The following is a 62,451-nucleotide window of genomic DNA, read 5'->3' on the forward strand; positions in this document are numbered from 1 at the left end:
AATTAGTTCATTAGTATGATTGTTTGCTAAATACAGTAAATCATATAAGTTATTAATAAATGATACTGTAACTGTATTATCACTTTGTGGAAACTTTCCCCATTATGAATTTAAAATCATTTTAACAATTGTACAAATACATATATTTTTTCTAATATTATTTCTATCTAATTGAACTCCTTCGTGTTTGTAATAATCTATTATAAAATCTATTAACAAACTGTAAGCATGTTTATACGTTTTTTACTTTTTACCTTTTACAATGTAACTTTCTCATAACTCAATCGTGATGAACGCGAGCCTCCTTATACAATATGACACTTTCATCATGAACGAAAGCATCCATGGGCTTCATGGAAAAAAGGGATTATGTGCTTTGTTATAATAGTTTCTACAAAGATAAGATTCAATAAGCTAAGATATTTGAAAATAAATATATTTGAGTTATTATGGAAATAACAAGTCGAGAATTGACTGATTATGCTCATTCCAATTGGTCTGGAACAACTATTACATTTATAATTTTGGCCATCTAACCCTTTTTCCCGGGCTATATTGTTAATTGACGAAGGTAACTTCATATGTTGTTCTTGCTGAACATCTTCAGGTGAAGTAGGATCACCAATAATCTATTAAGTATAAAAACATAATTTATCCATAGAACTATAGCAAAGTTACGATGGACAGATAAGAGTTATTAAAGCATTCGTAAATAAGTATTCGTAAGAGTTCGGGCATTTGTAAATATTATTTTGGAAATACAGATCGAATAATTATAAAGGCAGAAGGTGTAAGAGTGAATAAAAACAATTTTCTGTCAAATCAAAGGAAAGCTTAAATATGACATGCAATATACAGGCATTAAATTATAGAGAAAAATAAAAAACATTTTCAACGTTGTCACGGATATTACGAGTGCCGTAACAAAGTGTTGATGAGTTTCATATGCATTTGTGAAAACTAGCATAAGAAGACAAAGAGTATTCCAAAAATATATGATTGAAAACTTGCTCAGCGCATTTACAAGCACCAATTTCAGAGCTCGCTCTGTCACAAATTAATTGAGAATCTGAGAGCATGTGTTGTCAACACCACAAACTCTCCAAGCTCATGGTAACGACCAACTGGATGTACTAGTACCGATTTTGGAGTAATTAGCTCGCTCAGTCACAAGTTTCAACACAAATCAGCTGCGCATGCGCAGTCTGCTTGAGCATGCGCAATCAACTTCACCAGATACCCAATCCCGTGGTCTGGCAACGACCAACTGCATCTACTAGCACCAATTTTAAAGTAACTAGCATGCTTAGTAACAATTTAATTGAGAAATCATCTGCGCATGCGCAGTCTCCTTGAGCATGCGCAGTCCACTCGAGTAGTTGTTCATAGTCATGACAACGACCAACTATACGTATTTGCACTACAATTGTGTCAATTAACTCATTTAGTCACAAATTATCAAAGAAATCATCTTCGCATGCGCAGTAACGATAAAAATCATCCCCCAACTTTCGTACGCCTTTAAATTTTGGTATATATATATAAAGCTAAAAATTCATATAGTAGATGTCAACTAGCAGTGTAAGCTGGGTGCGATATAGTATGCAGTGGCTTAGGGGCCCACACTTCGGTGGCGACCGCACTCTCCCTGCGTAACCTGAGCAAAGCCTATCGCAAGTGATCTCAGGGTCTGATAGGCGGAAGCTTGCTATTGGCATCTCCCAAGTAGGATAGCGAGGAGGGGCCGAAATCTTCTACCGAAACGTTAACATGCGGCGTTCTAGTGCCTTGAGCTTAAGGAGGTATCCGGAAGCATGGACCGAAGACGGGGTTTTTTTTGCTTTCGAATTTTGTCTTTTTGTTTTCCTCTGATAAAAAAAAAACCAAGCAATGTATCAATTAACTTTTTATGACCCTGTCTTTATCTGACACTTATAATTAAAGACAACCTTAAACATGTTTTTACCATTTTTATAGCTTTACATCTTTCTGATTTAACTCTCCCATTTATTGTTTCTCATGTATCACGAGCAAACCATCCATATGCTTCATGGCAAAAAAAAAGGATTATGTGGTTCCCTTAGTTAACATGCGACGCTCTAGTGCTCAACTATCACGGGTATCGGGAGGCACGGACCGAAAACGGGATTTTTTGTTTTAAAAATTTGTCTTTTTCTTTACAATAATTCTTCTCATAAAAGAAACTAGAACGTCCAAGGATACTTCAAAGGTTCAAACAACTTCCGCCTTTTTGAATTATAATTTAAACAAACTGTAAGCATGTTTATACGTTTTTTACTTTTTACCTTTTACAATGTAACTTTCTCATAACTCAATCGTGATGAACGCGAGCCTCCTTATACAATATGACTCTTTCATCATGAACGAAAGCATCCATGGGCTTCATGGAAAAAAGGGATTATGTGCTTTGTTATAATAGTTTCTACAAAGATAAGATTTAATAAGCTAAGATATTTGAAAATAAATATATTTGAGTTATTATGGAAATAACAAATCGAGAATTGACTGATCATACTCATTCCAATTGGTCTGGAACAACTATTACATTTATAATTTTGGCCATCTAACCCTTTTCCCGGGCTATATTGTTAATTAACGAAGGTAACTTCATATGTCGTTCTTGCTGAACATGACGATAATTGGGTGCGGAATATTTCTTCCCGCTCATTAGACGAAACTGAAACGCGACTACTATCTTACGGACTAAAACATTCCATAACACCTAGACAAATCCCGACTGAGACGATAGTATCAAGTGTCGAGGCTGTCCTAGCGTATCAAAGAGACTTGTCAGAGACAACCAAAGACGAGATCAGAAGCAGGATAGCTTCCACTTTACAATCGTCCTCTATACGTGACAACAACTTGACAAAAGACGAACAACAAGCACTCGAACGACTAAAACACGACAACAACATCGTCATTTTACCAGCAGACAAAGGACGCGTGACAGTGGTCATGGACAGGAATGATTACTTTAACAAAATGGACACCCTTGTTAACGACAGACAAACGTACGAACAACTCAAACGAGACCCAACACCATCACTAGTACGCAAACTTAACAGCAAGGTCTTCTATGAGAAAATCTAACATATCTGAACGTATTTACTATCGACTCAGATGTTCAGTACCACGACCACCCAGACTATACGGACTACCAAAACTTCACAAACTACAAATACCCATGCGACCAATTGTATCATTCTGTGGTTCGCCTACTTACGAACTTTCAAAGTAGTTGACTAACATACTGCAACCACTTACAAACAAATCAAAACACAAGCTACAATCCACTGAAACTTTCATTAAAAAACTGCGCACTATACAAATACCGGACAACTATATACTAGTGTCTTTTGATGTGAAATCACTGTTCACCAGTATTCTACTTAATCTGGCACTTACTTGTACAAAAACCTTCATTACAAACACCACGGACGTACTGCCATTGCCGACAGAAGACATTATGGAGTTACTGGAGCTCTGCCTCATCTCGACTTACTTCCAATACAAAGGAACACACTACAAACAATTACATGGGAGAGCAATGGGCTCGCCCGTTTCTGTTGTAGTTGCTGAAATTGTAATGCAATCTATAGAGGAACGGGCGCTCATGACTTACAAACATGCACTACCTTTTTGGTTTCGCTACGTAGATGACACAATCACAGCACTACATGCAGACGAGATTGATGACTTCCATACTCACATCAACAAAAAGAACAGCCACATACAATTTACTAAAGATGTCGAAGTAAACGAAACTCTTCCTTTTCTCGACTGTTTGGTAAAACATGACAATCAAAACTAGGAACAACAGTTTATCGCAAGCCAACACATACTGACCGACTACTAGACCAATCATCTTACAACCCCACATCACACAAAGCCACCACAATCAGAACATTAACATCACGTGCACAAATTATATGTGATTCACCGGACGCTCTACAAAACGAAAACAACTATCTCAAACGTGTTTTGACAAAACAACTATAACTCTGACTTTATCAAACGCAACACTTACAAACCCAACGAACCCAACGAAACGAACAACTCAGTGACAACAGCAACGATACCTTACATCAAAGGTACGTCTGAGACTATCTCGCGTATCTTACGACCATACAACATACGTGTCGCACATAAACCAATCACAACGTTACGACAAGTACTAACGAACATAAAGGACAAAGAACAACCCAACGAACGACAAGGTGCAGTTTACAAAATAAACTGCTCCGACTGCCACGCCTCCTATATCGGGGAAACTGGCAGGAACTTAAACATAAGACTTACTGAGCAGAAACGAGCTACTAAGAAACAACACAAAACTAATCACATTGCCGAACATCACCGAATCACAAAGCACAACATTGACTGGGACTCGGCAAAATGCATCACTTACAGTACTGACTATAGACAACGGCTTTCATTAGAAAGTTGGTTTTACCAACTTGGAACAAACCCCCCTGAACAGATCACAGCAATTACCGGCACCTTAAAAACGCTTATTCACAATACAAACAAACGACACCCACACATTACAACTAAAAACTTCACACCTAAATCACACATCACAACTAAAAATAAAATATTTCACTTCACACTAATCCACAATGACAATACACATTTCCTGTACACACAATACAATGACGTAAGACCAGATAACAAATACGGCTAACCTGACGTTTACTCCTCATTTGACTCTGAAGATGACTACCGCTAAGGTTGTCGAAACGTCAGTTAACAACAACAAAAACAGTCTTTCTCAGGACTTTATTAACCTGGACGATCATCATTTACAAACATTTAAAAATTAAATCAGAAGTCCAAAAGCACACATCAATATTTTTAACTTTTACTTATTTCCTTCTCATAAAATATCTGGAATAAGTCAAGACTTAAGAAAACTGCTATCATTGGACTCAGCTGACAATTCGTTAACAATTTGACGAAGCGATATTTGTCGTGTTATTCCTTTGATGCATCCACGTTTACATCCCAAAACTCCGCAATGTCTTCCCATTTCCAAAAAGGTGGCTAGATTTAGGATGGAAAGGGTACAACGACGTAAAATGCGAACAACCTTGTTTTCGTAATAGAAATTATATTCCTTTTGCCCGATTGAGCCGCCATCTTGGAATATTCAATTAGCTACGGCAGGCAACGTATAAATTGTATACACGTTACCAATCTATGTTTGTTTTATCTATGATTTTATACATGGTGCGTTGTCCAGTGTAATATACATATCAGTGGTTTAAGCTTATAATGAAAGGGTATGATATCATGATAAAAATGCTGATTCAATTTACAGTCTGGACAAGAGTTTGCATACAAAGTGCATGATGAGTCTTATGACAGCTTTCATAAAGGCAAGTTTTGTGGATTTCTTGATATTATGCAAGTTTCACTTTCTCAAAATGTGGTTGCTTGGCTTATATGATTATTTGAAAATTATGGACAGTTAACTGGAATCTTTCCCACCTTTTGAAATAAATTAATTGATGGTTTAAACATGATGATACAAGGAGTTTTTATATGTGATGGATAATTGTAGTTTTTTTAGTTACTTGGAGTTGACTGAAGCAGCCGCCAAAGAATAATTTGGTTGTATTTGTCCTATTTAAAGGTGTTGCCGCTTAATGACAGCTTTGATTTGTGCATGTTAGTTTTGACAGAAACAGCTGAGTTGATATATTATTGTAATAACATTTGATATTGTCCTTATGTCTGCTCATTTAAATAGTGGTATAGCATTGTATTAAAAAATAACATTTTCCTTTTTATTTCCTTCTTGGCTCACAGGCTGAGTCTGTTGAATAAACCTGCATCTTAAGTTCACCTGTCAAGACTTTTTGCACGTTATTTGTGCTTTTTGTCCTTTTACAAGAAAATCCAAAGGATAATGTTATTACTGTAGTGGACTAAATTCCCACATTTTGATGATGCATGATTGTAAATGTGTAGATCAAGCAAGTTATTTTGAAAGGTTTGCAAATGTTTCAAGATTTATAAATGTTTTAATTTTAAATCCATTAAGGATGGGATGATGAAATATTGCTACTGTTCAAAAATTGAATTCTCTTTTAATCTTTACCTGTATATGTATATCAGAATGTTTGTTGTTGTATTTCTATGTTATGGTTTTATTATAAAGTTGAGATCTAAAGCTAAGACAGTAATTTTTTATTTTGACTTCTTAGAAACCTTTATAATTTTTGTTTCTAATTTAAAATTTGTAAATTAAACTTCAATAAAGTACTTATGTCTTACTTTATGTATGATTGAAAATCATGATTTTGTATGGCATGGGTCTTTGTATGCAATACCTGACCAAAAAATTTTTGCTAGATATGCCACTGATACTAGTATCAGTAAAAAATAAAGAAATATCATTAGCCGCACCTGAAGCATTGTCTATTGCTTGGTTAGTTGTTAGTAAGCCATGAAGAATTAACTACCCTTTTCTACATCAAAGCATGTATCAATGTCAACTTCTTTTTGCTTATAATGTACTTAAGCTTCACAATTTGACACAACATTATAATTTCATGCCATTTATTGAAAAGCACAATATATCTTTTACCAGAAATTAGTGGTTGTATTCTTAACTACAATGTCAATTTGACATTTTAGGTTTTATAAAAAGTATGTGCATTGTAGGAAGAAATACTAAGTTTTATGTCATATATCTCCATCTTTTTGTAAATGCTTTATCCATTACAGTAATATGTTTCATGATTCATAAATGCCAATAAAATCATCAATTTGGGCGGCATACGCACCAAAATTACCAAGTTTTCACTTAACATAAAGTTTAGCAAATGATATTTTCATCAGAATTGCATTAAATGTAGCATTAAGATTAATTTAATTATTTAAAATATTTGTTATTACGATTCGACTACATATGTTGTCGACCTGAAGAGTTATAAGGCAATAAAACGAAGGAAATGCGAAAAACTTATTATCAGTATTTCATCACATACAGTAAATTATTAACAATAATTTTGCCAGGTTCCGAAATTACACTTGCTACGCAATATGACGGGTTGTCAGCAATGGCGCAGTTAGTCCTTCGATATTTATGGACGTGGTTTCAATAATGACTGAATGCTTACCGTCCTCTTCTTGAAACTTTTTTTGGCATTTTACTATAAAAGATTTGAGTTTTATGTCAGATTTCTACATTGATTGGAACAACAAATGTGCTACGCATGTACGCCATTAATCTACAAACTTACCGTAAAAATTTGTGGTGAATGTAGTTGAAGAAGCGAAGTAAACTAAGTTTTTAAGGTTGTTTCAGATAAGATAGAGCAACTTGTGCCCAGGCTCTTTATATTACTTGCCATTAACTGTTAATTATTAATTTTCATCATATTTGCATATTACACCAGAGCCCTCTATTTGTAAAGTGTAATTTAAACGAACAAAGTTTCTGTGGCAAAGATGTCTTTTGCAAAGTTCATTTGCTCGTGTAAATAACGACATTTCTGTGACAAAGTCATTTGTTCAAAAGCAGGCATGCCAGTTTTTCAACTAATGACTTTGCCATAGAAAATTAAACTGATCCGTTTGTTAATAATAGGGGAAACTCAATAATTATCTCCCCTTTGTTAAAAATAACGTCCCCCCCCGAAATAATCACATGCTTTGCTTTCCATTAAAAGTTTTGCTCGTCTTTAATTATTATAAAAACATCATAAGCATTGCTTAAATTAAAAAAAATTGTTGGTGAAAAGTTGTCAATAAAAATAAAAATTTTTTTATAGGTACATATATCCCCACACTAACGAATTTACACAAAAAAAAAACACATGAAAGACAATTCAGGAGCTTTTTGTAGCTTACAAATAGTTGTTTGAAAGCATAGAATAGACAAAATGTATTAAAAGTGTTCACGAGGCCAAATGCATATAGAATTTTTGCTCGTAATAGGGGAAACTCGATAATTAGCTCCTGTTTGAGAGATACTCGCCCGTTAACGTCAACACTCGGGTACTGGAAAGGTTTTTGTCAAAGAGCCAGAGCACATGCGTTTTTTGTTTTAGTAAGACGTTCATGTACAAGCTTTTTTTACTAATAAAAGATTTAATTTCGTTGTTTTATTATCGAGCTTTCTGATGAATAAGTTCTGACAAACAAGAAGAATATTTACTTATTTGTAATATAGTGAATAAAAGCAATAATTAATCTCAAAACTTTCTTCGAATCTGTATTCAAGAAAATAATTTCCTGCATTCTTATAACTTGTTAAAGTTCATAAACTCACTTTTATGTCTCAAATCATTTATAGAAGCCTCATTAGTATGTATTTTAACAAAGATTTGAGTGTGACAATTGACAACTCGTAGTATTTACCCAAATCAGCAACGTCTATAATTGACTTAGCACTAATTAACTAAGAAATTCGTGCATCAATAATTAGGATAAAGTATAAAAAGTATAAACCAAACAAACAATATTTTGTTAATAATATCATTCCTAAAACAGATGATAAAATACCTTGACCACATTGATCACAAAAGATTGCATTTTAAGCCACATTATTGCCACAGTTGCAACAATACATCTCGATGTCGAAGTAATTGCTTTAGATTTACCGTATGGCGTATGATATTTAATTGTGTTAGAATTAACTATTTTCATCTATTTATACCAACGGTACTTACTGCAAAACATAAGTCGAGCTTTCTTTAACGTCAGTGGCAGTACTCGCTATTTCATCGCGTTTCAAGTTCTCACGCGTTACAACAAGAAAGAAGAATTAACTAAACAAACATGCAGTATACAAAGTAACAGTCATGTTTCGAATCGGTGAATTTAATTACACAATATCAGCCTATTTATATTATGTTTTCAAATTCATTTCTAAATTGCTTTATGTTGTAATGACCTTATGCCAGCGTGTTCATTCCATCGTTAAAAATGTAACGTTTGTCATCATAGGGTTAAGACCAATCTTATTTATTCTTATCGAATATATGATATGGTTTTCACTTTGAATTTGATTCATACCAGCAATTGTCTATTTCTTTTCAAGCAAGCATTCCTTATAGTTTGCATACCGAAGCTTTCGTTTTGTGACCGCTTTGTTTATTCGTTTTGCGTTTTTTTTTCTCCATTTCCTTGTCGTTTTCTGAATAAAGGATTGAGTACATTTTAGGTCGTAGTCCTACAAACTCCTGGATAGGAAGTCCATGTGTCTCGTCTTTCATTTTGACAAGATTTTCTTGTTAGTTGTGCTGTCAAATGCCAATTTTGCATAAATTAACGAATATTCTTGGCAGAGATTGAATTTTCATACTTTCAAAGAAAAAATCATATAGGATGAAAAACCACACTCAACTCACTCTCCAAAAATTTGTTATTTTAAGCATTTCACATTGTTTCTGCTGGCATACGATAGAATATATTTCGCATACCTTCCTCGTTAATCCGCTTTGAGCCATATTTTGCCGTCTTGTGTGCTTTTTATCACCGAATCTTGAAAGTATTCGGCAAATCTTGTACATTTCCATGATCACTGAATAAGATTTCAACCCCAGTTTTCTCAAGTTTGGATGCAGTGCAATGTCTTTTATCTTAGATATTTCGTACACGGACATTCTGTTAATATCGGCGTTATTACGAAGTGTCGTTGCTTTTCTGCTCAATAAATCCCGCTTCATAAACTTCATAAGTATCTTGATTGCAGTATCGTAACGAAACACATTGTATTTTAGTATTAATCGAAAATGATAACATTAGCTTAGTCCGTAAGGGAAAATCTTCCATAACACATTTAGGATCTTAATTAAAAAAAACAGCTCAAAAAATAACAAGTAGATCACGTGCGAACTTCCTGAAATTCTGTCGGATGCCTTTTGACGAGGATGATGTTTTTGGCTTGATCCCAGATTTCTTATTTTGTGATATAATTAGATTTTGTTTTTGAATTGCGTATTCGCCTAAGATTGAGTTGCCTAATAAAACGTAACACATAGTTCAGCCGTAAGGTGAAGTATAAGGAAAACGCTTCATAATGTTTATTTAAGAAATATTGGATCAATGCAAAAACATCATCCCCGTCAATAGGCATGTGACAGAAATTCATTTGTTGTTCTTAAAATATCCGAAGACATTATATTTAAAGAAATTAGTTCATTAGTATGATTGTTTGCTAAATACAGTAAATCATATAAGTTATTAATAAATGATACTGTAACTGTATTATCACTTTGTGGAAACTTTCCCCATTATGAATTTAAAATCATTTTAACAATTGTACAAATACATATATTTTTTCTAATATTATTTCTATCTAATTGAACTCCTTCGTGTTTGTAATAATCTATTATAAAATCATTTAGTTTATCTTCATTAACAGTTTCATCCTCATTATAACATTCTGAAGGAATACCACTATTTTCTTGTTTCATTTTTATAAAATTATTTACAAATTGACCAAAAATTTTACCCTCATTTTTATAGCGATAAATTTCATATATTTTAATTATTCTATAACCACATTCAATACCTTTATTTATCTCAACACTAGTCCATGTACCCCTTAGTGCTCTCTTGTCATCATTATGATTAAATTTTTGATTTTTTTTCCATAGCACAAGTGTAACACAATGTAAATATCAATTTATTATCAATGCGTAAGAGTAAACTGGAAACAGAAGTGTACTAGGTGGTAATATTCAGCATTTAAATAATTCAAACATACTAGCAACATCAATATTTAGCCATTCTTCCCCTAAATGTATTTCAGGATGATTAAGAGGATATTCATATTTTTTTTTAATATTTGGGTATAATGATGTAAAGTCAATATATTTAATCTTTTCATTTTCTTTCACTTCATAATATAAACATAAAGGTGATGAGCTATCACCAAATAATGCGTCATGTGGATGTAACGGTAGCACATTAAAAATTCCTTTTCCTATTTTTTCAGTTATATTTTGTCTTTGAATATTCACATTCCCACATTACGACTACGTTATAATTTTTATCAATTAATTGTTTTGAAAATTGTTTTGTTTGCATTCTAAAAAAATACATTTTTACTTTTTTCAGTGTATTATAATCATCATTATTAAAACATTTATTACAACCATGAAAAAAACATCTGTGAAATTAATATACATTATTGTTTTCTTCATAATATCCATCAACAAATCTACCTAAAATTTTTCTTTCTCCATTAATGGATAATTTGTATTCTAAAGTGTAATCCATTTCATTCAATTCTGATTTAACTTTGCTAAACCAACATAATGCTATTTAACTTTGCATGGTGTTACCCCTGTACCCAAATGATGGCATTTGTGTAATTTTATCATCTTGTAAATATAATTACTTCTGAATATTTTTGATGTTAAACCAGCAATTGTTATGCATGATGTATCGTAAAAAGGTGAAATGTTTGTGATGTTGTAGATTAAATTGGAAAATTTTATACATCCAAGTCTTAATATATTAACATCATTTACTACAATAATATTAAATTGCATCTCGAAATATGTATTCTTTTACACATTGTTTGTTATGCCATGTGTCAAAATTATTTGTTTAACTTTCTAAAATATCAAAGTACTTTTTATCAATCATATTTCCTTTATATGTTAATTCAAAAAAATTATATATGAATGATATCCTTTTACAATATTGTCAATTTCGAGTGATTTTGGAAAGTTTGCTAATTTCATTGGCAAAAACGAATAGCTATCAATAATTTGTTGATTAATTTCTTTTATTTTGAAAATAAATTTTATTTCCATTGATGAAAGTTTTGGGAATTAGATTTTTTCCTTTCAATAAGTATTTTATTAAAAATATTGTGTCAATTGTAGCACCATTATGTGCAATCCAAACAGAATTTCTTTGTTCTAACATAAACTGAACAAATCGTGATGTTACATCATCATTATTACAATGAAATAGAAATTGACAATAACTACAGCAATCAACGGATCAATTGATAATTAGTAATATAATCCATATCCACATTTACAAACATGTAATAATCTACATTTACAAACATGTAATAATCCATATCCAGTAGAAAATACTCAAAATTTTGTGGAAAGGAATTTTCTCGCATTTCCGACATATTTTTTGAACAACACAATAGAATGGTATCATTAAATTATGAAACAGAGACTTTGTCTATATTAATCCTAACACAGTTTTAATATGCACATGAAAAACATGTGACTTGGACGAGATTTGAACTCGCACCTTCGGATACTGGTCTGCCGCTCTACCTGTTGAGCTACCAAGCCCACAGGGATTGGAGACGAGTCAAATCTCTTAAAACTGCGTATGGACGAGAGATTCTCGCCACTATAGTAGTTTACTGGATGGCACCGTGTTTCGACTTTATTCCAAAGCCATCATCAGAGAATACATATAATATATTAATCCTAACACAGTTTTAATATGCACATGAAAAACATGTGACTTGGACGAGATTTGAACTCGCACCTTCAGGATACTAGTCTGCCGCTCTACCTGTTAAGCTACCAAGCCCACAGGGATTGGAGATGACTCAAATCTCTTAAAACTGCGTATGGACGAGAGATTCTCGCCACAAAAGTAGTTTACTGGATGGCACCGTGTTTCGACTTTATTCCAAAGCCATCATCAGAGAATACATATAATATATTAATCCTAACACAGTTTTAATATGCACATGAAAAACATGTGACTTGGACGAGATTTGAACTCGCACCTTCAGGATACTAGTCTGCCGCTCTACCTGTTGAGCTACCAAGCCCACAGGGATTGGAGATGACTCAAATCTCTTAAAACTGCGTATGGACGAGAGATTCTCGCCACAAAAGTAGTTTACTGGATGGCACCGTGTTTCGCCTTTATTCCAAAGCCATCATCAGAGAATACATATAATATATTAATCCTAACACGGTTTTAATATGCACATGAAAAACATGTGACTTGGACGAACTTTGAACTCGCACCTTCAGGATACTAGTCTGCCGCTCAACCTGTTCAGCTACCAAGCCCACATGGATTGGAGACCAGTCAAATCTCTTTTAAACTGCGTTTGGACAGTGGCGGATCTAGGATTTTTCAAACATCAGTCATAAAACGACGGGGCGATCCGCACCTGGGGTGGTCTGAGGCATTCTCCCTGAGAAATTTTGAATTTCAGAACCTTGAAAATGCCATTTTCAGCGTTTTAGAGCAATACAAAATGTATTTTGTGGGCATCGGTTTTGCGTAAGTACAACACATTTTGCTTACGTTTTTCAAAGAAAATGAAGTGAACAATACTTGAATGTTTTGCCAAATATTTAGGCTCATTATCATGCCAAATATATGGCTCATTAGCATGTCTAGGAACGTAAAATTTATTTTACAATAATGCTATTCAAAACAGATACAGTCTTTAAAATTTCTACCAAGTTGTCAGGCATAGACCCCTAGAGACCCCAATTCAAACCTCTATGTAACGAGTTGTTAGAAATTTGGTACTACAAGTGACAGTTCATAGATATAGAAAAGCTCAGACTTCAAACCATGCAAGTTTATTGTAACCCTTTACCCATCTCCACATCAGTGTCAGCAAATTCACTTTTGAGAAAAACTCAAAATTTTTCTGCCAAAGATTAAGCAAAAATTATCAGAGTAAAAATTTGCAGTTAAGGACAGCTTAATGTCATAAATGTTTATTAGGCATTTCACTAGACTATTATCTTCTGTAAGTATATGCAAGGTGTGCTATATAGCAATCACTAGTAGCATTGTATTTGCAAATACAAACAGAATGTAACCAACATGTCTTTAATTATATAATTACATGAATGTTATATTTGGTTCATGTGTCATGCTTACTGGTTATGATAAATATCTTTGATATGATCAAAGCTCGCTTTGATCTGAAATAATTTAGTTTAGAAATTATAATGATCATCAGAAAAATTACATAGTGATCATGAAAATACTTTGCTGTTTTGCCAAATTTCAAGGTTTATCTGCATACATAGGAAGACATTTTTACTCTATAAAAAATGCTTTTCATACATCAATAGCCCTTTGGATTTTATGGTATGAGCCATAGATTAACACACCTTTACATCTCTACATGAGGTGTTCAGTTTGAAAAGGGGACAATATGTGACATGGGACAACATTTCATGTATGTGAAATACTCAGGTTTAATACCATTCCAGTCAAATTGTCAAAATAAAAAGCTTCATGGATCAGAAGACTCAAAATCACAGGTTATAGTAAACAGCTTCTCATGTAATCAATGTTAGTTTTCTCAAATCTTAAACAATATGTAGTATAACTGTCCAATGATTGAATGATCAATGATCATAAACTGAAAAGCCCCAAACATTTGCTTATGATAAAGTAAATAATAGTATGGCGCCTTATGGCTACAGATTTTTTGTCCATTGAAATATATTTGCAGGAATGTAGGATTTTGCTGCCATATAACGGCCACGATTCCCCAAGCACTAAAGAAATTATAGCTAAAACTCCTTCGGCAACAACAATTTTAGAAGCATCAATCTGCTTACCATATGGCATATTGACATAAATCGCATCACATACTCGCATAAATTGACTTTGATATATTACATTCATGCATACACTTCACTTGTCCTTTACTTACGATTTTGGATGTAAATTTCTTTGATAAAACTCAAAACAATGTTGGCTTTCGAACATCAATGACTGAAATGTCGCTCGCGAGATCGTCTTCGCCAAGCATTTACAATTTATACATAAATTTTTCACCCTCTTGAAAGTTCACAGTTTGGACAGCTTCATTCATGTCAATATATGAATTTGTAAAGATTTCCATAAAATCCATCTGATTGTAGTTTAGTTTCTATCATGCTTATAAAATTGCTATGAAACGATCAAACATTCAATTCAGACAGTGAGCTTGACTATGTTAGTTCAGTTGGCTATTAGTCGAAATCCGTCAAACCAATCACAATAAAACAAAAATTCAAATGAACCAATTGTAAGATAGCAATGAAGTATTTGCCGGTTGCCAGTCTCCTTAAATTTGCGCAAATTTGCTCATTATACTGAACTACCATTTTGCTTGCACCAAGTCAAATGGAAGAGAAATGGAGTGCAAACAATGACCATTAAGTCGAGTACGTATATTTCCGATCGTATTGAAGTCACATTTTAACAGATGGAAAAAATAATGCTAGGCGAGGAGTTAATAAAACTATTTCTGCTCAAGATAGCATAAACACAAATTTCATGCTGCAAGGCCGTGGCTCAAACGTACAAATCCACTGTTTCTCACCACGAAGCGGACATAATGCTTCACTCCAGATGCCTTTCCATCGATTCGTATCGAAATAAATACGGTCAAAAAGTAGCCGGATTTTGTATCAAAACACGTTACACATTTCTTATGAGCTAAGTTTTCCACCGTTTATAAGTTAACGCAACTGCTCGATGCAGTTGAAGTAATTTCGTCATCCACATACTTTACTTTTTCTTTAACTGGTAACTGATACCCATTACAATGGAAATGGTGCTTTAAATTGAGAATTCTCGAAAATATCACTATGACAGATATATTTCTAAACAAATGTTTGCCTCTGGCGATCCCAGAATGCATTGCAAAACCGCGCAAATTTAAGGAGACTGGCAACAGAAATTAAGGACTCCTTATACGTCCAAGACACCCTCTTATCAGTCGAGACCATTCTAGACTGTCCACTGATCTGGCCATTGGACCAATAAAATAAGCGGTTTTGCGTTCATAGACTTTTATCCGTCGAACCAGTCAAGCCACCCGCTTATCAGTCGGTTATTCCAGGTCAATTAAAATTCAACTGATCTGGTTACCAACGAGATTTCATTGGATTATTTAGTTTTAATAAATAAAGCTGGATTTTAATCACGAAGTAAATGCGATAATAAAGTAAGAATAATTAATGATTTTAATTAATATGCTAGGTAATTTTAATTTCAAACATTAGTCGCGCGACATATTTGACATACTCTAGATCCGCTCCTGCGTATGGACGAGAAATTCTCGCCACTATAGTAGTTTACTGGATGGCACCGTGTTTATGACTTATTCCAAAGCCATCATCAGAAAATATATAAGATATTGTGTTAACACAGTTTTAATATGCACATGAAAACATGTGACTTGGAGAAGTTTGAACTCGCATTGGGATACTAGTCCGCCGCTCTCCTGTTGAGCTAATGCCGATTGACAAATCTCAAAACTGCATATCGATGAGAGATTCGCCATCTATAGTAGTTTACTGGATGGCACATGTTTCGACTTTATTCAAAGCCATCATCAGAAAATACATATAATATAATAATCCAGTTTTCATGTGCATATTAACAAGTTTTAATATGCAATAAAAGTATTTCGATTTGAACTCGCACGTTCGGGATACTAGTCGCTGCTCTACCTGTTGAGCTATAGTTTACTGGATGGCTGACTAGTATCCAAAGGTGCGAGTTCAAATCACGTCAAGTCACATTTTTCATGTGCATATTAAACCGTGTTAGGATTAATATATTATATGTCACTCTGATGATGGCTTTGGAATAAAGTCGAAACACGGTGCCATCCAGTAAACTACTATAGTGGCGAGAATCTCTCTCCATGCGCAGTTTAAGAGATTTGAATCGTTCCAATCCCTGGGCTTGGCAGCTCAACAGGTAGCGACGGACTAGTATCTCGAAAGTGTGAGTTCATATCTCGTCCAAGTCACATGTTAATGTATAAAACCGTGTTATGATTAACATATTATATGTATTCTCATGATCGCTTTGAAATAGAGACTTTGTCGTGGTGACATTTAAAACAAAGACAGATTAAATAGGGATGACATTGACCTTTGTAACATTATAAATATAGCATGATTTGAGTTTCTCATTTAGCAGACGTTGACACCTGACGAGTAGTCTGCCGAAATGCATAGTGTCTCTTTCTAGCTGTAAATAACGGTTCCTTTGAATTGTTAGGTTAGTGTTCTGCAAAACAGTTCTTTTAAGAACTATTATATTGTTATTATCACCATTCACCATGGTATTTGCTTTTTTGAAATCCATCTTTATCATTAAATTATTTACATGAGTTTTTGTTTCAAAATCAAAGAAAAGTAATATTGGTGTGCATTTATGTTGTTTGTCCAAATATTTTCTAAATGAGCACAATATATTTTTGACAATCATGAAAAACAACCTTATTTTTCTTATTGAAGAAAAAATCTTGGAACAATTTTATTACATGTATTATAAAAAAATTTTGACAAGGAGTGACTTTAATATTGTTCTTATAATTAAACAATTCATTAAACAAACGTTTTAAAACAATCTGCAGATTAAAAAATTATATTACATTCGAATAACATTTTAAGCATGTATCTTCATTTTTACATATATGAGAGTTCACATACTCATCAAAATTTAGATAATGCATGCATTTGAAGCAAAATAAATCTAGCTTAAAGTTTGAAAAAAGTTTAGGATTTAAGATTAAGTCATAGTGGGAATCATTTAACCATATAAAAATAATTACTTTATCACTATGTGAAAGGATTTGTGATTATTCACTCTTGAATCATAAATTATTGTATCTAAATTATCTTTAGAAAAAATTACCAAAAAAAATTATCTTTTTTTAAATAGTTTTCGTAAATTATATTTAGTTGGGACCAAAAACCATGACCAGTCGACAATTTAAAGAAGTATATTATAAAACAAATTGAGAAATTAATTGAATATATTGAACAAAATATTGAACTTTATGCTGGAATAAGATTAATTTACTAAAAATGAAACAAAGTATAAGGAAAGTACAACAATGTGATGGAATTATCTTGAAAAATGTAAAATGTTGAAAAAAATTTCAATGACCAATTTATGTTGGATTCACTTGGGAAAAAAATTTAATTTAAGAATTAAAACTTTAAATATTCCTAACGCTGGAAAAGGATTATTTTCATATAAAAGTCCATTTTCAAAAAACCAAAAAATTGCTAACTACAATGTAAGGCATCTTACCTCAGGACAAGTAATTAGAAAATATGGTGATGGTTTAGCAGAATAAGCAATTTGCGATAAAGGAAAATGTGCTGATGCTAATGAAACAAGTGATGATGCAGCAAGATACGGAAATGATGCTTGACATTCATGCTTTAATAAAAGTTACAAAGCAAAACAATTGAAAGTGTAATATTTACATTTTTAATCGTCTTGTTTTCTAAATTTGATGTTGAGTTTACAACATGTCCTTTTTCGGATTATACTTTGTATTTATAATTCACGACATAACAATAAAATTACGTGGCAATATTAGTTGCAGTACACACATTAGTTGCAGTACACACATGTTGATAAGAAAGTCTTTGACAAGCTTTATAATTCTATACTCTGGGATAGTGCTAAAATAAAGTGGTAAATACTATTAAGATGTCTTGTTTTCTAAATTTGATGTTGAGTTTACAACATGTCCTTTTTCGGATTATACTTTGTATTTATAATTCACGACATAACAATAAAATTACGTGGCAATATTAGTTGCAGTACACACATTAGTTGCAGTACACACATGTTGATAAGAAAGTCTTTGACAAGCTTTATAATTCTATACTCTGGGATAGTGCTAAAATAAAGTGGTAAATACTATTAAGATGTTAATGCTTATTATTAAATTGAATAAATGGTTTTGTTCACGTTTTGACAGCACAGTGGTATTTGAAGAAGTGAGTCTGTTGAAGCACAACATATGACCAGTGACGTCAATCTAGTAACATATTAAAATTATTCAAGTTTCTTTACAAAACAAAAACATGATTTGTTCATTACCTAGTTTCACCTGTAGCATGGTTTCACTAACACAGACTCACTCAACTAGATTATTACATGAAATGCAATTCAATATCCTTCTGCATACAGTCCTTTGTTCATATTATGAACTAACCTTTCTTTGCATTCATTTACTTCGACGTTTAAGAATGGCTGACTTGGTAAAGGCAGTGCTTCAGAAAGTTCTTGAACTTTATCCATTTTAACGATATTGCTTTAGTTAGAGATGTTATACAAAAGATTATTCACAATATTGGCTGTGTAGGAAAAAAAACTTAAATATCTTTGCTATATAGAAATAAAAAATAAATATCGTTTCAATTTCCCGCTATGAAACTCAAAGTCAGACTCAGGCATAACAATAACATATATATCTATTACCTTGTTTCAGCTTTCAAAAAAAACTTTATATGTTCTTTAAAATATTATTTGTCTTTCACTCTTTTACAACAGATATGTGGAGAGAAATATTCTTGCGGAGAACGAATGCTTGTGAGGTTTAAAATTAAAAATTGTTATGTTGTTTTCTTGGAAGACGATATATAACTTTACATGAAGCAGTTAACATGATAACGATGGTCAAATGTGGTCTTATTTCTAAGGAAATTTCTCAGAAAAGAATGGCCTATTTGAAGGAAATTTCTGGAAATTTCTCAAAAATTAATTGTTTGGACAAATTCTTGGGCAATTCTTAAATTTTACAAATTTATATACACGCTTTTAATCGTGCTTGTTTTACAATATTTACAGTTGAGTCATTTTGGAAAACTGTATAAAACAAGATGAAGCATATGAAGTAAGAACAGAAGACTTTGTTACAACGATTCCGTCATTGTAGCAAACATATCCTAGAGCTTAATCTGAGGGGTGATGGCTCACCTGTATCACCATAGGATGCTTCTTGACATACGGTACACTGATAATACGTCAATCATCCCCAAAATAACTGAATAAAACCAACGTAATCCCTTCTCGTATAGAACGTCCTGTTCAAATCCAGCCAATCCAACTGTCTGAACAAAGCAATAATTTTTTTCATGAACTGTTTGAATAGAATATATCTATTTTTGAATGTTGTGTCAAGTGTCAATAAAGTGTTAAAGAAAAACAATAAGCAAAAGTTGGAACATTAACATCTACGTAATCACAAGCATAAGCAGCTAGCGTGCTTATGACTCTCTCGAGGGTTTACAGAAAAAAACATCAAAAATCATATTCTTCTTTTCAATATTTTATACTTCTTTCAGCTTAGGAAACAACATAAAAAATAACACCACGCTTTTTATGGGCAAATTTATTCCTAAAGCTCCTCCCACCCACTCAAAAGAGCGAAGTTACACCATTACACAGGCTTAAGGAAATGTGTTAGGCATTAGCTGAAAGAAGAACACAAAAGAACAAGAGAAAACGAAAGAAGATTTCCATGTCTTTCTGTGTAAACTCTGAAGAGAAAAAGAAATAAAGTTTTATCGTTTATGCTTATTCTATTCAAACCATGCATTCAATTTTGTTTTCTCAAGAGACCTAAAAGACCAGGAAAACGGAAATTCTTTTGAATATTGTTTTGTTTATGCTCATGTTGATTCTAATCCTTCATTTATTCTGTCTTGTTTCACAATTAATAATCACTTTTGCTTGTGCTGTAAGACTAGTATGACCAAAGACAGCACCAAAGCACCTTCTCGTGCAGTAATAAAAGAGTGCTTTTGCGCTCATATCTTGTGTAAAATTAAAACAAAATCTAATTTACATTAAATCAATCATCATGGTTGAAAGAGAAATTGCAATACGCTGGCAGAGTATTGCAAAAATCTTTAAACTCAACATCTATGCGAAATGATTATCACGAGCCAGTCAGACTAGCCGTCTACTTTGAATATTTAATGGTTTATTTGTGCCTATGATTGCACTGTTATAATATTGAGGGATGTTATAACAGTGTCTACAAAGCAATAAAAAATTTAACTTCCGGTGATGTTCTAATGTTTGGTAAATGATTTAGCCAAAATAGCTATTTTGCATGATTGTATAGAACTATTGCAATCATAAAGATAATTCCTCGGGAGAGGAAACTGTTTCAAATTTTCGAATCCAACTTGAGGGCTCGTCATGAATGCTCGTCTGTCCATTATGTTCAATGGAGATGATTGACTTCGTTTGAAAATCTGACAGTAACTTTTTGTGCCATAAAAGTAAACCTTTCCTGTAAATGTTTGCAGTTTACAGCTGTTTTCTGGAAATCATCGTAAAGTACCAGTTTTGATAGAAATTTCGACAGATCGTCTGCAAACACTGGTTTTTGAAAATTTATATGCTCCTACAGTTCGTCGTGATTGTATTTTAACATTATTCTTACAGTTATTCATGGCACTGAACGATGAAGATTGAGACTGCGGTATGTGTTTGTTTGTCAGTTGTTTGCTTGTTTGCTTCATCATACTGCAACTTTTTCCTCAGTATTTTTCAGATGCAGAGGTCGATAAGATCAAGAATAGCAGAACAGAGATGTAAGCATGTATTTGTTTGTATCGTTCATCAAATCTTCTTTGCTTCAATTTCTTTCAGAACCACATGGCCGTAACCTGTCATTGTCAAGCAACGGTTCTTGCAATAAGTTAAACCAATATTTATTACTTATTTTTGGAGAAGATATTAAAATTTAAAGAAGGCATGTTTCGAGAAGACAAAATTTTCGACTTCCATTCTTCGGTGTTTGCAGATGATCATAAACATGCACAAAAACACAAAAACATGCACATAAAAGATTTTTTACAATATTCTAACTAAACTAGAGAGTTCCCTCGCTCTCTAATTTAGTGAAGAATTTCAAAAAGAAATTCAAGTATTCCAAAAGAGACTTCTGCCACCTATTTTGAAATAACTTGCACAAAATTTCAAGCAGCGTACACTTGATATTCTCATAGAAATTTTTTGTAATTAAAATAAGATCATACGTATGTAATATAAAATTTGACTAAATCAAAACAATTTTTCAAATGATAGCCAAGTATTCGAAACTTCGATGTAAACTAATAGAATTTGTATGAATACAATTAATAAGAACTTACTGTTTGTTCATTCTTGGAGGAAGATTGGGTGGTTGGAAATGGCATTAATTTTTTGTGGGAAACGGATGTTTTATATGGACCGTTTACATTCTATATAATAAGTCGTTCATGTTTTGATTGACGTTGTCAGTCAGTGAATTGTAAGTCAAGATGTATCAACTATGAAATACAACCGGAAATCCTTATATATATGTGTCTCTATGTATTGTGTTCAAGAGTAAAACAATCTTCCTTATTATATTACATTTACCATTCACTATGGTATTTGCTATCTTTAGAACTATGTATTATTTCTTTCTCTACAATGTTGTAGCTTTTACAGGGAGTAAAAGCACGAAAATATTTATATGACATGAACAAACTTGCTTGATGACAACTTTGCTCCGTCAAATACTTATTATCTATCAATTACGTATTTACAGAAGTCTTGATTTGAACTACATTTATGCGTTTATTTGCTAAACCTAGTCTTCCCAATGTTGTTTTCTTCTTATTTCAGACATCCTAATGTAATTATATTGACAACATCGAACATAACTAGAGCCATAGACGTTGCGTTCGTGGACAGGTTGAAAATATGTTTGTGACTCGAAAGTTTTTAATTCACTTTCTCATCTAACTTCGCTATTTGTTCGCCCACAGAGCCGACATCAAACAGTATATTGGTCCGCCATCAGCCAAAGCTATTTACAAAATTTACCATTTGTTTGTATGTAACTTATGTCTTCTTGTGCACGTGATCAACGAAATGGCTGCCGGTCAATTATGTTTTCTGGCCAAAGGAACGCCGAAATGGCTTACCGCAACCTGTCATCATATACAATATAAAACAACAATTTGCCTCGTGAAGTATATCCCTCTTCTCAGTACTTTGTACCTTTACGTCTACTGCTTTATTTCCATACCACAATATAGTCGTTTGTGCAAGTTATACAAACATGTTGCTTAAATAGAGAGGTGTGCAGCTATATAGAAATTGATTGCAAACGATTGCATTGTAGATAATTTTTAATAATCAAAATTAATGTTCACCGTTTCATCACAGACCAGTATCATATCACCAGCCACTCAAATTTTGGATTTAAGGTACAACTGAAAAATACACGAAATTTTATTTTGACGAAAATTGACGGTGTTTGTTAGAAATTTTTGTTCACTTCTATGTTGATGACATGGTTTTCTTTTCCGATGTACAACTTTTTTCCTATTTTCCATTGTAGCTTTGTCGACAACGATGTAACACACTGTAGTCTTGAATTAAAGAAGATAGCCGAGTAAGTGAAGTAGATGTTTGTAGATGTAGATCGTCGAGGTTAGTGGTGTCCTGCGAAGGACTGTTGATGTTGATGTTGACTGACTTCTTAACAACCTTAGCGGTAGTCATCTTTAGAGTCAGCATCAACAACAACAGTTCTTTTCAGGACTTTACTAACCTGGACGATCTACATCTACAAACATGTAACGATACTCCCATGTTCAAACCTTTCACTTTAATATAAAGTGATGTCACAGAGTAAAATAAACATTTCTTGTCTTAGTTTATGGTAAATATTATGTCACCCAGTCTTCATGTTTTCAAGTTAGTATTCTTCTCGTTTTACAAAGAAAACGAAACTACGCCCGGGGGATTTTCAGAAGTTGTCTGAACCCTGGCAGTATGTTCTAGTTTCTTTTATGAGAAGAATTCTTGTAAAGAAAAAAGACAAATTTTGAAAGGAAAAAACACCCCGTTTTCGGTCCATGCTTCCCGATACCTTCTTAAGCGTAAGGCACTAAAACGCGGCATGTTAACGTTTCGGTAGCAGATTTCGGCCCCTCCACGCTATCCTACTTGGGAGATGCAATAGCAAGCTTCCGCCCATCAGACCCCGAGATCACCTGCGATAGGCTTTGCTCGGGGTACGCAGGGAGAGTGCGGTCGCCACCGAAGTGTGGACCCCTAAGCCACTGCATACTATATCGCACCCAGCTTCCACTGCTAGTTGACATCTACTATATGAAGCTATAGATTTATATTTATATATACAAAAATTCAGAGGCTTACGAAATTTGTGGTATTATTAAAGTCACAACTGCGCATGCCCAGATAATTTCTTTGATAATTTGCGATTAAGTGGGATAATTGCCCCAGATGTAGTGCAAGTACATCTAGTTAGTCGTTGCCATGACTATAAACAATTAGTCGAGTGGGCTGCGCATGCTCGAGCGCATGCGCAGATGATTTCTCCATTAAATTGTTACTAAACATGCTATTTACTTCAAAATCGGGGCTAGTAGATGCAATTGGTCGTTGCCATGACCATGAACATTGGCAGCCAATCAATTTAACTGCGCATGCTCAGTTGATATCTTTAATAGTTTGTTAATAAGCAAGTTATATACTCCCAATTGATTCTAATAAATGCAGTTGGTCATTTCCATGATCGTTTACTCGGACAATTGGTCAAGTGGACTTTGCATGCTTGAGCGTGCTGCGCATGCCCAAAAGTACTGCGCATGCTCAGATGATCTTCTTATATTTTTGTGACCAAGCGATTAATTACTCAGTAAGTGATGAAAATAGGTCCAGCTTGTTGTTGCCATCACTATGAATATGAAAAATTTGTTAAATGACTAAATTTCTCATTATGATTGAAATTAATGATTTCCCAATATGTGACCAAGTGAACCACAGAAGGATGCAAGCTTGTTCTGTTTGTCATTGCCATGATTGTAAACTCGAACAGTTTGTTGAGTTGTTTGTGCATGTTCAGATGAGTTCTCAAATAATTTAGGACTGAGGTTTAAAATATACCGTCTTAATACTTGCAACATAAATAAAATTTAACTTTGTATTACATCTACATTTAAGGCGTAAAGATGTTTTTTCTTTGTTATCGTAGTCAGTAGTTATCAAGTAATGGACCACTCTCAAATAATCACGAATATTGGTTGACTTTTGGTTAGGTTTCTTTGGGAGGCCCTTCTCCTTTGAACTTGCAAGGAGCAGTCAAGCGTCTCACTGTGATAAACCTACGAAGTATTCTTTCTCTCATTTTCTTGTTTAGAAAAAGTTATCAACTAAGTGGTCGAACTCTTCGTAAACTACCATTCCTTGCACATGCGCTGTACTCAAAAGTAAGTAATACGAATTAAAGCCTTCACCCGTGTTCTTTTTGTTGTACATGCATGTACTTATATTGTCCCTCAAACCTACGTAATAGGCGCAAACGATAACCTTAGAAGAGTTTTTGAATAAGCGTGCAAATGTGATCTTTTTAGCGATTCTATACTTTTTATACATTCATAGTAATATTTTGGATATGTTTTGTTGAAGATTAAGATTTTTGTATTGCTCAATTTAAGTTCAATAAGTAACATAGATCACAAAGTTTGCTAATTTATATTGATGCTTTAAGACTCCTTACATGACGTTTCCGAAACACACCCGAGGTCAAAGTTCGTATATATTAAAATGCAATAATGTGTATAGTTCGTTATTGAGGATAATGTATAGATTATTTTACATAGGGAAAGATATTTATACGCTATAGTTAATTGTAACTGTTTAATTTCAACTTATGTTTACATTAAATGACATCCTTAAGCCAACTTTACTAATATTGATCGCTATTTTCGTGTTATACATCTATAATCATCTTGTTGTTAAAGATTTGAAGCTTTGCTGCGATAATACAGGTTTGTACAGCTATCTCATCTTTGTTTGTTGCCTGCCTGATAGCATGTCGACTCCGGGGACCAGATTTTTATCGTGATTTATATGACATTATAGATTGTCGTACGTCTATCTAATATCTTGAGTATAAACGATATGTTTTTGAAAGATAAGTTTACATATACTCTAGCGTAGTGTCTTCATCAGGAGTGATCTGATGTTGAAACTTGAGTCTTTATATACTCCAGTCTAGTGTCTTCATCAGGAGTGATCTGATGTTGAAACTTGAGTCCTTATATACTCCAGTCTAGTGTCTTCATCAGGAGTGATCTGATGTTGAAACTTGAGTCCTTATATACTCCAGTCTTATGTTTCATCAGGAGTGATCTGATGTTGAATCTTGAGTCCTTATATACTCCAGTGTTATGTTTTCATCAGGAGTGATCTGATGTTGAATCTTGAGTCCTTATATACTCCAGTCTAGTGTCTTCATCAGGAGTGATCTGATGTTGAAACTTGAGTCCTTATATACTCCAGTCTTATGTTTTCATCAGGAGTGATCTGATGTTGAATCTTGAGTCGTTATATACTCCAGTCTAGTGTCTTCATCAGGAGTGATCTGATGTTGAATCTTGAGTCCTTATATACTCCAGACAAATGTCTTCATCTGGAGAGATCTGATGTTGAATCTTGAGTCCTTATATACTCCAGTCTAGTGTCTTCATCAGGAGTGATCTGATGTTGAATCTTGAGTCCTTATATACTCCAGTCTTATGTTTTCATCAAGAGTGATCTTTTATTGAAACTTTCGCTAGTGTTATTTAACCATGTTATCTAAAAACTTTATCCTACATAGTTTTGTTTTGTGTTTCCACTTGTTTTCTTTAATGTTTTAAAATAATGTTCTTGACAGCAGAGAATTATTCTCATTATGATTTGGTCGTTGGAATACTTTCATCGCGCGGCAACTTTGATTTGAGGCAAAGTTTACGTGAATCATGGGTTGGCTATGCAAGACGACATTCATCTCTAAATAAAAGGTAAGCACAGGGAAAACACTGAATTTTCTTGAGGGTAGCTGTAGTGTGTTTTGTATTCAATTAGAGCTACTTAGCGTGTGAAACGTTACAGAAAACACAATATTTGTGAAGGTAAAGTGTAGAACAGTGTTTCAAATTGGCCTGTCGCGTTTACAACGAATTTCTTTAATACCAGAGAACGTTTACAACGTATTTCTTCAATACCAGAGAACGTTTACAACGTATTTCTTCAATACCAGAGAACGTTTACAACGTATTTCTTCAATACCAGAGAACGTTTACAACGTATGTCTTCAATACCAGAAAACGTTTACAACGTATTTCTTCAATACCAGAGAGCGTTTACAAAGTATTTCTTCAATACCAGAGAACGTTTACAACGTATTTCTTCAATACCAGTGAACGTTTACAACGTATGTCTTCAATACCAGTGAAATGTTTGGTAAACTAATCTGATTACCGATATGAGTAACGTTTTAGCAATTGTCAGATCTACGTAGAATCGAATTGGACATTTTTAGCTGACCGCCATTCTTTAAGTAGTGTAGCGTTGTGCGTTTCTATGATGGCTTATTGAATATACCAACAGCAAGGTCTTTAGTTTTGTTTATCAGTTTTGTTCTACACAAGAACAACTCATACAAACTGCATTCTTTGTCATATGATAAATTTAACTGTGTTGACTAACGTCATTGTATTGAGGCTAAACTCGAATATTCACAAGAAATAACGGTTCACGGTACACTTGCCTAAAATATCCCTTTCTTTGCTGTGGTTTTCTTGGCCAGAGTTCCCAACAACCGTTTCTGTCGCAAAAAAAAAAATTGTACCAGTGATATAACTAAGTACAATGACTAAATCTGAAAAAATAAAGTGTTGGTTACTATTCCATTGTTGTTTTAGAGTGTTGGTGAAGTTCATCGTTTCAAATAATGCATGTTACGTTCCTCCAGAGTTCAGGATTGATCCTTACAAATGCGAAAGAAAGAAAATCGAATCTCCAAGTTTGAAAATTTACTTTTGATTTGATAGTTGTGAGGTTTGGCGCCTGGAAAAAGCCGATATAAAACAATATGACGTTGGAATCTCGATGCAGGCGATAAACTAACGAGGCACATATTTACAAACGTCGAACATAACCTACTATACATGTGATATTTAAAGTTAATCAGTTGCGGATTACTCATTACGAAAAGTAAACCAAGACATTGTTAGTTTTTACTTTTTGCTGCTTGGAACTTGCTAAAAGTGCCGTTTTTAGACCATTTATGATGTTGAAAACCGTACGTGCGATTGAATATCGACGAAAGACTTTCGTACCATCTAGTGTTTAAATGCGCGAGGCTAAGAACTGACGAGGATTTCCCTATTTCTGCAGACTGTTTTGATAATTTTTAAAGTTTATTTTGAACTATTAATTTCTTTTGTATCGTTCACACTATGTGTTACAAACGCAAGCTAGGAAATGCAAAGGCAAAGGAACGTAAAGAACGCAAACGTTGTCAAGAGACTGAGCTTAGTGGAGGGATTAAATATCACCAGGCCTCGTAATTTTGCCTTAGCCTACATGCTCCATAATTATTAATCAGCCACTGCTGCGAATTTATCATTGCTGTATGTATTTGTAGCGAAGATCAGACAGTCTTGATGGAAATATGTGTTGCTATCTCTCATGGAGATTTTACCGTCATAGAGGCTGGAACGAGTGCATGATCAAACGTGTTTATATGTTTGTCATATTGATGTTTAGACTACGAAAATGAAGTAATTGCTTACAAACGAGCAAATGAAGAAAATTTGAGATATTTTCACAGTGGATCTATCGGATGGGACTTTGATGTGAGTATTAGTTAGTTATTTGTAGCCATTAAGAACTGCTCAACGGACACTGTTGCATTGAACTTTGGGACCTTCTGAACAAAGTCTGAAACCTGTTGCATAAAGTGTCTGTTTGGCTTCAGGAGTAAAAATTTGGGTTGGCAATACAATACAATTATTTTTATACAGATCATCCGTCCCATTATTTTGACTCGTCTTGGCATCTCTTTATCATCGTTGAATTCAAAAAGAAACTCTTCTGTTCGACTCTACGACAGAACAACTAAGGTTAAACCATGCAGTTTATAAATACCGTTTACAAGTTATTTGATCTAAATTGTTTTATCTCGTTTCAGAGCGAAATTATATCTGTTTATTTCTCTTTCCAAGACCCTGGTACAACAGAAAACGGTTCGTCGTTTAAAGCAATTGAAAACTTTATTTTGCCAAAGGTGAGTAACAAGTCGATAATTTATCAAAATATCAAGTGAATTGTTTGAGCTCGGGAGTATCGTTATCATGTTTGTACAGGTTAGTAGAGTGCTGAGAAGGGCTGTTGGTGTTGATGTTGACTGATGTTTCGACAACCTTAGTGGTTGTCATCTTCAAAGTCGAGTGAGGAGTAAACGTCTGCAAGCAGATAACAAATATGGCAAACCTGACGTTTACTCCTCACTTGACTCTGAAGATAACTACCACTAAAGTTGTCGAAACGTCAGTCAACATAAACACCAGCAGTCCTTCTCAGGACTCTAGTGACCTGATTTAAACGATACAAATGGCTTGGCTTATTAAATGCTAACTTTGTAAAATCTATTATAAGAATTAGATAATCCATTTTTTCCATGAAGCTCATGGATACTTTTGTTCATGATATGAGAGTTATATTGTATAAGAGGCTCTCGTTCATCACGAGAGTTATGAGATAGTTACCTTGTAAAAGTTAACATGTAAAAGCGTATAAACATATTTACAGTTGGTTTAAATTATAAGTCATTAAGGCGGAATTTTTTAACTTTTGCAATATCCTTGAATGTTCTAGTTTCTTTTATACAAAAAAGATTAAATTCAAAAGCAAAACCCCGTTTTCGGTCCATGCTTCCCGATACCTGCTTAAGCCGAGGCACTAGAACGCCGCATGTTAACGTTTCGGTAGGAGATTTCGGCCCCTCCACGCTATCCTACTTGGGAGATGCAATAGCAAGCTTCCGCCCATCAGACCCCGAGATCACCTGCGATAGGCTTTGCTCGGGGTACGCAGGGAGAGTGCGGTCGCGACCCGAAACGTCTGGACCCTAAGCCACTGCATACATATCGCACCCAGCTTCCACTGCTAGTTGACATCTACTATACCTAATATTGGCTTTATATATATATACAAAATTCAGAGGCTTACGAAAGTTGCGGTATTATTAAAGTCACTACTGCGCATGCCCAGATGATTTCTTTGATAATTTGCGACTAAGTGAGCTAATTGCCACAAATATAGTGCAAGTACATATAGTTAGTCGTTGCCATGACTATAAACAATTGGTCGAATGTACTGCGCATGCTCCTGCGCATGCGCAGATGATTTATCCATTTAATTGTTACTAAGCATGCTATTTACTTCAAATTCGGTGCTTGTAGATGCAGCTGGTCGTTGCCATAACTATGAAGTCAAAAACTGTCAAGTGAACTGCGCATGCTCAGTTGATATCTTTAATAATTTGTTAGTAAGCAAGTTATCTACTCCCTAATTGATTCTAATAAATGCAGTTGGTCATTTCCATGATCGTTTACTCAGACAATTGGTCAAATAGACTTTGCTTGTACTGCGCATTTCCAAGCGTACTGCGCATGCTCAGATGATTTTGCGTACATTTATGTGACCAAACGATTTAATCACTCAGAAAGCGATGAAAATAGATCCAGCTTGTCGTTACCATGACTATGAAATTGAAAAATTTGTCAAATGGACTGTGCAGACTCATATGAAGTTTAAAGCCTAGTGCCAAACACTAATATTCCCTCACCAAATATTAAAAGAAAAGATGGTACAATGCTTTATGAATAAATTTCTTTAAAGTCTGTAGCAACTTGCAATCCTCCGTAGATTCTCCGGGGAAGAGAGTCGTGACAAAAGAGGAAGAAGAAACTCGAATGTCGGAGTGGCAGCGATTGAAAGACGATGAGAATGAACGTTTACTTAAAGAAAGCAGAACTATTTCTGATATTCTTTTGTTTCAAATGTCGATGTTTACAGAAATCTTCCATCCCAGTTGCTTCAGTTTTTCTCGTGGTAAGAGAGTGTCTGAGACTTTTATATTTTTCATGCCACTGTGAAATTTCTGGCGATAAGTGGACAGTCTCAAATCAACTTTAAACATTATTTTTGCCCAAATAACTTGCATTAGTGTATAATTCATCTCGCCAGTATCTCCTACCTACGACATCAGTCGTCATATGTCATATTGATCTTGCTTCATGTCGGCTTTTTTTTAAATAGGCTCTCGGCGACTTTAAGTTTTTCCTTTGTAATGAAAACTGACGATGATTGTTTTGTTAACCTGGAGACCATCTTACAGGTTTGTGAAAGCTCTTCAATAAATAATAGAAAATACGTGTTGGTATCTTGGGAGTTGGGAGTACGTAGAGGTAACTTGGGAGTTGGGAGTACGTAGAGGTAACTTGGGAGTTGGGAGTACGTAGAGGTAACTTGGGAGTTGGGAGTACGTAGAGGTAACTTGGGAGTTGGGAGTACGTAGAGGTAACTTGGGAGTTGGGAGTACGTAGAGGTAACTTGGGAGTTGGGAGTACGTAGAGGTAACTTGGGAGTTGGGAGTACGTAGAGGTAACTTGGGAGTTGGGAGTACGTAGAGGTAACTTGGGAGTTGGGAGTATGTAGAGGTATCTTGGGATTTTGGAGTACGTAGATGTATCTTGGGATTTTGGAGTATATCAATCTGGTGGCTTAAGCGTGGTTTTTGAGGGGCTTAAGGGTAGTTTAAGGGTGGTTTAACCGTAGTCTAGGGTAGCGAAGCGTAACTTAAAGCCTTGGACCACCTTTAAACCACGCTGAAGCTACCCTTAAAACTCCCTTAAAACATTTTACGCTACCCTTAAAACATCCTTACTCTACCCTTAAACCACCCTTAAAACACCCTTACGCCACTCTTAAACCATGCTGTGGAGATGATTTTTACACCATCCCAGACCTCTCATTGAGAGCTTTGGAATGAGCCTCGTCCCGAGTCTCTACAATAAAAGCACGAGGAAATAGAAATTGCGCATGCTCAGTATAGAGTCGATTTCAACATTAATTACCTCCGGAAGTATACAAGCTGCACAGATGATTTTTGACTCAATCTAAAGATTTTACTCAATCAAGCGATTTGTAAGGGTGTCTTTAATTAAGCTTTATATCTTTAATAGTGTACCGAAGAACTTAACGACTGAAGAAATATTTGATATTTTTAGGAAATGGAAAGTCATAATTTAAAAAACACGTCTAAATTGTGGTGGGGAAGGTGAGTTTAGCTCAACTCCGTCAGTACACAATATTCTGTGTACGTGTTTGTAGATGTAGATCGTCCAGGTTAGTAGAGTCCTGAGAAGGACTGTTGGTGTTGATGTTGACTGAAGTTTCGACAACCTTAGCGGTAGTCATCTTCAGAGTCAAAAATATTACTGCTAAGACTGTCGAAATGTTAGTCAACACCAACAGCAACAACACTTCTCAGGACTCTACTAACCTGGACGATGTACATCTACAAACATGTAACGATACTCCCGGGTTCAAACCATCTACTTTATACTGAGTCCATTCTAAAGATTTTATTGACATAGTGAAAATCCTTTGAGATATCATGTTTTGGGCATTAGGAATTGCCAAATTTATAATATTTTCAAGTAAAACAGAAACGAGATTGCAAACATACGAATTAGCGTTTTCCATGCGACTAAACTATAAATAAGGTATGAGAATGAGTTGTAGTTATTGCTTCTAAATGCAATTGCTTCTTCATATTTACAGCTTTCGTACTGATTGGTTGATCGAGAGACAGGGAAAATGGGCCGAGCCTGATTATCCGGGAGTGGCTTATCCGACATTTGCCTGCGGTGCGGGCAGCATTATATCTTCGGATATTGTTCACTGGCTGGCAAAAAACGAGAAATCTCTAAAACGTTATCAGGTATATGATAGAAAAACCACGACGAGATTACAATGTTGAAAGTGACCTCTTGATGTGTAAAGATGTAGTTCTCAGAGTACTAGATATTGACACATGTTTTTTTTCTTTCTTGTGTAAAGGGGGAGGATGTCTCTATGGGTATTTGGTTATCAGCTATTGCTCCTGAAATTTATAAGGTAAGATCTCCTTTTCTTCTCTGCAAGTTTGTGACGGTTGTTCAACAAGATCCTTTATGGTGATCTTACTCTTACGAGCCCAGGTTCTTATGAACCAGCGGCCGAACATGTGACGGTGTTTCCTTTCTATTTCAAATACTTCAGGATGAGCGATGGTCGTGTTTCGGGGATTGTCAGATGGAAATGTTTACCTTGCCCGAGCAGGATGCCGATTCTCTTCTCTATTTATGGGAAAACTTTATGTCCTGCGGTAATCCTTGCAAATGTTGAGGTACGTTAGTTATGTCGGGGAGGGGAAGAGGGAGATAAGAAAAATTCCAAATCCTCACAAAAAGATAGAAAAGTACAGCTTCAATTAAACTTTTTATCTTTTTTTTTCACTTAATTTAATCTATTTTCTCTATATTACAAATTTAATGTTTTGGCTTTTTACGAACGACATTAATTTAAATTAAATAAAATCTATAGCGCTGTGTAAACGTTTTTGTATAAAATGGTTATTGCTTGGAATATCGACATTATTCCTGCTATGCAAATATTTTTGTGTTCATTAACTGCAAAAACAATCGAAATAATTCCGAATAATTTTGCTAAAAAATTTGCCATGCAGGTGTAAAGATTTCGATTAGCCTCGCTTATGTCCCTGCGTACTTCATGTAAAATATTTATTGCAATGCTAATTGTGTAAAGTGTATAAGTACAGACTTGAGTGTTGCTGCGATCAAATTACGTCATAGCGTCAAATTACGTCATTAGCGACGAAAAACGTCATAAAATCAGAGATAAGCATAAAATGTTTCACATTTTCTTAACGAAATGCATGTCGTTTTTTGCGTTTGAATATTTATTGTGGGAAAGGTTTAGTAAGTCGATTCGATCGTTTATAATTAACTTTCTTCTCGTAGGAGTTAATCTTTATGTGGAAACATCTTCGTGGTAGTCAAGTTGTACCACAGTTCATTGTCAAATCTCATCTTTCCTGAAACAGGATCCATAAATATTCTCTTCAGTAGAACACACGGCCATATTCCTCCAAGAATCTTTTCAATATCACGAGGATTCAACAGAAACGTTTGACATGACCGTTAAAGTTTCTTCATCGGAAACGCTACTACCGTTTGGTAGGGCGATAAAACGATCAGCGTTTTTAATATCTTCTATTAAACTTCCACCTCTTTCCTCGCGTGTGAACACGCTACCGTTGCTTGTCAAGCTGTCGGCAACGTTCGACACCTTTTGACCAATTTTATCGGGAGATTCCGAATCTCGACCCTGAGCGCTCTCCGTCTCGCTGTTGAATCTGGAGTGACGAGTCTCGCTACTCGTGGAAATGTAGCTGTTTTCTTGTGGACTTCCTTGTTGTCGTCTCTGCTCTCGTTGTTGTTTGTATTCACATGCTGCAAGTTTCGCAGTCAAATCACGTATTTCCTCCTGTGAAAAGTGTAAGGATAATGATTTTAATATAGGAATGTCATTAATTGAACATCAAATCGGCTTATTTCATAAGTGTTAACGGATTCTTTGCTACAATTTCAATGGTTTTAATTGAGGATAATTACTCTATATTGAAGATGATAATCTCTGTAAATTGGGGATAATAATCAACTACAAGTGATAATGATCACTTTCGCGTGTGGCGTGAGTTGAGATTTTGGCAGTTGTTTAACAAAAGCATATTTCACACGTTGTTTGACGTGCGCCTATAAATGGCTTAATGCATAATGTGCTGTCACAAGGAGCACACATTCAATTTTCAAGTTTTGAGAAACTGAAAGACCGTAATTGGACGTGAATACCATCACAGGGACCAAAGTTCAACTCATTTCCCCCATACCTTCCCGTCAGACCCTGGCGCATCTCACGATCGACTCGTTCTTTAGCAACTCTGCGATGATCTGACAAATCTCCCTAACCCTCAAACCTAGGCCACCCACTTTGCAAATGGAGAGTCGTTCTTTGTATTTAAGACAATAACCATTGACATTGTTTCTTTGAACATTCTTCGAAAAATCCTCGTTTTAATCTGTACTCAAACAGTATTCCCAAAACATCTTACCCTCAGTTGTATATTCTCAGTTTCCAGACCCTCGCGGCTTTTCTCTTCATCGTTTTCGCACACCAAAGTACCGTCCTCCAAACGGTTGAGATGAAATGGTGATTTACGAAGATCCGTCATCGTTGTGGCTATAGACGAACTACCCCGAGAACGCCTTCTTTGATTTACATTGTATTTTTTCAAGAAGTATACCTTTAAAACAGACAGGAAAAATTTAATATCGAGGAGGGCAGGTGGTATAGGTCAGCAAGTACACAGACTGACTTAAGCATTAAATGTTTGTAAATGATGATCGTCCAGGTTAATAAAGTCCTGAGAAGGACTGTTTTTGTTGTTGTTGACTGACGTTTCGACAACCTTAGCGGTAGTCACCTTCAGAGTCAGTGTCAACTGATTAACTTTAAATATCACATGTATAGTAGGTTATGTTCGACTTTTGTAAATATGTGCCTCGTTAGTTTATCGCCTGCATCGAGACTCCAACGTCATATTGTTTTATATCGGCTTTTTCCAGGCGCCAAACCTCACAACTATCAAATCAAAAGTAAATTTTCAAACTTGGAGATTCGATTTTCTTTCTTTCGCATTTGTAAGGATCAATCCTGAACTCTGGAGGAACGTAACATGCATTATTTGAAACGATGAACTTCACCAACACTCTAAAACAACAATGGAATAGTAACCAACACTTTATTTTTCAGATTTAGTCATTGTACTTAGTTATATCACTGGTACAATTTTTTTTTTGCGACAGAAACGGTTGTTGGGAACTCTGGCCAAGAAAACCACAGCAAAGAAAGGGATATTTTAGGCAAGTGTACCGTGAACCGTTATTTCTTGTGAATATTTGAGTTTAGCCTCAATACAATGACGTTAGTCAACACAGTTAAATTTATCATATGACAAAGAATGCAGTTTGCATGAGTTGTTCTTGTGTAGAACAAAACTGATAAACGAAACTAAAGACCTTGCTGTTGGTATATTCAATAGGCCATCATAGAAACGCACAACGCTACACTACTTAAAGAATGGCGGTCAGCTAAAAATGTCCAATTCGATTCTACGTAGATCTGACAATTGCTAAAACGTTACTCATATCGGTAATCAGATTAGTTTACCAAACATTTCACTGGTATTGAAGACATACGTTGTAAACGTTCTCTGGTATTGAAGAAATACGTTGTAAACGTTCTCTGGCATTGAAGAAATACTTTGTAAACGCTCTCTGGTATTGAAAAATACGTTGTAAACGTTCTCTGGTATTGAAGACATACGTTGTAAACGTTCTCTGGTATTGAAAAAATACGTTGTAAACGTTCTCTGGTATTGAAGAAATACGTTGTAAACGTTCTCTGGTATTGAAGAAATACGTTGTAAACGTTCTTTGGTATTGAAGAAATACGTTGTAAACGTTCTCTGGTATTGAAGAAATACGTTGTAAACGTTCTCTGGTATTGAAGACATACGTTGTAAACGTTCTCTGGTATTGAAGAAATACGTTGTAAACGTTCTCTGGTATTGAAAAAATACGTTGTAAACGTTCTCTGGTATTGAAGAAATACGTTTTAAACGTTCTCTGGTATTGAAGAAATACGTTTTAAACGTTCTCTGGTATTGAAGAAATACGTTGTAAACGTTCTCTGGTATTGAAGAAATACTTTGTAAACGTTCTCTGGTATTGAAGAAATACGTTGTAAACGTTCTCTGGTATTGAAGAAATACGTTGTAAACGTTCTTTGGTATTGAAGAAATACGTTGTAAACGTTCTCTGGTATTGAAGAAATACGTTGTAAACGTTCTCTGGTATTGAAGAAATACGTTGTAAACGTTCTCTGGTATTGAAGAAATACGTTGTAAACGTTCTCTGGTATTGAAAAAATACGTTGTAAACGTTCTCTGGTATTGAAGAAATACGTTTTAAACGTTCTCTGGTATTGAAGAAATACGTTTTAAACGTTCTCTGGTATTGAAGAAATACGTTGTAAACGTTCTCTGGTATTGAAGAAATACTTTGTAAACGTTCTCTGGTATTGAAGAAATACTTTGTAAACGTTCTCTGGTATTGAAGAAATACGTTGTAAACGTTCTCTGGTATTGAAGAAATACGTTGTAAACGTTCTCTGGTATTGAAGAAATACGTTGTAAACGTTCTCTGGTATAGAAGAAATACGTTGTAAACGTTCTCTGGTATTGAAGAAATACGTTGTAAACGTTCTCTGGTATAGAAGAAATACGCTGTAAACGTTCTCTGGTATTGAAGAAATACGTTGTAAACGTTCTCTGGTATTGAAGAAATACGTTGTAAACGTTCTCTGGTATAGAAGAAATACGTTGTAAACGTTCTCTGGTATAGAAGAAATACGTTGTAAACGTTCTCTGGTATTGAAGAAATACGTTGTAAACGTTCTCTGGCATTGAAGAAATACGTTGTAAACGTTCTCTGGTATAGAAGAAATACGTTGTAAACGTTCTCTGGTATTGAAGAAATACGTTGTAAACGTTCTCTGGTATTGAAGAAATACGTTGTAAACGTTCTCTGGTATTGAAGACATACTTTGTAAACGTTCTCTGGTATTGAAAAATACGTTGTAAACGTTCTCTGATATTGAAGACATACGTTGTAAACGTTCTCTGGTATTGAAGACATACTTTGTAAACGTTCCCTGGTATAGAAGAAATACGTTGTAAACGTTCTCTGGTATTGAAGACATACTTTGTAAACGTTCTCTGGTATTGAAAAAATACGTTGTAAACGTTCTCTGATATTGAAGACATACGTTGTAAACGTTCTCTTGTATTGGAGAAATACGTTGTAAACGTTCTCTGGTATTGAAGAAATACTTTGTAAACGTTTTCTGATATTGAAGACATACGTTGTAAACGTTCTCTGGTATTGAAGAAATACTTTGTAAACGTTCTCTGGTATTGAAGAAATACGTTGTAAACGTTCTCTGGTATTAAAGAAATTCGTTGTAAACGCGACAGGCAAATTTGAAACACTGTTCTACACTTTACCTTCACAAATATTGTGTTTGCTGTAACGTTTCACACGCTAAGTAGCTCTAATTGAATACATAACACACTACAGCTACCCTCAAGAAAATTCAGTGTTTTCCCTGTGCTTCCCTTTTATTTAGAGATGAATGTCGCCTTGCATAGCCAACCCATGATTCACGTAAACTTTGCCTCAAATCAAAGTTGCCGCGCGATGAAAGTATTCCAACGACCAAATCATAATGAGAATAATTCTCTGCTGTCAAGAACATTATTTTAAAACATTAAAGAAAACAAGTGGAAACACAAAAACAAAAATGGACTATGTAGGATAAAGTTTTTAGATAACATGGTTAAATAACACTAGCGAAAGTTTCAATAAAAGATCACTCTTGATGAAAACATAAGACTGGAGTATATAAGGACTCAAGATTCAACATCAGATCACTCCTGATGAAGACACTAGACTGGAGTATATAAGGACTCAAGATTCAACATCAGATCTCTCCTGATGAAAACATAAGACTGGAGTATATAAGGACTCAAGTTTCAACATCAGATCACTCCTGATGAAGACACTAGACTGGAGTATATAAGGACTCAAGTTTCAACATCAGATCACTCCTGATGAAGACACTAGACTGGAGTATATAAGACTCAAGATTCAACATCAGATCACTCCTGATGAAAACATAAGACTGGAGTATATAAGGACTCAAGATTCAACATCAGATCACTCCTGATGAAGACACTAGACTGGAGTATATAAGGACTCAAGATTCAACATCAGATCACTCCTGATGAAACATAAGACTGGAGTATATAAGGACTCAAGTTTCAACATCAGATCACTCCTGATGAAGACACTAGACTGGAGTATATAAGGACTAAAGTTTCAACATCAGATCACTCCTGATGAAGACACTAGACTGGAGTATATAAGGACTCAAGATTCAACATCAGATCACTCCTGATGAAAACATAAGACTGGAGTATATAAGGACTCAAGATTCAACATCAGATCACTCCTGATGAAAACATAAGACTGGAGTATATAAGGACTCAAGTTTCAACATCAGATCACTCCTGATGAAGACACTAGACTGGAGTATATAAGGACTCAAGTTTCAACATCAGATCACTCCTGATGAAGACACTAGACTGGAGTATATAAAGACTCAAGTTTCAACATCAGATCACTCCTGATGAAGACACTACGCTAGAGTATATGTAAACTCATCTTTCAAAACATATCGTTTATACTCAAGATATTAGATAGACGTACGACAATCTATAATGTCATATAAATCACGATAAAAAATCTGGTCCCCGGAGTCGACATGCTATCAGGCAGGCAACAAACAAAGATGAGATAGCTGTACAAACCTGTATTATCGCAGCAAAGCTTCAAATCTTTAACAACAAGATGATTATAGATGTATAACACGAAAATAGCGATCAATATTAGTAAAGTTGGCTTAAGGATGTCATTTAATGTAAACATAAGTTGAAATTAAACAGTTACAATTAACTATAGCGTATAAATATCTTTCCCTATGTAAAATAATCTATACATTATCCTCAATAACGAACTATACACATTGTTGCATTTTAATATATACGAACTTTGACCTCGGTGTGTTGCGGAAACGTCATGTAAGGAGTCTTAAAGCATCAATATAAATTAGCAAACTTTGTGATCTATGTTACTTATTGAACTTAAATTGAGCAATACAAAATCTTAATCTTCAACAAAACATATCCAAAATATTACTATGAATGTATAAAAAGTATACAATCGCTAGAAAGATCACATTTGCACGCTTATTCAAAAACTCTTCTAAGGTTATCGTTTGCGCCTATTACGTAGGTTTGAGGGACAATATAAGTACATGCATGTACAACAAAAAAGAACACGGGTGAAGGCTTTAATTCGTATTACTTACTTTTGAGTACAGCGCATGTGCAAGGAATGGTAGTTTACGAAGAGTTCGACCACTTAGTTGATAACTTTTTCTAAACAAGAAAATGAGAGAAAGAATACTTCGTAGGTTTATCACAGTGAGACGCTTGACTGCTCCTTGCAAGTTCAAAAGGAGAAGGGCCTCCCAAAGAAACCTAACCAAAAGTCAACCAATATTCGTGATTATTTGAGAGTGGTCCATTACTTGATAACTACTGACTACGATAACAAAGAAAAAAACATCTTTACGCCTTAAATGTAGATGTAATACAAAGTTAAATTTTATTTATGTTGCAAGTATTAAGACGGTATATTTTAAACCTCAGTCCTAAATTATTTGAGAACTCATCTGAACATGCACAAACAACTCAACAAACTGTTCGAGTTTACAATCATGGCAATGACAAACAGAACAAGCTTGCATCCTTCTGTGGTTCACTTGGTCACATATTGGGAAATCATAAATTTCAATCATAATGAGAAATTTAGTCATTTAACAAATTTTCATATTCATAGTGATGGCAACAACAAGCTGGACCTATTTTCATCACTTACTGAGTAATTAATCGCTTGGTCACAAAAATATAAGAAGATCATCTGAGCATGCGCAGTACGCTTGGCATGCGCAGCACGCTCAAGCATGCAAAGTCCACTTGACCAATTGTCCGAGTTGATAGTCATGGAAACGACCAACTACATTTACTAGCATCAATTAGGAGTATATAACTTGCTTATTAACAAACTATTAAAGATATCAACTGAGCATGCGCAGTTAAATTGATTGGCTGCCAATGTTCATGGTCATGGCAACGACCAATTGCATCTACTAGCCCCGATTTTGAAGTAAATAGCATGTTTAGTAACAATTTAATGGAGAAATCATCTGCGCATGCGCTCGAGCATGCGCAGCCCACTCGACTAATTGTTTATAGTCATGGCAACGACTAACTAGATGTACTTGCACTACATCTGGGGCAATTATCCCACTTAATCGCAAATTATCAAAGAAATTATCTGGGCATGCGCAGTTGTGACTTTAATAATACCACAAATTTCGTAAGCCTCTAAATTTTGTATATATAAATATAAATCTATAGCTTCATATAGTAGATGTCAACTAGCAGTGGAAGCTGGGTGCGATATAGTATGCAGTGGCTTAGGGTCCACACTTCGGTGGCGACCGCACTCTCTGCGTACCCCGAGCAAAGCCTATCGCAGGTGATCTCGGGTCTGATGGGCGGAAGCTTGCTATTGCATCTCCCAAGTAGGATAGCGTGGAGGGGCCGAAATCTGCTACCGAAACGTTAACATGCCGCGTTTTAGTGCCTTACGCTTAAGAAGGTATCGGGAAGCATGGACCGAAAACGGGTTTTTCCTTTCAAAATTTGTCTTTTTCTTTACAAGAATTCTTCTCATAAAAGAAACTAGAACATACTGCCAGGGTTCAGACAACTTCTGAAAATCCCCGGCGTAGTTTCGTTTTCTTTGTAAAACGAGAAGAATACTAACTTGAAAACATGAAGACTGGGTGACATAATATTTACCATAAACTAAGACAAGAAATGTTTATTTTACTCTGTGACATCACTTTACTTTAAAGTGAAAGGTTTGAACATGGGAGTATCGTTACATGTTTGTAGATGTAGATCGTCCAGGTTAGTAAAGTCCTGAAAAGAACTGTTGTTGTTGATGCTGACTCTAAAGATGACTACCGCTAAGGTTGTTAAGAAGTCAGTCAACATCAACATCAACAGTCCTTCGCAGGACACCACTAACCTCGACGATCTACATCTACAAACATCTACTTCACTTACTCGGCTATCTTCTTTAATTCAAGACTACAGTGTGTTACATCGTTGTCGACAAAGCTACAATGGAAAATAGGGAAAAAAAGTTGTACATCGGAAAAGAAAACCATGTCATCAACATAGAAGTGAACAAAAAAATTTCTAACAAACACCGTCAATTTTCGTCAAAATAAAATTTCGTGTATTTTTTCAGTTGTACCTTAAATCCAAAATTTGAGTGGCTGGTGATATGATACTGGTCTGTGATGAAACGGTGAACATTAATTTTGATTATTAAAAAATTATCTACAATGCAATCGTTTGCAATCAATTTCTATATAGCTGCACACCTCTCTATTTAAGCAACATGTTTGTATAACTTGCACAAACGACTATATTGTGGTATGGAAATAAAGCAGTAGACGTAAAGGTACAAAGTACTGAGAAGAGGGGATATACTTCACGAGGCAAATTGTTGTTTTATATTGTATATGATGACAGGTTGCGGTAAGCCATTTCGGCGTTCCTTTTGGCCAGAAAACATAATTGACCGGCAGCCATTTCGTTGATCACGTGCACAAGAAGACATAAGTTACATACAAACAAATGGTAAATTTTGTAAATAGCTTTGGCTGATGGCGGACCAATATACTGTTTGATGTCGGCTCTGTGGGCGAACAAATAGCGAAGTTAGATGAGAAAGTGAATTAAAAAACTTTCGAGTCACAAACATATTTTCAACCTGTCCACGAACGCAACGTCTATGGCTCTAGTTATGTTCGATGTTGTCAATATAATTACATTAGGATGTCTGAAATAAGAAGAAAACAACATTGGGGAAGACTAGGTTTAGCAAATAAACGCATAAATGTAGTTCAAATCAAGACTTCTGTAAATACGTAATTGATAGATAATAAGTATTTGACTGAGCAAAGTTGTCATCAAGCAAGTTTGTTCATGTCATATAAATATTTTCGTGCTTTTACTCCTGTAAAAGCGACAACATTGTAGAGAAAGAAATAATACATAGTTCTAAAGATAGCAAATACCATAGTGAATGGTAAATGTAATATAATAAGGAAGATTGTTTTACTCTTGAACACAATACATAGAGACACATATATATAAGGATTTCCGGTTGTATTTCATAGTTGATACATCTTGACTTACAATTCACTGACTGACAACGTCAATCAAAACATGAACGACTTATTATATAGAATGTAAACGGTCCATATAAAACATCCGTTTCCCAAAAAATTAATGCCATTTCCAACCACCCAATCTTCCTCCAAGAATGAACAAACAGTAAGTTCTTATTAATTGTATTCATACAAATTCTATTAGTTTACATCGAAGTTTCGAATACTTGGCTATCATTTGAAAAATTGTTTTGATTTAGTCAAATTTTATATTACATACGTATGATCTTATTTTAATTACAAAAAATTTCTATGAGAATATCAAGTGTACGCTGCTTGAAATTTTGTGCAAGTTATTTCAAAATAGGTGGCAGAAGTCTCTTTTGGAATACTTGAATTTCTTTGAAATTCTTCACTAAATTAGAGAGCGAGGGAACTCTCTAGTTTAGTTAGAATATTGTAAAAATCTTTTATGTGCATGTTTTGTGTTTTTGTGCATGTTTATGATCATCTGCAAACACCGAAGAATGGAAGTCGAAAATTTTGTCTTCTCGAAACATGCCTTCTTTAAATTTTAATATCTTCTCCAAAATAAGTAATAAATATTGGTTTAACTTACTGCAAGAAGCGTTGCTTGACAATGACAGGTTACGGCAATGTGGTTCTGAAAGAAATTGAAGCAAAGAAGATTTGATGAACGATACAAACAAATACATGCTTACATCTCTGTTCTGCTATTCTTGATCTTATCGACCTCTGCATCTGAAAAATACTGAGGAAAAAGTTGCAGTATGATGAAGCAAACAAGCAAACAACTGACAAACAAACACATACCGCAGTCTCAATCTTCATCGTTCAGTGCCATGAATAACTGTAAGAATAATGTTAAAATACAATCATGACGAACTGTAGGAGCATATAAATTTTCAAAAACCAGTGTTTGCAGACGATCTGTCGAAATTTCTATCAAAACTGGTACTTTACGATGATTTCAGAAAACAGCTGTAAACTGCAAACATTTACAGGAAAGGTTTACTTTTATGGCACAAAAGTTACTGTCAGATTTTTCAAACGAAGTCAATCATCTCCATTGAACATAATGGACAGACGAGCATTCATGACGAGCCCTCAAGTTGGATTCGAAAATTTGGAAACAGTTTCCTCTCCCGAGGAATTATCTTTATGATTGCAATAGTTCTATACAATCATGCAAAATAGCTATTTTGGCTAAATCATTTACCAAACATTAGAACATCACCGGAAGTTAAATTTTTTATTGCTTTGTAGACACTGTTATAACATCCTCAATATTATAACAGTGCAATCATAGGCACAAATAAACCATTAAATATTCAAAGTAGACGGCTAGTCTGACTGGCTCGTGATAATCATTTCGCATAGATGTTGAGTTTAAAGATTTTGCAATACTCTGCCAGCGTATTGCAATTTCTCTTCAACCATGATGATTGATTTAATGTAAATTAGATTTTGTTTTAATTTTACACAAGATATGAGCGCAAGAAGCACTCTTATATTAACATGCTCTAAAGCATGTTAACTGATTTGTGCTAACATCTACAAAATTACTCCATGGTATATAGAAGCGCCAGTCAGTTGTTGCACAAGTACAACACATCTCTTTACTACCAAATCCCCCAGTTATTACCAAATCAAGCACGTGTCAGAACTAGGCAATAATCAAACATAAGCTAGCTCTCTGTTGGTCGGTCGAATTATTGATATGGACAATGAAGAAGGATGTTTTGGGTCGAAGGATGATCTGTTTCTTCCGTTAGCAACATCTTGAAGTCAACTTTGTTGTCTAGAAATATAGAATACGAGAGAAATGAATTGATTTTTCAGTATCGGAAATCATCGCACCATGAACTTATTATGTTCGTTAATAAATCACTAATCACTTTGGTTACTTCTTAGTACTTTAACATGGCTCTCTGATCAAATAATTTAGTATGTTCAGCATCATAAATTATTGTGACACCCTGGCTCTTGCGTTCACTTCATTGCCATCTTTTCTTATTATCGTCAGTGATTCTTAACCGTGTACACTTTTAAATTATTTGTTTTAAAATTGAGTTTCTTAGCCTGTGGCTGTCATAGAAAAATGATTTTCTTCTTTTCAACTTCCAATGGCAAAGTTACACAACGAGAAGGTGCTTTTGGTGCTGTCTTTGGTCATACTAGTCTTACAGCACAAGCAAAAGTGATTATTAATTGTGAAACAAGACAGAATAAATGAAGGATTAGAATCAACATGAGCATAAACAAAACAATATTCAAAAGAATTTCCGTTTTCCTGGTCTTTTAGGTCTCATGAGAAAACAAAATTGAATGCATGGTACATACGAATAGAATAAGCATAAACGATAAAACTTTATTTCTTTTTCTCTTCAGAGTTTACACAGAAAGACATGGAAATCTTCTTTTTTCTCTTGTTCTTTTGTGTTCTTCTTTCAGCTAATGCCTAACACATTTCCTTAAGCCTGTGTAATGGTGTAACTTCGCTCTTTTGAGTGGATGGGAGGAGCTTTAGGAATAAATTTGCCCATAAAAGCGTGGTGTTATTTTTATGTTGTTTCCTAAGCTGAAAGAAGTATAAAATATTGAAAAGAAGAATATGATTTTTGATGTTTTTTTCTGTAAACCCTCGAGAGAGTCATAAGCACGCTCGTTGCTTATGCTTGTGATTACGTAGACGTTAATGTTCCAACTTTTGCTTATTGTTTTTCTTTAACACTTTATTGACACTTGACACAACATTCAAAAATAGATATATTCTATTCAAACAGTTCATGAAAAAAATTATTGCTTTGTTCAGACAGTTGGATTGGCTGGATTTGAACAGGACGTTCTATACGAGAAGGGATTACGTTGGTTTTATTCAGTTATTTTGGGGATGATTGACGTATTATCAGTGTACCGTATGTCAAGAAGCATCCTATGGTGATACAGGTGAGCCATCACCCCTCAGATTAAGCTCTAGGATATGTTTGCTACAATGACGGAATCGTTGTAACAAAGTCTTCTGTTCTTACTTCATATGCTTCATCTTGTTTTATACAGTTTTCCAAAATGACTCAACTGTAAATATTGTAAAACAAGCACGATTAAAAGCGTGTATATAAATTTGTAAAATTTAAGAATTGCCCAAGAATTTGTCCAAACAATTAATTTTTTGAGAAATTTCCAGAAATTTCCTTCAAATAGGCCATTCTTTTCTGAGAAATTTCCTTAGAAATAAGACCACATTTGACCATCGTTATCATGTTAACTACTTCATGTAAAAGTTATATATCGTCTTCCAAGAAAACAACATAACAATTTTTAATTTTAAACCTCACAAGCATTCGTTCTCCGCAAGAATATTTCTCTCCACATATCTGTTGTAAAAGAGTGAAAGACAAATAATATTTTAAAGAACATATAAAGTTTTTTTTGAAAGCTGAAACAAGGTAATAGATATATATGTTATTGTTATGCCTGAGTCTGACTTTGAGTTTCATAGCGGGAAATTGAAACGATATTTATTTTTATTTCTACATAGCAAAGATATTTAAGTTTTTTCCTACACAGCCAATATTGTGAATAATCTTTTGTATAACATCTCTAACTAAAGCAATATCGTTAAAATGGATAAAGTTCAAGAACTTTCTGAAGCACTGCCTTTACCAAGTCAGCCATTCTTAAACGTCGAAGTAAATGAATGCAAAGAAAGGTTAGTTCATAATATGAACAAAGGACTGTATGCAGAAGGATATTGAATTGCATTTCATGTAATAATCTAGTTGAGTGAGTCTGTGTTAGTGAAACCATGCTACAGGTGAAACTAGGTAATGAACAAATCATGTTTTTGTTTTGTAAAGAAACTTGAATAATTTTAATATGTTACTAGATTGACGTCACTGGTCATATGTTGTGCTTCAACAGACTCACTTCTTCAAATACCACTGTGCTGTCAAAACGTGAACAAAACCATTTATTCAATTTGATAATAAGCATTAACATCTTAATAGTATTTACCACTTTATTTTAGCACTATCCCAGAGTATAGAATTATAAAGCTTGTCAAAGACTTTCTTATCAACATGAAAACAATTCATGGCGACTCATGTTTCGTAGAATTTGTTGATCCTTTTTTAATGGAACATGTCAAGAGCATAACTATTGTGTATGACACAGATAATTTTTCAACATATGGCAAGGTTATTGACCCTATGATCAGACAATATTTACTTTCGCATGTGTGAGAGTAGGTTGTTCACACCCCCCTGGTATGTCACACATCCCTTTTTGTTGAACCCCGAGGCATGGACCGAAAACGGATTGTTTGGTTTTCAAAATTTAACTTTTCTTTACAAGAATTCTTCTCATAAAAAACTAGAACGTCCAAGGATACTTCAAAGGTTCAAAAAATTTCTGCCTTTTTGAACTTTAACTTAAACAAACACTAAGCATGTTTATACGTTTTTTACTTATTACCTTTTACAACGTAACTTTCTCATAACTTTCTCGTGATGAACAAGAGCCTCCTTATACAATATGACTCTTTCATCATGAACGAACGCATCCATGGGCTTCACGGAAAAAAGGGATTATGTACTTTGTTGTAATAGTTTCTACAAAGGATAACATTTATTAAGCTAAGAAATTTGAAAATAAATATATTTGAGTTATTAGCAAATAACAAGTCGAGAATTCATTGATCATACTCATTCCAATTGGTCTGGAACAACCATGACATTTATAATTTTGACCATCCAACCCTTTATCAAGGGCTATATTGTTAATCTTGTAAACTTAAATAAAAGTTACAAAGCAAAACAATTGAAAGTGTAATATTTACATTTTTAATCGTCTTGTTTTCTAAATTTGATGTTGAGTTTACAACATGTCTTTTTTCGGATTATACTTTGTATTAATAATTCACGACATAACAATAAAATTACGTGGCAATATTAGTTGCAGTACACACATGGATAGTAATGGATTGCGATTTACGTAACATCAAAATAAAATGTAGTGTTTTTACCTTTTAGAAAGTCGTATGGATAATTTTTGAGCAAGCGCCTTGCATAAGGATGTTTCACCAGTACCGGTTGGCTCTGTGAAAGTTTTAAAGAAAAGCTCAACTCATTCTTCTGGATATTTGCAGTAGATCACGTGAAGACAAACATGATGTACTATGAGTGGTAAATGCTGGTGTTTGATTGGCTTCGTTGTTTGTTTTCGAGTGACGTCACAGCGGTACACAAACATGGTAGCCTTGACGTCATTTAATAGTTGGCTGGTTAAAACACCATCACGTCTCTCGCGTTTCATTTCATCTGATTGTAGCTAACTTATTCTTATCAATACTTTGATATGTGATTTTTCAATCTTGAATGTTATGAGTGATAAGAGATTTACTCCGTTAAGATGAGAGTTGTTACAAAGTCAACACACGCAAAAATAGAATCTAATTTGATTCGTAAAAAGATACACGTGACGGACGATGACGCAAGGACTCACGTCTGGTTACCAAGGAAACTAACTTACCATGCAATAAGATAACTTTATTTCACGAGATGATGTTGAAATCCACGCCTCTAAAATATGATTCAAACACGTGACTAATATATACTTTGAAAATGTCATTGTTTGGGAGTGATTTTAAAAAGATGGAAAAACGAACGATTTTGCAATTTGGCTTCTCTAAAAAGTCTTCAGTTCAATAGTTTCATTTCACACGACAAACCTGTCGGAGAAGAGAAGTGTCGTTGCCGCATATTTTAGCAACTAAAAAAATAAGATAAAAATGAGATACATGAAATATCATAGTCATGGCACGACATATACTTTCGTAAATAAATTAGAACAACAAAATTTTTAACATTTTTTAATCGATATAACTCGCTAAAATTGCTGAGATGTGTATTTTTAATGTTTACTAAGTAAGCTTTGTCACCACTACGGTGCACAATGTCATCGCTTGCGTAAACCTTTTGAAAATATTAGAGATTAATAAGTTAGCAGATCAGTAACTCCGTTGATCAGTAACCCGAGTACATAATGTACATTGGAAAATAGGAGAAATTAGGAAAATCCTTATAAAACCTATTTGACGTTTTGACAGCTAACTGTTTAAACGTTAACTTATTTCGGCGCTAAAGACGTCCTTAACAAGCTACAATTTAAACTTCGCTCACAAGAGAAATCATTAAATGTTCATTATGAAGAACAACCTGATTTTTCACATCCGAGTCAAAGAGCAAGCTTTCCCACAAGCCCTGAAAATCCTCTAAAATGATGAAGTAATTGTATTAGTTGCTAATACTTATAACTCGTGAAAGCGAAAAGACCTGGGCTGAAGTGAGTTGACCACCTGCAGGCAAAATTTACCCACCTGTAGGCAAAAGCCAGTTGTCTGGAGCAGATATATCATCCTCAAGTTCTTCATATCCATGCCCCCCATCATGAAGTTGATAGACATGATACTTTAGCATAACTTTTTCAAATCAATTATCTGTTAAAAGAATTATGAAGGTTTGACAGAAATATGTACTTCATGTAAATCTTCATTATCAAACTAAGTCAATCCTCTAAGAGTTCTTGCATTTTCTTTTCCGTGGGGTTCAACAAAAAGGGATGTGTGACATACCAGGGGGGTGTGAACAACCTACTCTCACACATGCGAAAGTAAATATTGTCTGATCATAGGGTCAATAACCTTGCCATATGTTGAAAAATTATCTGTGTCATACACAATAGTTATGCTCTTGACATGTTCCATTAAAAAAGGATCAACAAATTCTACGAAACATGAGTCGCCATGAATTGTTTTCATGTTGATAAGAAAGTCTTTGACAAGCTTTATAATTCTATACTCTGGGATAGTGCTAAAATAAAGTGGTAAATACTATTAAGATGTTAATGCTTATTATCAAATTGAATAAATGGTTTTGTTCACGTTTTGACAGCACAGTGGTATTTGAAGAAGTGAGTCTGTTGAAGCACAACATATGACCAGTGACGTCAATCTAGTAACATATTAAAATTATTCAAGTTTCTTTACAAAACAAAAACATGATTTGTTCATTACCTAGTTTCACCTGTAGCATGGTTTCACTAACACAGACTCACTCAACTAGATTATTACATGAAATGCAATTCAATATCCTTCTGCATACAGTCCTTTGTTCATATTATGAACTAACCTTTCTTTGCATTCATTTACTTCGACGTTTAAGAATGGCTGACTTGGTAAAGGCAGTGCTTCAGAAAGTTCTTGAACTTTATCCATTTTAACGATATTGCTTTAGTTAGAGATGTTATACAAAAGATTATTCACAATATTGGCTGTGTAGGAAAAAACTTAAATATCTTTGCTATGTAGAAATAAAAAATAAATATCGTTTCAATTTCCCGCTATGAAACTCAAAGTCAGACTCAGGCATAACAATAACATATATATCTATTACCTTGTTTCAGCTTTCAAAAAAAACTTTATATGTTCTTTAAAATATTATTTGTCTTTCACTCTTTTACAACAGATATGTGGAGAGAAATATTCTTGCGGAGAACGAATGCTTGTGAGGTTTAAAATTAAAAATTGTTATGTTGTTTTCTTGGAAGACGATATATAACTTTTACATGAAGTAGTTAACATGATAACGATGGTCAAATGTGGTCTTATTTCTAAGGAAATTTCTCAGAAAAGAATGGCCTATTTGAAGGAAATTTCTGGAAATTTCTCAAAAAATTAATTGTTTGGACAAATTCTTGGGCAATTCTTAAATTTTACAAATTTATATACACGCTTTTAATCGTGCTTGTTTTACAATATTTACAGTTGAGTCATTTTGGAAAACTGTATAAAACAAGATGAAGCATATGAAGTAAGAACAGAAGACTTTGTTACAACGATTCCGTCATTGTAGCAAACATATCCTAGAGCTTAATCTGAGGGGTGATGGCTCACCTGTATCACCATAGGATGCTTCTTGACATACGGTACACTGATAATACGTCAATCATCCCCAAAATAACTGAATAAAACCAACGTAATCCCTTCTCGTATAGAACGTCCTGTTCAAATCCAGCCAATCCAACTGTCTGAACAAAGCAATAATTTTTTTCATGAACTGTTTGAATAGAATATATCTATTTTGAATGTTGTGTCAAGTGTCAATAAAGTGTTAAAGAAAACAATAAGCAAAAGTTGGAACATTAACGTCTACGTAATCACAAGCATAAGCAACGAGCGTGCTTATGACTCTCTCGAGGGTTTACAGAAAAAAACATCAAAAATCATATTCTTCTTTTCAATATTTTATACTTCTTTCAGCTTAGGAAACAACATAAAAAATAACACCACGCTTTTATGGGCAAATTTATTCCTAAAGCTCCTCCCACCCACTCAAAAGAGCGAAGTTACACCATTACACAGGCTTAAGGAAATGTGTTAGGCATTAGCTGAAAGAAGAACACAAAAGAACAAGAGAAAACGAAAGAAGATTTCCATGTCTTTCTGTGTAAACTCTGAAGAGAAAAAGAAATAAAGTTTTATCGTTTATGCTTATTCTATTCGTATGTACCATGCATTCAATTTTGTTTTCTCATGAGACCTAAAAGACCAGGAAAACGGAAATTCTTTTGAATATTGTTTTGTTTATGCTCATGTTGATTCTAATCCTTCATTTATTCTGTCTTGTTTCACAATTAATAATCACTTTTGCTTGTGCTGTAAGACTAGTATGACCAAAGACAGCACCAAAAGCACCTTCTCGTTGTGTAACTTTGCCATTGGAAGTTGAAAAGAAGAAAATCATTTTTCTATGACAGCCACAGGCTAAGAAACTCAATTTTAAAACAAATAATTTAAAAGTGTACACGGTTAAGAATCACTGACGATAATAAGAAAAGATGGCAATGAAGTGAACGCAAGAGCTAGGTGTCACAATAATTTATGATGCTGAACATACTAAATTATTTGATCAGAGAGCCATGTTAAAGTACTAAGAAGTAACCAAAGTGATTAGTGATTTATTAACGAACATAATAAGTTCATGGTGCGATGATTTCCGATACTGAAAAAATCAATTCATTTCTCTCGTATTCTATATTTCTAGACAACAAAGTTGACTTCAAGATGTTGCTAACGGAAGAAACAGATCATCCTTCGACCCAAAACATCCTTCTTCATTGTCCATATCAATAATTCGACCGACCAACAGAGAGCTAGCTTATGTTTGATTATTGCCTAGTTCTGACACGTGCTTGATTTGGTAATAACTGGGGGATTTGGTAGTAAAGAGATGTGTTGTACTTGTGCAACAACTGACTGGCGCTTCTATATACCATGGAGTAATTTTGTAGATGTTAGCACAAATCAGTTAACATGCTTTAGAGCATGTTAATATAAGAGTGCTTCTTGCGCTCATATCTTGTGTAAAATTAAAACAAAATCTAATTTACATTAAATCAATCATCATGGTTGAAAAGAGAAATTGCAATACGCTGGCAGAGTATTGCAAAAATCTTTAAACTCAACATCTATGCGAAATGATTATCACGAGCCAGTCAGACTAGCCGTCTACTTTGAATATTTAATGGTTTATTTGTGCCTATGATTGCACTGTTATAATATTGAGGGATGTTATAACAGTGTCTACAAAGCAATAAAAAATTTAACTTCCGGTGATGTTCTAATGTTTGGTAAATGATTTAGCCAAAATAGCTATTTTGTATGATTGTATAGAACTATTGCAATCATAAAGATAATTCCTCGGGAGAGGAAACTGTTTCCAAATTTTCGAATCCAACTTGAGGGCTCGTCATGAATGCTCGTCTGTCCATTATGTTCAATGGAGATGATTGACTTCGTTTGAAAAATCTGACAGTAACTTTTGTGCCATAAAAGTAAACCTTTCCTGTAAATGTTTGCAGTTTACAGCTGTTTTCTGGAAATCATCGTAAAGTACCAGTTTTGATAGAAATTTCGACAGATCGTCTGCAAACACTGGTTTTTGAAAATTTATATGCTCCTACAGTTCGTCATGATTGTATTTTAACATTATTCTTACAGTTATTCATGGCACTGAACGATGAAGATTGAGACTGCGGTATGTGTTTGTTTGTCAGTTGTTTGCTTGTTTGCTTCATCATACTGCAACTTTTTCCTCAGTATTTTTCAGATGCAGAGGTCGATAAGATCAAGAATAGCAGAACAGAGATGTAAGCATGTATTTGTTTGTATCGTTCATCAAATCTTCTTTGCTTCAATTTCTTTCAGAACCACATTGCCGTAACCTGTCATTGTCAAGCAACGCTTCTTGCAGTAAGTTAAACCAATATTTATTACTTATTTTGGAGAAGATATTAAAATTTAAAGAAGGCATGTTTCGAGAAGACAAAATTTTCGACTTCCATTCTTCGGTGTTTGCAGATGATCATAAACATGCACAAAAACACAAAACATGCACATAAAAGATTTTTACAATATTCTAACTAAACTAGAGAGTTCCCTCGCTCTCTAATTTAGTGAAGAATTTCAAAAGAAATTCAAGTATTCCAAAAGAGACTTCTGCCACCTATTTTGAAATAACTTGCACAAAATTTCAAGCAGCGTACACTTGATATTCTCATAGAAATTTTTTGTAATTAAAATAAGATCATACGTATGTAATATAAAATTTGACTAAATCAAAACAATTTTTCAAATGATAGCCAAGTATTCGAAACTTCGATGTAAACTAATAGAATTTGTATGAATACAATTAATAAGAACTTACTGTTTGTTCATTCTTGGAGGAAGATTGGGTGGTTGGAAATGGCATTAATTTTTTGGGAAACGGATGTTTTATATGGACCGTTTACATTCTATATAATAAGTCGTTCATGTTTTGATTGACGTTGTCAGTCAGTGAATTGTAAGTCAAGATGTATCAACTATGAAATACAACCGGAAATCCTTATATATATGTGTCTCTATGTATTGTGTTCAAGAGTAAAACAATCTTCCTTATTATATTACATTTACCATTCACTATGGTATTTGCTATCTTTAGAACTATGTATTATTTCTTTCTCTACAATGTTGTCGCTTTTACAGGAGTAAAAGCACGAAAATATTTATATGACATGAACAAACTTGCTTGATGACAACTTTGCTCAGTCAAATACTTATTATCTATCAATTACGTATTTACAGAAGTCTTGATTTGAACTACATTTATGCGTTTATTTGCTAAACCTAGTCTTCCCCAATGTTGTTTTCTTCTTATTTCAGACATCCTAATGTAATTATATTGACAACATCGAACATAACTAGAGCCATAGACGTTGCGTTCGTGGACAGGTTGAAAATATGTTTGTGACTCGAAAGTTTTTTAATTCACTTTCTCATCTAACTTCGCTATTTGTTCGCCCACAGAGCCGACATCAAACAGTATATTGGTCCGCCATCAGCCAAAGCTATTTACAAAATTTACCATTTGTTTGTATGTAACTTATGTCTTCTTGTGCACGTGATCAACGAAATGGCTGCCGGTCAATTATGTTTTCTGGCCAAAAGGAACGCCGAAATGGCTTACCGCAACCTGTCATCATATACAATATAAAACAACAATTTGCCTCGTGAAGTATATCCCCTCTTCTCAGTACTTTGTACCTTTACGTCTACTGCTTTATTTCCATACCACAATATAGTCGTTTGTGCAAGTTATACAAACATGTTGCTTAAATAGAGAGGTGTGCAGCTATATAGAAATTGATTGCAAACGATTGCATTGTAGATAATTTTTAATAATCAAAATTAATGTTCACCGTTTCATCACAGACCAGTATCATATCACCAGCCACTCAAATTTTGGATTTAAGGTACAACTGAAAAATACACGAAATTTTATTTTGACGAAAATTGACGGTGTTTGTTAGAAATTTTTGTTCACTTCTATGTTGATGACATGGTTTTCTTTTCCGATGTACAACTTTTTCCCTATTTTCCATTGTAGCTTTGTCGACAACGATGTAACACACTGTAGTCTTGAATTAAAGAAGATAGCCGAGTAAGTGAGTAGATGTTTGTAGATGTAGATCGTCGAGGTTAGTGGTGTCCTGCGAAGGACTGTTGATGTTGATGTTGACTGACTTCTTAACAACCTTAGCGGTAGTCATCTTTAGAGTCAGCATCAACAACAACAGTTCTTTTCAGGACTTTACTAACCTGGACGATCTACATCTACAAACATGTAACGATACTCCCATGTTCAAACCTTTCACTTTAAAGTAAAGTGATGTCACAGAGTAAAATAAACATTTCTTGTCTTAGTTTATGGTAAATATTATGTCACCCAGTCTTCATGTTTTCAAGTTAGTATTCTTCTCGTTTTACAAAGAAAACGAAACTACGCCCGGGGGATTTTCAGAAGTTGTCTGAACCCTGGCAGTATGTTCTAGTTTCTTTTATGAGAAGAATTCTTGTAAAGAAAAAAGACAAATTTTGAAAGGAAAAAACCCCGTTTTCGGTCCATGCTTCCCGATACCTTCTTAAGCGTAAGGCACTAAAACGCGGCATGTTAACGTTTCGGTAGCAGATTTCGGCCCTCCACGCTATCCTACTTGGGAGATGCAATAGCAAGCTTCCGCCCATCAGACCCCGAGATCACCTGCGATAGGCTTTGCTCGGGGTACGCAGGGAGAGTGCGGTCGCCACCGAAGTGTGGACCCCTAAGCCACTGCATACTATATCGCACCCAGCTTCCACTGCTAGTTGACATCTACTATATGAAGCTATAGATTTATATTTATATATACAAAATTTAGAGGCTTACGAAATTTGTGGTATTATTAAAGTCACAACTGCGCATGCCCAGATAATTTCTTTGATAATTTGCGATTAAGTGGGATAATTGCCCCAGATGTAGTGCAAGTACATCTAGTTAGTCGTTGCCATGACTATAAACAATTAGTCGAGTGGCTGCGCATGCTCGAGCGCATGCGCAGATGATTTCTCCATTAAATTGTTACTAAACATGCTATTTACTTCAAAATCGGGGCTAGTAGATGCAATTGGTCGTTGCCATGACCATGAACATTGGCAGCCAATCAATTTAACTGCGCATGCTCAGTTGATATCTTTAATAGTTTGTTAATAAGCAAGTTATATACTCTCTAATTGATGCTAGTAAATGTAGTTGGTCGTTTCCATGACTATCAACTCGGACAATTGGTCAAGTGGACTTTGCATGCTTGAGCAGCTGCGCATGCCCAAGTACTGCGCATGCTCAGATGATCTTCTTATATTTTTGTGACCAAGCGATTAATTACTCAGTAAGTGATGAAAATAGGTCCAGCTTGTTGTTGCCATCACTATGAATATGAAAAATTTGTTAAATGACTAAATTTCTCATTATGATTGAAATTTATGATTTCCCAATATGTGACCAAGTGAACCACAGAAGGATGCAAGCTTGTTCTGTTTGTCATTGCCATGATTGTAAACTCGAACAGTTTGTTGAGTTGTTTGTGCATGTTCAGATGAGTTCTCAAATAATTTAGGACTGAGGTTTAAAATATACCGTCTTAATACTTGCAACATAAATAAAATTTAACTTTGTATTACATCTACATTTAAGGCGTAAAGATGTTTTTTCTTTGTTATCGTAGTCAGTAGTTATCAAGTAATGGACCACTCTCAAATAATCACGAATATTGGTTGACTTTTGGTTAGGTTTCTTTGGGAGGCCCTTCTCCTTTTGAACTTGCAAGGAGCAGTCAAGCGTCTCACTGTGATAAACCTACGAAGTATTCTTTCTCTCATTTTCTTGTTTAGAAAAAGTTATCAACTAAGTAGTCGAACTCTTCGTAAACTACCATTCCTTGCACATGCGCTGTACTCAAAAGTAAGTAATACGAATTAAAGCCTTCACCCGTCTTCTTTTTGTTGTACATGCATGTACTTATATTGTCCCTCAAACCTACGTAATAGGCGCAAACGATAACCTTAGAAGAGTTTTTGAATAAGCGTGCAAATGTGATCTTTCTAGCGATTGTATACTTTTTATACATTCATAGTAATATTTTGGATATGTTTTGTTGAAGATTAAGATTTTTTTATTGCTCAATTTAAGTCAATTTGGTAAGATAGATCACAAAGTTTTCTAATTTATATTGGTACTTTGAGACTCCTTACATGACGTTTCCCCAACACACCCGAGGTCAAATGCAGCAATGTGTATAGTTCGTTATTGAGGATAATGTGTAGATTATTTTAAATAGGGAAGGATATTTATACGATATAGTTAATTGCAACTGTTTAATTTCAACGTATGTTTACATTAAATTACATCGTTAAGCCAACTTTACTAATATTGATCGCTATTTTCATGTTATACATCTATAATCATCTTGTTAAAGATTTGAATCTCTGCTGCGATAATACAGGTTTGTACTGCTATCTCATCTTTGTTTGTTGCCTATCTGATAGCATGTCAACTCCGGACCAGATTTTTATCGAGATTTATATGACATTAGAGATTGTCGTACGTCAGTCTAATATCTTGAGCATGAACGATATGTTTTTTAAAAATAAGTTTACATATACTCTAGCGTAGTGTCTTCATCAGGAGTGATCGAATGTTGAAACTTGAGTCACAATATGCTCCAGTCTTATGATTTGTCAGGAGTGATCTTTTATTGAAAGTTTCGCTAATGTTATTTAACCATGTTATCTAAAAACTTTATCCTCCATATGCATGTGAAACATGTTTTACAAATGCATGTGAAACTCGTCAACACTTTGTTACGGCATTCGTAATATCCGTGACAACGTTAAAAATGTTTTTATTTTTCTACAACTTTATACCTGCATATTGCATGTCATATACAAGCTTTCCTTTGATTTGACGGGAAATGGTTTTTATTCACTCTTACATCTTCTGCCTTTATAATTAGTCGATCTGTATTTCTAAACTAATATTTAAAAATGCCCCAAGAGAATCTTTTTATTTTATTGGCTCTCTTCTACAAATACAATACCATTTCCGACAATTTGATTGCACGAATTTTTTAATTTGATCACGTTTTTTTGACACGTGTGTTTACCATGGGAAAGATGGATTGCTTAAATGTACCTAGTTGTTTAGACTACTTGGATCCATAGTTATCCTGTAATGCATACTCTTGTGAAACACCAATGAGCATACGTAGTGTGCCTTCTATAACCTCTATTCTTGTTCTCCACTTCATCATCTATCCATATTTGTTCTTTTTTAGTTCTCAGCTCAACACAACCCTAGTCTGAAGTTTCTAAAACCTTGATCTACCCAAGAAAGATATCTGGTGGTAACATGTTAGGTATGGCTAGTGGTTGGTCATCGTCATTGAGCCTTGTGACACCAGTTCAGTATACGTTAATTGTCCTGAAGACGTTGAGGAGGTTGCTAGTAAAGCGTCGCCTAAACCAGAAGTTAGTTTTCATGGTATGCTAACGGATTACGCAAACGTTGTTAGGAATAAGTTCACATCAAATGGTTATGGTCTCGCTCCATCGTATTCTGAGAAGGTTTCATGTTCATCCTGTATCTTTCACCAATGTTACAAATACTTAGTTTTTTTATGCTTTTTGAAATTGTCGTATTTATGACTATTATTTTAGAGCATAGACATTGAAAAATCTTGTGGTAGTACAGGTATTTTCAACATTTTTTTGTTGAAAAATTCTCTAGTTTCAATTCTTCGAAATTTCTCATCTTAATTTTCACCTTTACTTTAGAATCCTTTCGATACGAGAAATCGTCGGGATTTTAGGTACTTTATACGATATATTGAATTTAAGTTTTATAGCGTTAATAACTCTCATCTGTTGATCGTAACTTTGCTATAATTCTATGGATAAATTATGTTTTTATATATAACAGATTATTGATGATCCTACTTCACCTGAAGGTGTTCAGCAAGAACGACGTATGAAGTTACTGTCGTTAATTAACAATATAGCCCTTGATAAAGGGTTGGATGGTCAAAATTATAAATGTCATGGTTGTTCCAGACCAATTGGAATGAGTATGATCAATGAATTCTCGACTTGTTATTTGCTAATAACTCAAATATATTTATTTTCAAATTTCGTAGCTTAATAAATGTTATCTTTGTAGAAACTATTATAACAAAGTACATAATCCCTTTTTTCCGTGAAGCCCATCAATGCGTTCGTTCATGATGAAAGAGTCATATTGTATAAGGAGGCTCTCGTTCATCACGTGAGAGTTATGAGAAAAATACGTTGTAAAAAGTACTAAGTAAAAAACATATAAACATGCTTAGTGTTTGTTTAAGTTATAGTTCAAAAAGGCAGAAGTTGTTTGAACCTTTAAGTATCCTTGGACGCTCTAGTTTTTTTTATGTGAAGAGTTCTTGTAAAGAAAGACAAATTTTGAAAACCAAAGAATCCCGTTTTCGGTCCATGCGTCCCGATACCCCGAGATAGTTGATCACTAGAGCGTCGTATGTTAACTAAGGGAACCACATAATCCTTGTTTGTTTTCCATGAAACATATGGATGGTTTGCTCGTTATACATGAGAAACATTAAATGGGAGAGTTAAATCAGAAAGATATAAACCGATAAAATTCTTGTAAAACATGTTTAAGGTTGTCTTTAATTATAAGTGTCAGAAAAAGACAGGGTCATAAGAAGTTAATTGAAACATTGCTTGTTTTGTTTTATGAGAAGAAAACAAGAAGATAAAATTCGAAAGCAAAAAACCCCGTTTTCGGTCCATGCTTCCCGATACCTTCTTAAACGCAAGGCACTAGAACGCCGCATGTTAACGTTTCGGTAGGAGATTTCGGCCCCTCCACGCTATCCTACTTGGGAGATATGCCAATAGCAAGCTTCCGCCCATCAGACCCTGAGATTACCTGCGATAGGCTTTGCTCAGGGTACGCAGGGAGAGTGCGGTGGCCACCGAAGTGAGGGCTCCTAAGCCACTGCATACTATATCGCATCCAGCTTCCACTGCTAGCTGACATCTACTATATGAAGTTTTAGCTTTATATATATATACCAAAATTTAAAGGCGTACGAAAGTTGTGGGATGATTGTCATCGTTACTGCGCACGCCCAGATGATTTCTTTGATAATTTGCGACTAAGTGAGTTAAATGACACAAATGTAATGCAAGTACATATAGTTGGTCGATGTCATGACTATGAACAATTACTCCAGTGGACTGCGCATGCTCGAGCTTATGCGCAGACGATTTCTCTATTAAATTGTTACTAAGCATGCTATTTACTTCAAAATTGGTGGTAGTAGATGCAGTTGGTCGTTGCCATGACCATGAACTTGGGTAGCTGGTCAAGTTGACTGCGCATGCTCAATGAGACTGCGCATGCGCAAATGATTTGTCTTAAAATGTGTGACTGAGCGAGCTAATTACTCCAAAATCCGTACTAGTACATCCAGTTGGTCGTTACTATCAGCTTGGAGAGTTTGTGGAGTTGACAACGCATGCTCAGATTCTCAATTAATTTGTGACAGAGCGAGCTCTGAAATTGGTGCTTGTAGATGCGCTGAGCAAGCTTTCCATCATATACTTTTGGCATGCTCTTTGTCTACTTAAGCTTGTTTTTACAAATGCATGTGAAACTCGTCAACACTTTGTTACGGCACTCGTAATATCCGTGACAACGTTAAAAATGTTTTTTATTTTTCTCTACAACTTTATACCTGCATATTGCATGTCATATCCAAGCTTTCCTTTGATTTGACGGGAAATGGTTTTTATTCACTCTTACATCTTCTGCCTTTATAATTAGTCGATCTGTATTTCTAAACTAATATTTACAAATGCCCCAAGAGAATCTTTTTATTTTATTGGCTCTCTTCTACAAATACAATACCATGTCCGACTATTTGATTGCACGAATTTTGTAATTTGATCACGTTTTTTTGACACTTGTGTTTAACATGGTAAAGATGGATTTCTTAAATGTACGTAGTTGTTTAGACTAGTTGGATCCATATTTATCCTGTAATATATACTCTTGTGAAACACCAATGAGCATACGTAGTGTGTCTTCTATAACCTCTATTTTTGTTCTCCACTTCATCATCTATCCATATTTGCTCTTTTTTTGTTCTCAGCTCAACACAACCCTTGTCTGAAGTTCCTAAAACCTTGATCTACCCAAGAAAGAACTCTGGTGGTAAAATGTTAAGTATGGCTAGTGGTTGGTCGTCGTCATTCAGCCTTGTGACACCAGTTCAGTATACGTTAATTGTCCTGAAGACGTTGAGGAGGTTGCTAGTAAAGCGTCGCCTAAACCAGAAGTTAGTTTTCATGGTATGCTAACGGATTACGCAAACGTTGTTAGGAATAAGTTCACATCAAATGGTTATGGTCTTGTTCCATCGTATTCTGAGAAGGTTTCATGTTCATCCTGTATCTTTCACCAAAGTTACAAATATTGAGTTTTTTATTCTTTTTGAAATTGTCGTTTTTATGACTATTATTTTAGAGCATAGACATTGAAAAATCTTGTGGTAGTACAGGTATTTTCAACATTTTTTTGTTGAAAAATTCTTTAGTTTCAATTCTTCGAAATTTCTCATCTTAATTTTCACCTTTACTTTAGAATCCTTTCGATACGAGAAATCGTCGGGATTTTAGGTACTTTATACGATATATTGAATTTAAGTTTTATAGCGTTAATAACTCTCATCTGTCCATCGTAACTTTGCTATAATTCTATGGATAAATTATGTTTTTATATATAACAGATTATTGATGATCCTACTTCACTTGAAGGTGTTCAGCAAGAACGACGTATGAAGTTACTGTCGTTAATTAATAATATAGCCATTGATAAAGGGTTGGATGGTCAAAATTATAAATGTCATGGTTGTTCCAGACCAATTGGAATGAGTATGATCAATGAATTCTCGACTTGTTATTTGCTAATAACTCAAATATATTTTTATTTTCAAATTTCTTAGCTTAATAAATGTTATCTTTGTAGAAACTATTATAACAAAGTACATAATCCCTTTTTTCCGTGAAGCCCATGGATGCGTTCGTTCATGATGAAAGAGTCATATTGTATAAGGAGGCTCTCGTTCATCACGAGAGAGTTATGAGAAAGTTACGTTGTAAAAGGTAATAAATAAAAAACGTATAAACATGCTTAGAGTTTTTTTAAGTTATAGTTCAAAAAGGCAGAAGTCTCTTGAACCTTTGAAGTATCCTTGGACTTTCTAGTTTTTTTTATGAGAAGAATTCTTGTAAAGAAAAAGATAAATTTTGAAAACCAAAGAATCCAGTTTTCGGTCCATGCCTCCCGATACCCCCTAGATAGTTGAGCGCTAGAGCGTCGCATGTTAAGTAATGGAACCACATAATCCTTGTTTGTTTTCCATGAAACATATGGATATGGATACAGGGTCATAATAAGTTAATTGAAACATTGCTTGATAAAATTCGAAAGATACAGGATGAACATGAAACCTCAGAATACGATGGAACGAGACCATAACCATTTGATGTGAACTTATTCCTAACAACGTTTGCGTAATCCGTTAGCATACCATGAAAACTAACTTCTGGTTTAGGCGACGCTTTACTAGCAACCTCCTCAACGTCTTCAGGGCAATTAACGTATACTGAACTGGTGTCACAAGGCTCAATGACGATGACCAACCACTAGCCATACCTAACAT

The 62,451-nt window shown here is 34.5% G+C and overlaps 4 protein-coding genes, 3 long non-coding RNA genes and 1 pseudogene across 15 annotated transcripts; 3 read left to right on the plus strand and 5 right to left on the minus strand.

The window, feature by feature from the left end:
• Positions 1 to 6,797: 6,797 nt before the first annotated feature.
• Positions 6,798 to 7,311, minus strand: LOC124443315. Its single transcript, XR_006947625.1, has 2 exons — positions 7,275 to 7,311; positions 6,798 to 7,184 (listed from the first exon to the last, which is right to left on the minus strand). It is a non-coding gene; the product is annotated as an uncharacterized LOC124443315 (long non-coding RNA).
• Positions 7,312 to 18,603: 11,292 nt separating this feature from the next.
• LOC124443281 lies at positions 18,604 to 20,014 on the minus strand. Of its 4 annotated transcripts, XR_006947583.1 has the most exons (5): positions 19,741 to 20,014; positions 19,243 to 19,350; positions 18,977 to 19,075; positions 18,730 to 18,799; positions 18,604 to 18,658 (listed from the first exon to the last, which is right to left on the minus strand). It is a non-coding gene; the product is annotated as an uncharacterized LOC124443281 (long non-coding RNA). The 4 variants fall into 4 exon arrangements; XR_006947580.1 differs by having other exon boundaries at positions 18,604 to 18,799; XR_006947582.1 differs by having other exon boundaries at positions 18,604 to 18,906.
• Positions 20,015 to 22,408: 2,394 nt separating this feature from the next.
• Positions 22,409 to 34,417, plus strand: LOC124443251 (UDP-GalNAc:beta-1,3-N-acetylgalactosaminyltransferase 2-like). 3 transcript variants are annotated; one of them, XM_046993777.1, is made up of 12 exons: positions 22,409 to 22,497; positions 22,572 to 22,638; positions 23,150 to 23,203; positions 24,977 to 25,046; positions 25,133 to 25,607; positions 26,498 to 26,624; positions 30,931 to 31,009; positions 31,902 to 31,951; positions 32,458 to 32,617; positions 32,737 to 32,793; positions 32,938 to 33,064; positions 33,699 to 34,417. In XM_046993777.1, the coding sequence occupies exons 5-11, from the start codon at positions 25,490 to 25,492 to the stop codon at positions 33,061 to 33,063; spliced, it is 717 nt and encodes a 238-aa protein (XP_046849733.1). In that variant the 5' UTR covers positions 22,409 to 22,497; positions 22,572 to 22,638; positions 23,150 to 23,203; positions 24,977 to 25,046; positions 25,133 to 25,489; the 3' UTR covers position 33,064; positions 33,699 to 34,417. The 3 variants fall into 3 exon arrangements, with proteins under 3 accessions (XP_046849733.1, XP_046849735.1, XP_046849734.1); XM_046993779.1 differs by having other exon boundaries at positions 26,501 to 26,624; XM_046993778.1 differs by lacking the exons at positions 22,409 to 22,497; positions 22,572 to 22,638 and adding an exon at positions 22,969 to 23,015.
• Positions 33,149 to 37,949, minus strand: LOC124443254. Of its 2 annotated transcripts, XM_046993785.1 has the most exons (3): positions 37,865 to 37,949; positions 34,850 to 35,508; positions 33,149 to 34,224 (listed from the first exon to the last, which is right to left on the minus strand). In XM_046993785.1, the coding sequence occupies exons 2-3, from the start codon at positions 34,967 to 34,969 to the stop codon at positions 33,844 to 33,846; spliced, it is 501 nt and encodes a 166-aa protein (XP_046849741.1). In that variant the 5' UTR covers positions 34,970 to 35,508; positions 37,865 to 37,949; the 3' UTR covers positions 33,149 to 33,843. The 2 variants fall into 2 exon arrangements, with proteins under 2 accessions (XP_046849741.1, XP_046849742.1); XM_046993786.1 differs by lacking the exons at positions 34,850 to 35,508; positions 37,865 to 37,949 and adding an exon at positions 34,769 to 34,843.
• A 1,642-nt stretch (positions 37,950 to 39,591) lies between these two features.
• On the minus strand, positions 39,592 to 42,576 carry LOC124441636 (pachytene checkpoint protein 2 homolog). Its single transcript, XM_046992100.1, has 6 exons — positions 42,336 to 42,576; positions 42,194 to 42,260; positions 41,814 to 41,854; positions 41,621 to 41,674; positions 39,790 to 39,859; positions 39,592 to 39,702 (listed from the first exon to the last, which is right to left on the minus strand). Exons 1-6 carry the CDS (start codon positions 42,425 to 42,427, stop codon positions 39,592 to 39,594), a joined length of 435 nt encoding a protein of 144 aa, XP_046848056.1. The 5' UTR covers positions 42,428 to 42,576.
• A 2,886-nt stretch (positions 42,577 to 45,462) lies between these two features.
• LOC124443288 lies at positions 45,463 to 46,858 on the plus strand. Of its 3 annotated transcripts, none has more exons than XR_006947595.1 (4): positions 45,463 to 45,705; positions 46,098 to 46,205; positions 46,327 to 46,468; positions 46,646 to 46,858. It is a non-coding gene; the product is annotated as an uncharacterized LOC124443288 (long non-coding RNA). The 3 variants fall into 3 exon arrangements; XR_006947596.1 differs by having other exon boundaries at positions 46,370 to 46,468; positions 46,539 to 46,858; XR_006947594.1 differs by having other exon boundaries at positions 46,370 to 46,468.
• Positions 46,859 to 47,778: 920 nt separating this feature from the next.
• Positions 47,779 to 50,849, minus strand: LOC124441637 (annotated as a pseudogene).
• Positions 50,850 to 53,847: 2,998 nt separating this feature from the next.
• On the plus strand, positions 53,848 to 58,050 carry LOC124441639 (pachytene checkpoint protein 2 homolog). Its single transcript, XM_046992101.1, has 7 exons — positions 53,848 to 54,088; positions 54,164 to 54,230; positions 54,569 to 54,609; positions 54,744 to 54,797; positions 56,564 to 56,633; positions 56,720 to 56,782; positions 58,006 to 58,050. The coding sequence occupies exons 1-7, from the start codon at positions 53,997 to 53,999 to the stop codon at positions 58,048 to 58,050; spliced, it is 432 nt and encodes a 143-aa protein (XP_046848057.1). The 5' UTR covers positions 53,848 to 53,996.
• Positions 58,051 to 62,451: the final 4,401 nt, after the last annotated feature.

Source organism: Xenia sp. Carnegie-2017, unplaced genomic scaffold, assembly GCF_021976095.1.
Source record: "Xenia sp. Carnegie-2017 unplaced genomic scaffold, XeniaSp_v1 HiC_scaffold_20, whole genome shotgun sequence".
Taxonomy (NCBI): Eukaryota; Metazoa; Cnidaria; class Anthozoa; order Malacalcyonacea; family Xeniidae; genus Xenia; species Xenia sp. Carnegie-2017.

Coding starts and splice junctions, on each gene's coding strand:
- LOC124441636 (XM_046992100.1), bottom strand. CDS start 42,427: ATGTTGTTTTCTTCTTATTTCAGACATCCTAATGTAATTATATTGACA. Junction 39,860..41,620: donor GAATTAAAGAAGATAGCCGA/GTAAGTGAAGTA, acceptor TTTCTTGTTTAG/AAAAAGTTATCAACTAAGTG. Junction 39,703..39,789: donor CACATGCGCTGTACTCAAAA/GTAAGTAATACG, acceptor CCTACGTAATAG/GCGCAAACGATAACCTTAGA.
- LOC124443251 (XM_046993777.1), top strand. CDS start 25,490: ATGTTTACATTAAATGACATCCTTAAGCCAACTTTACTAATATTGATC. Junction 26,625..30,930: donor CATTCATCTCTAAATAAAAG/GTAAGCACAGGG, acceptor TTTTTTAAATAG/GCTCTCGGCGACTTTAAGTT. Junction 32,794..32,937: donor TTGCTCCTGAAATTTATAAG/GTAAGATCTCCT, acceptor CAAATACTTCAG/GATGAGCGATGGTCGTGTTT.
- LOC124443254 (XM_046993785.1), bottom strand. CDS start 34,969: ATGACGGATCTTCGTAAATCACCATTTCATCTCAACCGTTTGGAGGAC. Junction 34,225..34,849: donor CTGAGAATATACAACTGAGG/GTAAGATGTTTT, acceptor CACTTTTCACAG/GAGGAAATACGTGATTTGAC.
- LOC124441639 (XM_046992101.1), top strand. CDS start 53,997: ATGTTGTTTTCTTCTTATTTCAGACATCCTAATGTAATTATATTGACA. Junction 54,231..54,568: donor ACAAAATTTACCATTTGTTT/GTATGTAACTTA, acceptor GTTTCATCACAG/ACCAGTATCATATCACCAGC. Junction 56,783..58,005: donor ATGTGATCTTTCTAGCGATT/GTATACTTTTTA, acceptor GTTCTTTTTTAG/TTCTCAGCTCAACACAACCC.